General features: G+C 46.8%; 3 protein-coding genes across 3 annotated transcripts in view; 2 read left to right on the top strand and 1 right to left on the bottom strand.

Annotated features, from left to right (window-relative positions):
- The first annotated feature begins 20,998 nt into the window (after positions 1-20,998).
- LOC123096014 (zinc finger BED domain-containing protein RICESLEEPER 2) lies at positions 20,999-25,306 on the top strand. Its single transcript, XM_044517593.1, has 2 exons — positions 20,999-21,279; positions 22,715-25,306. Exon 2 carries the CDS (start codon positions 22,748-22,750, stop codon positions 25,076-25,078), a length of 2,331 nt encoding a protein of 776 aa, XP_044373528.1. The 5' UTR covers positions 20,999-21,279; positions 22,715-22,747; the 3' UTR covers positions 25,079-25,306.
- A 6,742-nt stretch (positions 25,307-32,048) lies between these two features.
- On the top strand, positions 32,049-33,266 carry LOC123096013 (STS14 protein). The gene has a single exon (XM_044517592.1). It carries the CDS (start codon positions 32,409-32,411, stop codon positions 32,958-32,960), a length of 552 nt encoding a protein of 183 aa, XP_044373527.1. The 5' UTR covers positions 32,049-32,408; the 3' UTR covers positions 32,961-33,266.
- A 38,642-nt stretch (positions 33,267-71,908) lies between these two features.
- LOC123099528 (L-type lectin-domain containing receptor kinase IX.1-like) overlaps positions 71,909-72,089 on the bottom strand; it is a 2,238-nt gene continuing 2,057 nt past the window's right edge. The window contains exon 1 of the mRNA XM_044521671.1: positions 71,909-72,089. This exon is cut by the window's right edge and continues 2,057 nt beyond it. Within this exon, the coding sequence (XP_044377606.1) occupies positions 72,013-72,089 (77 nt within the window). The 3' untranslated portion in view covers positions 71,909-72,012.

Here is a 72,089-nt window from a genome sequence, read left to right as displayed (position 1 = left end):
TACCCCCAAACTACCAGAGACGGAGCCAAAAACCTAATTCCACTGACACAACCTTCTGTACCCGTGAGATCCCATCTTGGGGCCTTTTCCGGAGCTCCGCCGGAGGGGGCATCGATAACGGAGGGCTTCTACATCAACACCATAGCTTCTCCGATGATGTGTGAGTAGTTTACCTCAGACCTTCGGGTCCGTAGTTATTAGCTAGATGGCTTCTTCTCTCTTTTTGGATCTCAATACAATGTTCTCCCCCTCTCTTTTGGAGATCTATTCGATGTAATCTTCCTTTGCAGTGTGTTTGTTGAGACCGATGAATTGTGGGTTTATGATCAAGTTATCTATGAACAATATTTGAATCTTCTCTGAATTCTTTTATGTATGATTGGTTATCTTTGCAAGTCTCTTCGAATTATCAGTTTGGTTTGGCCTACTAGATTGATCTTTCTTGCAATGGGAGAAGTGCTTAGCTTTGGGTTCAATCTTGCGGTGTCCTTTCCCAGTGACAGTAGGGGCAGCAAGGCACGTATTGTATTGTTGCCATCGAGGATAACAAGATGGGGTTTATATCATATTGCATGAGTTTATCCCTCTACATCATGTCATCTTGCTTAAAGTGTTACTCTGTTCTTATGAACTTAATACTCTAGATGCATGCTGGATAGCGGTCGATGTGTGGAGTAATAGTAGTAGATGTAGGCAGGAGTCGGTCTACTTGTCTCGGACGTGATGCCTATATACATGATCATACCTAGATATTCTCATAACTATGCTCAATTCTGTCAATTGCTCAACAGTAATTTGTTCATCCACCGTAATACTTATGCTCTTGAGAGAAGCCACTAGTGAAACCTATGCCCCCCGGGTCTATTTTCTATCATATTAATCTTCCAACACTTAGCTATTTTTTGCCTTTTATTTTACTTTGCATCTTTATCATAAAAATACCAAAAATATTATCCTAGCATATCTATCAGATCTCACTCTCGTAAGTGATCGTGAAGGGATTGACAACCCCTTTATTGCGTTGGTTGCGAGGATTTATTTGTTTGTGTAGGTGCGAGGGACTTGTGCGTGGCCTCCTACTGGATTGATACCTTGGTTCTCAAAAACTGAGGGAAATACTTACGCTACTTTGCTGCATCACCCTTTCCTCTTCAAGGGAAAACCATCGCAGTGCTCAAGAGGTAGCAGTCCCCGAGGTGGCCACGAGGTAGGGGGTGCGCCCAGGGGGTAAAGGTGCGCCCCCACCCTCGCGGTGGCCTCGGGACTCCCCTGGTCCAGCTCTGATGCTCCGTGGGCTTCTTCTGGTCCAAAAATAAGTTCCGTGAAGTTTCAGGTCAATTGGACTCCGTTTGATTTTCCTTTTCTGCGATACTCACAAACAAGGAAAAAACAGAAACTGGCACTAGGCTCTAGGTTAATTGGTTAGTTCCAAAAATAATATAAAAGTGCTTAGTAAAGCCCATTAAACATCCAAAAGAGATAATATAATAGCATGGAACAATAAAAAATTATAGATACGTTGGAGACGTATCAACCCACAATTCATCGGATCTCGGCAAACACACCGCAAAAGAGTATTACAACGAATAGATCTCCAAGAAGATCGAGGAGAACTTTGTATTGAGATCCAAAGAGAGAGAAGAACCCATCTAGCTAATAACTATGGACCCGAAGGTCTGTGGTAAACTACTCACACATCATCGGAGAGGCTATGGTGTTGATGTAGAAGCCCTCCGTGATCGAATCCCCCTCCGGTGGAGCGCCGGAAAAGGCCCCAAGATGGGATCTCACGGGTACAGAAGGTTGCGGCGGTGGAAAGAGTGTTTCGTGGCTCTCCTGGATGTTTTCAGGGTATAAGAGTATATATAGGCGAAAGAAGTAGGTCGGTGGAGCTACGAGGGGCCCACGAGGGTGGGGGCGCGCCTACCCCCTGCTACCTCTTGAGCATGCGTTGGTTTTCCCTTGAATAGGAAAGGGTGATGCAACAAAGTAGCGTAAGTATTTCCCTCAGTTTTTCAGAACCAAGGTATCAATCCAGTAGAGGAGGTTACACGCAAGTCGCCTAGTACCTGCACAAACAAATAAGAACCTTGCAACCAACGCGATAAAGGGGTTGTCAATCCCTTCACGGCCACTTGCAAAAGTGAGATCTGATAGAGATAATAAGATAAATATTTTTGGTATTTTTGTTGTATAGATTGAAAAGTAAAGATTGCAAAATAAACGACGACGGAAATAGCTAATTGACGGGAGATTAATATGATGGAAAATAGACCCGGGGGCCATAGGTTTCACTAGTGGCTTCTCTCAAGATAGCAAATTCTACGGTGGGTGAACAAATTATTGTCGAGCAATTGATAGAAAAGCGCATAGTTATGAGAATATCTAGGCATGATCATGTATATAGGCATCACGTCCGTATCAAGTAGACCGAAACGATTCTGCATCTACTACTATTACTCCACACATCGACCGCTATCCAGCATGCATCTAGAGTATTAAGTTCATAAGAACAGAGTAACGCATTAGGCAAGATGACATGATGTAGAGGGATAAACTCAAGCCATATGATATAAACCCCATCTTTTTTATCCTCAATGGCAACAATACAATACGTGTCGTTTCCCATGCTGTCACTGGGATCGAGCACCGCAAGATTGAACCCAAAGCTAAGCACTTCTCCCATTGCAAGAAAGATCAATCTAGTAGGCTAAACAAAACTGATAATTCGAAGAGACTTGCAAAGGTATCAAATCATGCATATAAGAATTCAGAGAAGATTCAAATACTGTTCATAGATAAACTTGATCATAAACCCACAATTCATCGGATCTTGACAAGCACACCGCAAAAAGTTATTACATCGAATAGATCTCTGCTACCTCTTGAGCACTGCGTTGGTTTTCCCTTGAAGAGGAAAGGATGATACGGTAAAGTAGCGTAATTATTTCCCTCAGTTTTTTAGAACCAAGGTATCAATCCAGTAGGAGACAACGCTCGAGTCCCACGCACCTACACAAACAAATAAGAACCTCGCAACCAACGCGACAAAGGGGTTGTCAATCCCTTCACGGTCACTTACGAGAGTGAGATCTGATAGATATGATAAGATAATATTTTTGGTATTTTTATAATAAAGAGAAATAAAGATGCAAAGTAAAATAAACGGCAATAGAAATAGCTAAGTGTTGGAAGATTAATATGATGGAAAATAGACCCCGGGGCCATAGGTTTCACTAGTGGCTTCTCTCAAGATAGCATAAGTATTACGGTGGGTGAACAAATTACTGTCGAGCAATTGATAGAATTGAGCATAGTTATGAGAATATCTAGGTATGATCATGTATATAGGCATCACGTCCGTGACAAGTAGACCGAAACGATTCTGCATCTACTACTATTACTCCACACATCGACCGCTATCCAGCATGCATCTAGAGTATTAAGTTCATAAGAACAGAGTAATGCTTTAAGCAAGATGACATGATGTAGAGGGATAAACTCATGCAACATGATATAAACCCCATCTTGTTATCCTCGATGGCAACAATACAATACGTGCCTTTCTGCCCCTGCTGTCACTGGGAAAGGACACCGCAAGATTGAACCCAAAGCTAAGCACTTCTCCTATTGCAAGAAAGATCAATCTAGTAGGCCAAACCAAACTGATAATTTGAAGAGACTTGCAAAGATAACCAATCATACATAAAAGAATTCAGAGAAGATTCAAATATTGTTCATAGATAATCTTGACCATAAACCCACAATTCATCGGTCCCGACAAACACATCGCAAAAGAAGATTACATCGAATAGATCTCCAAGAGAATCGAGGAGAACTTTGTATTGAGATCCAAAGAGAGAGAAGAAGCCATCTAGCTAATAACTATGGACCCGAAGGTCTGAGGTAAACTACTCACACATCATCGGAGAGGCTATGGTGTTGATGTAGAAGCTCTCCGTGATCAATGCCCCCTCCGGCAGGACGCCAGAAAAGGCCCCAAGATGGGATCTCATGGGTACAGAAGGTTGCGGCGGTGGAATTAGGTTTTCTGGATGCCTCTGATGGTTTGGGGGTACGTAGGTATATATAGGAGGAAGAGGTACGTCGGTGGAGCAACATGGGCCCCACGAGGGTGGAGGGCGTGCCTTGGGGGGGGGGTAGGCGCGCCCCCTGCCTCGTGCTCTCCTCGTTGATTGCTTTACGTAGACTCCAAGTCCTCTGGATCACGTCTGTTCCGAAAATCACGTTCCCGAAGGTTTCATTCCGTTTGGACTCCGTTTGATATTCTTTTTCTGCGAAACTCTGAAATAGGCAAAAAACAACAATTTGGGCTGGGCCTCCGGTTAATAGGTTAGTCCCAAAAATAATATGAAAGTGTATAATAAAGCCCATTAAACATCCAAAACAGAATATTATATAGCATGGAACAATAGAAAATTATAGATACGTTGGAGACGTATCAATCTCCAAGAAGATCGAGGAGAACTTTGTATTGAGATCCAAAGAGAGAGAAGAAGCCAACTAGCTAATAACTATGGACCCGAAGGTCTGTGGTAAACTACGCACACATCATCGGAGAGGCTATGGTGTTGATGTAGAAGCCCTCCGTGATCGATTCCCCCTCCGACAGAGCGCCGGAAAAGGCTCCTAGATCGGATCTCACGGGTACAGAAGGTTGTGGCGGTGGAAATAGGGTTTCGTGGTGCTCCTGGATCTCTTCGGGGTATATGAGTATATATAGGCAAAAGAAGTAGGTTGGTGGAGCCACGAGGGACCCACGAGGGTGGGGGCGCACCTACCCCCTGGGCGCGCCCTCCTACCTCGTGGCCGCCTCGTTGCTTACTTGACGTCCACTCCAAGTCTCCTGGATTGCGTTTGTTCCAAAAACGATTCTCCCGAAGGTTTCATTCCGTTTGGATTCCGTTTGATATTCCTTTTCTGCGAAACACTGAAATAGGCAAAAAACAGCAATTTGCACTGGGCCTTTGGTTAGTAGGTTAGTCCCGAAAATAATATAAAAGTGTATAGTAAAGCCCATTAAACATCCAAAACAGATAATATAATAGCATGGAACAATCAAAAATTATAGATACGTTGGAGACGTATCACCCCCTAGGCGCGCCCTCCTGCCTCGTGGCTTCCTCGTTGCTTCCTTGACTTCCACTCGAAGTCTCCTGGATTGCGTTTGTTCCAAAAAGATCCTCACGAAGGTTTCATTCCATTTGGATTCCGTTTGATATTCCTTTTCTATGAAACACTGGAATAGGAAAAAACAGCAATTTGCACTGGGCCTTCGGTTAATAGGTTAGTCCCAAAAATAATATAAAATAGCATAATAAAGCCCATTAAACATCCAAAACAGATAATATAATAGCATGGAACAATAAAAATTATATATATGTTGGAGACGTATCAAGCATCCCCAAGCTTAATTCCTGCTCGTCCTCGAGTAGGTAAATGATAAAACATAATTTTTGATGTGGAATGCTACCTAACATAATTTTTCAATGTAATTCTCTTTATTGCGGCATGAATGTTTAGATCCAAAAGATTCTAGACAAAGTTTTATTATTGACATAAAAATAGTAATACTTCAAGCATGCTAATCAAGCAATTATGTCTTATCAAAATAACATAGTCAAAGAAAGTTCATCCCTACAAAATCATATAGTTTGGCCATGCTTCATTTTCGTCACACAAAATGCTCCCATCATGCACAACCCCGATGACAAGCCAAGCAATTGTTTCATACTTAGCCTTTTCAAACTCTTTCAACTTTTACGCAATATATGTGCGCAAGCCATGGACATAGCACTATGGGTGGAATAGCATATGATGATGGGGGTTATGTGAGAAGACAAAAAAGGAGAAAGTCTCACATTGACGCGGCTAATCAACGAGCTATGGAGATGCCCATCAATTGATGTTAATGTGAGGAGTAGGGATTTCCATGCAACGGATGCACTAGAGCTATAAATATATGAAAGCTCGTCAAAAGAAACTAAGTGGGTGTGCATCCAACTTGCTTGCTCACGAAGACCTAGGGCATTTTGAGGAAGCCCATCATTGGAATATACAAGCCAAGTTCTATAATGAAAAATTCCCAGTAGTATATGAAAGTGACAAAATAAGAGACTCTCTATCATGAAGATCATGGTGCTATTTTGAAGCACAAGTGTGGAAAAAGGATAGTAACATTGTCCCTTCTCTCTTTTTTTGTTTGGGCTTCTTTGGCCTCTTTTTTTTATTTGGGCTTCTTTGGCCTCTTTTTTTATCCTCCGGAGTCTCATCCCGACTTGTGGGGGAATCATAGTCTCCATCATCCTTTTCTCACATGGGATAATGCTCTAATAATGAAAATCATCACACTTCTATTTACTTATAACTCAAGAATTACAACTCGATACTTAGAACAAAATATGACTCTACGTGAATGCCTCCGGCGGTGTACCGGGATATGCAATGAATCAAGAGCGACATGTATGAAAGAATTATGAAGGATGCTTTGCCACAAATACGATGTCAACTACATGATCATGCAAAGCAATATGACAATGATGGAGCGTGTCATAATAAACGGAACGGTGGTAAGTTGCATGGCAATATATCTCGGAATGGCTATGGAAATGCCATAATAGGTAGGTATGGTGGCTGTTTTGAGGAAGATATAAGGAGGTTTATGTGTGATAGAGTGTATCATATCACGGGGTTTGGATGCACCGGCGAAGTTTGCACCAACTCTCAAGGTGAGAAAGGGCAATGCACGGTACCGAAGAGGCTAGCAACGATGGAAAGGTGAGAGTGCGTATAATCCATGGACTCAACATTAGTCATAAAGAAATCACATACTTATTGCAAAAATCTACAAGTCATAGAAACTAAGCACTGCGCGCATGCTCCTAGAGGGATAAATTGGTAGGAAAAGACCATCACTCGTCCCCGACCGCCACTCATAAGGAAAGCAATCAAAGAACACCCCATGCTTCAAATTTGTCACACAACGTTTACCATACGTGCATGCTACGGGACTTGCAATCCTCAACACAAGTATTTCTCAATTCCACAATTACCCAACTAGCATGACTCTAACATTACCACCTTTATATCTCAAAACAACTATCAAGTATCAAACTTATCATAGTGTTTAATGTACTCTATATGAAAGTTTTATTATACCCATCTTGGATGCCTATCATATTAGGACTAATTTTATAGCCAAAGCAAATTACCATGCTGTTCTAAAAGACTATCAAAATAATATAAGTGAAGCATGAGAGATCAATAATTTCTATAAAATAAACCCCCACCGTGCTCTAAAAAGGTATAAGTGAAGCACTAGAGCAAAATTATCTAGCTCAAAAGATATAAGTGAAGCACATAGAGTATTCTAATAAATTCTGATTCATGTGTGTCTCTCCCAAAAGGTGTGTACAGCAAGGATGATTGTGGTAACCTAAAAATCAAAGACTCAAATCATACAAGACGCTCCAAGCAAAACACATATCATGTGGTGAATAAAAATATGGCCTCAAGTAAAGTTACCGATAGACGAGGACAAAAGAGGGGATGCCTTCCGGGGCAACCCCAAGCTTAGGCTTTTGGTTGTCCTTTAATTTTACCTTGGGGTGCCTTGGGCATCCCCAAGCTTAGGCTTTTGCCACTCCTTGTTCCAAAATCCATCAAATCTTTACCCAAAAACTTGAAAACTTCACAACACAAAACTCAAACAGAAAATCTCATGAGCTCCGTTAGTATAAGAAAAACAAATCACCACCTTAAGGTACTGTAATGAACTCATTCTTTATTTATATTGGTGTTAAACCTACTGTATTTCAACTTCTATATGGTTCATACCCCCCGATACTAGCCATAGATTCATCAAAATAAGCAAACAACACACGAAAAACAGAATCTGTCAAAAACAGAACAGTCTGTAGTAATCTGTATCAAACGTATACTTCTGTAACTCCAAAAATTCTGAAATAAATTTGTGAACGTGAGGAATTTGTCTATTAATAATCTGCAAAAATAATCAACTTAAAAGCACTCCCCAGTAAAAAATGGCGTCTAATCTCGTGAGCGTTAAAGCTTCTGTTTTTTACAGCAAGATCGCAAAGACTCACCCAAGTCTTCCCAACGGTTCTACTTGGCACAAACACTAATTAAAATATAAAACCACATCTAAACAGAGGCTAGATGAATTATTTATTACTAAACAGGAACAGAAAGTAAGGAACAAAAATAAAATTGGGTTGCCTCCCAACAAGCGCTATCGTTTAACGCCCCTAGCTAGGCATAGATAATTTTAATGATGCTCACATGAAAGACAAGAATTGAAGCGCAAAGAGAGCATCATAAAACACGTGACAATCACATCTAAGTATAACATAATTCTCATGCATAGGCATTTTGTAAGCAAACAAATTTTCAAGGCAAGCAAAAACTAGCATATGCAAGGAAGAAGAAAGAGACGATAACATTCTCGACATGAAGAGAGGTAATTTAGTAACATGAAAAATTCACAACCATATTTTACTCTCTCATAATAATTACATGTAGGATCGTAAGAAAATTCCACAATATAGCTATCACATAACATATTCTCAACACGATCCACACGCATGCAAAGTTGACACTCTTCCAAAATAGTGGGATTAACATTAACTAAAGTCATGACCTCTCCAAACCCACTTTTATCAAAAACTTCATAAGATTGAACATTCTCCAAATATGTGGGATCCAAAGTTGACACTCTTCCAAACCCACTTTCAATATTATTGCAAACATTATTATCAATCTCATATTCATCATGGGGCTTAAATAATTTTTTAAGATCATAAGAAGAATCACCCCAATCATGATCATTGCAACAAGTAGTAGACATAGCAAAACTAGCATCCCCAAGCTTAGGGTTTTGCATATTATTAGCAAACTTGACATCAAGAGAATTTATAGTAAAATCATTGCAATCATGTTTTTTATTCAAGGAGATATTGTGAATCTCTTCATAAATTTCTTCATCACAATTTTCATATTCACGAATTTCAAGCAAAACCTCATAAAGATAATCTAGTGCACTCAAATCACTAGAAATTGGTTCATCATAATTGGATCTCTTAAAAAGATTAGCAAGGGTATGAGGATCCATAAACTTTTAGCAAGTGAAGATGCAAGCAAGAAGAAGGCACATGGTAACACAAGATCGAACGGAAGGAGGGCGAAGAAAACGGCAAAGGTGAAGTGGGGGAGAGGAAAACGAGAGGCAAATGGCAAATAATGTAATCTTCTTTGTGATGGGTACTTGGTATGTCTTGACTTGAGCGTAGATCTCCCCCGCAACGGCGCGAGAAATCCGCACGTTGGCGGGAGATCAAATCTTGACTTGACTTGGCGTAAACCTCCCCGACAACGGCGCTAGAAATCCTTCTTGCTACCTCTTGAGCATGCGTTGGTTTTCCCTTGAAGAGGAAAGGGTGATGCAGCAAAGTAGCATAAGTATTTCCCTCAGTTTTTGAGAACCAAGGTATCAATCCAGTAGGAGATTACACGCAAGTCGCCTAGTACGTGCACAAACAATCAAGAACCTTGCAACCAACGCAATAAAGGGGTTGTCAATCCCTTCATGGACACTTGCAAAAGTGAGATCTGATAAAGATAATAAGATAAATATTTTTGGTATTTTGGTTGTATAGATTGGAAAATAAAGATTGCAAAATAAACGGCGACAGAAATAGCTAGTTGACGGGAAACTAATATGATGTAAAATAGACCTGGGGGCCATAGGTTTCACTAGTGGCTTCTCTCAAGATAGCATATATTACGGTGGGTGAACAAATTACTGCCGAGCAATTGATAGAAAAGTGCATAGTTATGAGAATATCTAGGCATGATCATGAATATAGGCATCACGTCCGTGTCAAGTAGACCTAAACGATTCTGCATCTACTACTATTACTCCACACATCGACCGCTATCCAGCATGCATCTAGAGTATTAAGTTCATAAGAACAGAGTAACGCATTATGCAAGATGACATGATGTAGAGGGATAAACTCAAGCAATATGATATAAACCCTATCTTTTTATCCTCGATGGCAACAATACAATACGTGTCGTTTCCCTTTCTGTCACTGGGATCGAGCACCGCAAGATTGAACCCAAAGCTAAGCATTTCTCCCATTGCAAGAAAGATCAATCTAGTAGGCCAAACCAAACTGATAATTCAAAGAGACTTGCAAAGATATCAAATCATGCATATAAGAATCTAGAGAATAATCAAATATTGTTCATAGATAATCTTGATCATAAACCCACAATTCATCGGATCTCGGCAAACACACCGCAAAAGAGTATTACATCGAATAGATCTCCAGAAAGATCGAGGAGAACTTTGTATTGAGATCCAAAGAGAGAGAAGAAGCGATCTAGCTAATAACTATGTACCCGAAGGTCTGTGGTAAACTACTCACACATCATCGGAGAGGCTATGGTGTTGATGTAGAAGCCCTTCGTGATCGAATCCCCCTCCGGTGGAGCACCGGAAAAGGCCCCAAGATGGGATCTCACGGGTACAGAAGGTTGCGGCGGTGGAAAAAGTGTTTTGTGGCTCTCCTGGATGTTTCCAGGGTATAAGAGTATATATAGGCGAAAGAAGTAGGTCGGTGGAGCTATGAGGGGCCCACGAGGGTGGGGGGCGCGCCCTCCTGCCTCGTGGCTTCCTCGTTGCTTCCTTGACTTACACTCCAAGCTCCTAGATTGCGTTTGTTCCAAAAAGATCCTCACGAAGGTTTCATTCCATTGGGATTCTGTTTGATATTCCTTTTCTACGAAACACTGGAATAGGAAAAAAACAGCAATTTGCACTGGGCCTTCGGTTAATAGGTTAGTCCCAAAAATAATATAAAAGAGCATAATAAAGCCCATTAAACATCCAAAATAGATAATATAATAGCATGGAACAATAAAAAATTATAGATACGTTGGAGACGTATCACCCCCTTAAGAGAGTTCACCTGCACTTGATTATGCTTATACTTACATACATATTTGATCCTCTTCCCTTCTGGTGCACTGAGAGTAATTGATCGGCTGGCACAATCAATAACACCCTGATATTTGACCATCCAGTCCATACCCAAAATAATATCCATACCACGTGACTTCAATATAATCAAATCTGTAGGAAAACCATCATCCCCAATAGACAAAGGCATCTGAAAACAACCCAAACTTGCTGCCATCTCAGCCCCCGGAGAACTTACTAGAATAGGTGACTTAAGTACTACGGTAGGTAGCTTGTGTTTATCCACAAATACCCGTGATATGAATGAATGTGATGCACCAGAATAAAAAAGAACAAGCGCAGGTATTGAAATGATAAAAAATTTACCAATCACTGCATTAGGTTCATTGTAGACCTCCTCCACATTAACATGGTTGACATGACTTTTTTTTGAAAGGGTCTGGCTTGCTGACTCCAGAATTCCCATTACCGTTCTTGTTCTCTGGACAAGCATTGGAGTAGTGGCCCATCTGCTTACACTTGTAGCACTGAACTTGGCAAATGTCCCTATGCACATGCATACTCCGGTGGTTCTGGTTATTATACACTCCATTACCATTACCATTACCTCTACCATTACCATTCTTACTCTTGTGCCCACTGTGATGATGGTGGCCATTATGGTTGTGGCCATTCCCTCCATAATGATTATGTCCATTACCTCCATGATGATGATGCCCATTACCTCCATTACCATAAAGCTTTTAAATAGCGTCCGCTAGCTCTGCTATTGCGGCCGCAATAGCGGTAGCGTCACCCTGCCGCTATTAGTTTAAGATTGCGTTATAAAATAGTGTGTTGTCATGATGCGGGCGCAATATCACTTGTTAGACCGCTATATCGTCCGCTATATAAGTCCTTGTTGTTTTGTTGTGTAATCTATTTTGGTAAATGTGTCTTGCTTGCATGGTTGCGAGACCAAATATTTTTCAATTATAGTTTATATTATTATATAAATGATGATTTCTCAAATTAAGTGTCATATTTTTTGTCAATGGCCTAGAAATATACACAACAATCTAAATTTTACGAGTGTTTTTTAAAAATTGGCTATGTGGACATAGCGCCCACAATATCGTCCGCTATTCGTATTCTGCTACACGGACCCTAATACGCGACCAGTCCGCTATCCGCTATTTAAAAGCTTGATTACCATGATATGAAGTGCATGGCTTCTGCTGTGGTACTGAATTATACCTGTTATTGTTGTTGTACTTCCTCTTGTGATTCTCTATGGCCTGATGCTTCCCCTCCAGCATAATAGCCTTATCAATCAACTCCTGGCAATTATTAAAAGTGGCCACTGCCAACTGAACGCCCAACTCATCATTCAGGCCCTCCAAGAATTTCTCCTGCCTAGCTGCATCAGTGTTAACATCATTAGGAGCATAACGTGCAAGATTATTAAATTCCTCCACATACGCATTCACTGTGCGACCTCCCTGGCGCAAACTGCGAAACTCCTTCTTTCTCAGACTCATGGCACCAACAGACACATGTGCAGCATGGAAAGCTGCCTGAAACTGCGCCCAGGTGATAGTAGCAATGGGATAAGTGACAAAGTAATTGTCCCACCAAGCTGCGGCAGGACCCTCCAACAAATGTGAGGCAAACCTCACTCTTTCTACATCTGTGCATCCAATAGTCTCCATGTTCCTATTGACTGCACGGAGCCAATCATCAGCCACAATAGATTCAGGGGTACTAGAGAACCTCTGAGGATTCAATCTCAAGAATCTGGTAAGTTGTTGTTGTTGTTGTTGTTGTTGCTGCTGCAATATAAAACAAACATAAATGGTGGTCTCAACACTAGCTCCTACTTAACTGGTCAAGGTACTTGAGGGGGTTAACTAATAAACAGTAAGAAGTATAGCTAGTTTATAAAATGATTTTCACTCCTATGACTTTTCTAATCGATTTTCTAGAGTCACAACCTACAGTCAACACACTACTCGGATGCCATCTGTAACGACCAAACCTCGAAGGATTTGAGTCTTTGTGCTTACCGTGCTAGTCCCTGGATCGAGTCGCTAGCACACACGGTATAGATGAATACCAGAATAACAAGTGCATCATTTATTACAATGTATGATCCATAATTTATAAAATAAAACAATCTGCATAGCACATAGCTAGCTTTATTCAATCAAATAGTGGAAAAGTAACAGAAAATAACGATGAGTCCCATCATAGCCCACATGCAATGCTGAGTGCAGACTTGCGACCCTAACGGTACCTTACTCTTTGTCTGAATATCCTGCAACATGAGACATTGCAGCCGTATAGGTCAATACATTGAATGTATTGGCAAGTTACGCAGGAGTAATAATAAAGCAGACCTACATGTATATGCATAGTATAACAAAAGAAAGGCTTGTTGTTTATTTTGCAGAAAAGCTAATTTTGTCCTCATAACTACCTAATAGTCAAATTTTAATTTAATTTAGTTACTACAATTGAATACATATGGTTGAATTGGCAACTTCAACTCCAACCTATACCCATTATTAAGTTTCCCATCAAATTTATTAAGTGTCACATCTATCAAGATCATTCAACAACTGTAATGGCATAATTGCTCAAATTTGTCCATAACCGGGGACACGACTAATCATGATTAGTTTTTAATAGTCTCGAGAGTTTTGCACACTTTTCCCACTAGACTTAACCCGAAGATTGAGACGAAGTCTTTCAGAAGTAGTCACCTCCACCCACCGGCAGCCGGTACACCTACTCATACCTACATCTGCTAGCTTTGCCTAGGCGAGGATCCCACAACCTAATCAACTTGACCTTCTCCTCAGCATCTCTGATCAAGTCTGGTCCAAAGAACTGACGCTCTCCAACCTCATCCCACATCAACAGTGTCCTGCAATTTCTACCATACAATACCTCAAACGGTGCCATCTTCAGACCAGCCTGATAACTGTTATTATATGAGAACGCTGCATAAGGTAAATTATCATCCCAATTGGACCCATAGTCCAGAGCACAAGCTCTCAACATATCCTCCAAATCCTGATTTACCCGCTTTGTCTGCCCATCTGTCTGTGGATGGAATGATGTACTGAACTCCAGCCTGGTGCCCAAGGATTCATGCAACTAACGCCAAACCTTGGATGTGAACTGAGTACCTCTATCAGACACTACCATCCTTGGAACTCCATGCAAACAAACAATTTTTGATATATAAATCTTTGCTAGCTGAGCACTGGTATAAGTAGTCTTTACCGGCATGAAGTGAGCAACTTTAGTCAAACGATCAACAACCACCCAAATAGAACATAACGTGACTGAGTCCTCGGTATACCTGTAATGAAATCCATACCAATCTCATCCCACTTCCAATCAAGTATAGGCAATGGTTGTAACAAACCTGCTGGTCTCTGATGTTCTGCTTTAACTCTCTTGCACACATCACATGTTGCAATATACTCAGCAATTTCCCTCTTCAGGCTAGACCACTAAAATCTTTCCCTCAAATCCAAATACATCTTAGTATTACCCTGGTGAATAGAATAAGGAGAATCATGGGCCTCCTGAAGAATTAGCTTCATGATATCTACAGCTTGAGGTAAACAAATACGCTTCTCAAACCATATGTTTTACGTTTACTTTGTTTTATGTTTTATTAACCTATTATGTCTATCTCTATCAAATCTCATCCTTGAAAGTGACCGTGAAGGGATTGACAAACCCTTTATCGCATTGGTGCAAGTGTTTGATTGTTTGTGCAGGTGCATAGATTGGAGACTTGCTTGTACCTCCTACTGGATTGATACCTTGGTTCTCAAACTGAGGGAAATACTTATCTCTACTTTGCTGCATCACCCTTTCCTCTTCAAGGGAAAAACTAACGCAAGCTCAAGGAGTAGCATTCGGCTGCAAGAGGATACCTCAGATGCAGTCTGGCATTGGAGTTCGGCTGCAAGAGGACATCTCGGATGCAGTCCGGCGTTGGAGCTCAGATGCAAGAGGGCACCCGCGGCGTGGGAAAAACTTCAAACCCGAGGTGTGGCGTAAAAATAACAAGGCATTGATAAAGGCCGATAATGTAAAGGGGCTCCTTGGATACCCGACGTGTAAACTCTTTGGATTCACCTCGGCGATCCTCAAGATCAAAGATGGGAAGATTTGTTGAACCAGTTTTCAAGACCGACGACCAAAGACGAAGAACAGTTGGGAAGAGCCGAGGAGCGTCCCCAACTTGAAGACCGATTCAGGGGGCTACTGGTGGTGTCCTGGACCAGGGGGTACTCACCACGTAGTCTCCCGACCCGGTGGATCGGGCCGAGGACCCCCATGACGGTTCACTATTGGGCCACTTCGAGCAGCCGATGACATACACGAGGAAGATTCCACAAGACTTGGTGGTCAAGACAAGGACTCCTCTCCACCAACGTATTTGACTAGGACTCTTGTTATCCTCGGCCTCTGGTACATTATATAAGCCGAGGCTAGGCTAGTCGATAGCTCATTATGACATTCATCATCATACCATTAGGGTTTAGACCACAACATACAATCTCGAGGTAGATCAACTCTGTACTTGATACTCCATCAATATAAACAAGAGCAGGACGTAGGGTTTTACCTCCATCAAGAGGGCTCAAACCTGGGTAAAACATCGTCTCCTTCATTCCTGTTACCATTGATCCGAGAATCCACAGCTCAGGACCCCCTACCCCGAGGTCTGCTGGTTTTGACACCGACAGATAGGTCGTGCTTTCGGTCTTCCGTTCGAGGGACTATTCATGGGCCCTAAGAACCCTAAGAAATACCTTCCCTTCCAATGTGAGTTTAGTGATAATGAAATCTTATCTTCTTATGCCAAGGGTGTTTATAGTTATTATGATATTGAACAAATTGAATAATTTGTTTTTTTAAGGGTGCCTATGAAATTGCTGCTTTGATTGAAAAGTACGACGTTACTCTTTACAAATGTGAAATTTTTGCCATACTTAAATATTGCTATGCAAATTATGATTCTAATGCCTATATTAATGATTATATTAAGAAAATCTCCGTTATCCAATAAGATATTGATACTTTGTAGGAATCTATAGATGAATGTTATGATCCCATTGATTCAATTGAAATATCCCCTCTTGATGAATGTGATGATTGCTATTCTTATGACCATGATGCCAATATTAATGATGCTTATGGAGATGGACTTGCTATAGTTCCTTATGTTAAAAATGGAACTATTGCTATTGCACCCACACTTGATAGTCCTATTATCTTTTTAAATTCTCCCAACAACACTATATCGAAGACGTTTGCACCTATTAAGAATTATATTGATGGGTTGCGTTTACATGATGATTTTAATGGATATAATATGCATGTGCATTCTTCCCCTACTTGCAATTATTATGAGAGAGGGACACGTCTCCACCTTTCTACGTTTCTAATACAATAAAATTACAAGAAACTATCTACGCTATGTTTGTAGGCATTTTTTCTTTTGTTATGCCTGATACTTACTATAATGATCATGATTGTGGTGATGGTCATAATGCTATGAATATTAAAATTGGGTTTGGAAGAATGTCAAGCCGACTTGAACCTAAGGGGTCATACTCTTAAGGGAAGGAACCTACGAGGCCAGATCCTATTTCACTGGCCAGATGTGATTCGAGCTGAACTTGGATCATGACCAAGTAGACTTCTAGGCTTTACGATCTGTCCAAGGCCCATGTGTTGAGCCCGCGGCAGATGCCTATATAAATAGTGGAGGTGTGGCACACGTGTTCAGTGGATCACTTTGACATTTGTCGTAAGGGATTTGCATGTGTTGCAACTAGCCACCTCCACTCACCGCTGACTGTGCGATCGAACCAAGCAGACTGCCACACAACGTTCCTTCTGCACGCGGATCACTTGTACTGTTCTGGTGAACTTGTATGGGGGATCCGGCGACCTGCTATTCGAGGGAGATCGAGGAGGAGGAGGAGATGACTCGTGATGCGCTACCCCAACTCTTCTTTTGCCACATGACACTGCACGTCTAGTGGTATTGATCTCATGATCCATCTCCCTTATTATGTTCCTGGTTGTTCTGCATGTAGGAAACATTTTATATTGCAGTCGATGCACCTAGTGTATCCCAATAGCTAGCGACTTACTCTAGTATTCCGTTGTCTTTTACATGCCTTTCACTCCTGTAATATATGTTTTCATTGCAAAAGAAAGAAAAGGTCTTCCAAAGTGTTCCTGGCAAGCAAGTGTTAACTAGAGGAAATATAATATATGCTACTTTATTATTTTGTCTAGACTAGCAAGAACTTTGTGATAATTATCTTTGCTTCACTAACGCTTGCATAATAACCAAGCCACCCCTACAGCTATACTGAGTTTATAGGTGAAGAAAGTGGAGGGCTATCTAGGCATACTGATCGTAAGTGAACCAAAACCTTATCATTATTTCGATTTAGACAACTGAATTCCTTAAGGTTGAGTTCTTATTTGTTGCTCGAGGGCGATCAAGGTTTAATCTTGGGGAGGTTGATGAGTGATATTTTTGCGCTCATCACACCATTGTTTAAACCGGGTAATCTCAATTTTTTTTGAGAAAATCAGTCTGATATTGCCACTAATGACTAATGAATGAGAGGTCACAAAATCATTTGTTTAATGTGTTTCTGTAGGAGAAAGGCTTAAATATGGAAGGAAATCATCACAGAACAGGAATTACGAAGTTTGGTGGAAGGGGCAAGTCATGGAAACACACCAAGGCCAATAGAGCACAAGCCGACGGCAGGTACGCGCGCATGCACTTGTACTATGTGTCGTCTACTCCAAGAGGTCCACCTGACCAACTTCTATAAAGGGGTCAACGCTTAATTTTAAACATGGAGAACACCATTAGCGAAACGGATAAATAGGACCATCTTCCAACCCTATCCCCCGCCATTTCACATGTCATCTCCATAGCCGACACTGCCACCATCATCACCGCAACAATCCCTCTCCAAGTTTGTCATACGATGTATCGCATCCGGCAGTTATTGTAAGACATATTATCAATCGATCATTCATGTCCATGTCGTCTTAAATGAGTTCATCTTGCGATCCGGTTGCCATGTGTGAGTAATTCAATAAGGCAATGGGTTGAGGCAAGGCCTTGAAAGCTGATGCATTTGCACAGCGAATCGTTGGAATTACTTCGTGTATTTGATAATATGTCCGGTTGCAACTAAATTGTCTCTTGTCTTCTCCTCAATCTAAGACCCTGCAGGTACCCAGGATCCTGTAGATTGATCTAGGAGGAGGTAAGGAGCGAGGAGACCGTGGAACACTATGCCGAACAACAGTGAGAGAAGGGTTTAGTATGCTAGCGGAATAATATTTCTTCAGATGAATCAGGTGTAGTTATTAAACGCCCAATGCTTTTGTCTGAATGTTTATTCTTAATAACCGAGGTAACCCTGCGCGGTAGTAAGGGCCATTGGTTAGACAACTAACTCTTGTTGTAGGTCGAGCACCGGTTAAGACGTACTTTTGACACATGGTTCACAATCATCGCGTCACAAGCACATCATAGCGGTTGTCTTTCAGGGCACGATTTAATATCATTAAGATCGATCCCAAGCCGAAATATAAGGTTGTAAGAGTAAGACCTCATACCCATGCATATTTTTAATATTAGTGTTTACACCCTTAATGTCGTTAAAGATTCGGTATAAAAATGAAATTACATTCATTAGCAAAAAATGAAATTACATTCTTTAGCAAGAACTTATCAACCTTTGTTGTAGTGCACGTGCTCTCGCGGGTTCAATAACTTAAGGCCACTCCTTGGGGGGAAAGTGATACGTCTCCAACGTATCTATAATTTTTGATTGTTTCATGCTATTATATTGTCAATCCTGAATACTTTAATGCTTTAATATGTATTTTTATATTATTTTTGGGAACTAACCTATTAACCTAGTGCCTAGTGTCAGTTGTTGTTTTCTGCTTATTTTTTTCCAGAAAATCAGTATCAAACGGAGTCCAAACGCTACGAAACTTTTTGAGTGTGTGTGTGTGTGCAGGTGTTGTTCACTAGGTTTTGAGTGATTCTCCTACTGGTTCGATAACTTTGGTTCTCACTGAGGGAAATACTTATCGCTACTATATTGCTTCACCCTTCCTTTTCGGGAAAAATCCCAACGTAACTCACAAGTAGCATAAAGGCACGAGAATCTTTTGCTATCCAAACCGGATCTCATAGGGCATCAGATTCGTGACGTCTCCTTAGGATGGCCAGGTTAGAGTTTCTCATCGTGTGACAAGATTCGGTGTCAGGTGCTTGAGATCTATTTAAGGGTTTAACGATGACGACTGTGGCTCTAAAGTGTTGGTCCTTAGAGACACATGCACGAAGACTTTCCTGCTGTCATATAGAAGGACAAGCCGGTTCTGGTCGGGGAGTGACAACAACGATGCGTCAGCGGCTTGTTCTGGTGGCGGTAGCGGTCATTCAATGATATCAAAATTTTAATGTAGTTTTTATTATGTTTTTTTGCGTGAACATTCCAATCTATTCATCTTCAATTATGACAGTACAATGAGCACCAAAAATGATACAAATGATATCCAGATCCGTGGACCACCTAGCAACGACTACAAACACTGAAGCGAGCCGAAGACGTGTCGGGCAAAACTTGTTGTAGTAGACAACCAGGAAGTCGTCATGCTAAGGCCCTATAGGACCAATGCACCAAAACAACGACCACCGCCGATGAAGAGTAGTGTAGATCGGAAGGATCCAACCTGAAGACCCACGAACGTAAACGAACGATGACCAGATTCGAGCAAATTCACCAAAGGCAGATCCACCGGAGACAAATATCCACACGTCCACCGACGATACTAGACGCACAACCGGGACGGGGGCTAGGCGAGGAGACCTTTATTCCATGTTCAGGGAGCCACCGCAGTCTCGCCTCCTAACAACAACAACAACAATAAAGCCTTTAGTCCCAAACAAGTTGGGGTAGGCTAGAGGTGAAACCCATAAGATCTCACGACCAACTCATGGCTCTGCACATGGATAGCAAGCTTCCACGCACCCCTGTCCTTAGAGACACGTGCACGAAGACTTTCCTTCGCAGTCTCGTCTCCCTAAGCAGGACACAAATCCTAACAAAACTTGAAGAAACATCTAAAAACGGAGCCCTTCCGCCAACAAGGCCGGGATGCACCGTGTCCCCATGGCCCTAAGGCCACCGGGGATGAGGTGGACCGACGGTGCGGAGTTCCTGGAGAAGCTTCACGATCATGCTGACAGATGAGATTGAACTATGTATGGCTATGTAGTGTCTTAATTATAAATATGCTTGAGTATGCTTAATGACAGTTGAACTATATAGGGTTGAACTATGCTTATGTACTTTTATTATCTATGCATGAGTATGTTTTCGCCGACGGGAGGCAGAGGAACCCTAAGTTTTTATTATGTTTGACGTGCTTTGTACTTTCGGTAAACTTTGTTACTTTCTCCGATCCATATTATTTGTCCCACCTTTGGTATAACTTTATTACAAAGTTCTAAAATTAATATGGATCGAAGAGAGTAATAGATTTGAATCTTGTTTCCAAATTAGAAGGATCGCACAAACAAAAGGTGAACTTTTCAACTTCCCGGGCCATTTTTCTTCTTTGGATCCATACCCTAACGCAAACTCTTTAAGCTTATCCGCCCACATTTTTTTTTGAGAAAGTCGGCCTACATAAATCGGACGGTCCAAATCCGAACCCGACCACATCAGCCCAAACCCTAGTCGGTGACGCCGTAGCCTGCCTGGCCTGCGTCCGCGGTCCACCCCCCAATCCCATCCCATCCCATGGATAAAAATATTGAAAGTGAGCCGCGAGTCCCGAAAACTGCCCAAAAAATAGCCGGTCCACGCGGACGAGCCCCACCCATGGCCCGCCGGCAGCCTCACGCCCGTGCCAGCTCGGCAGCCCATGGCCGTGGGCCGCGAGCCCATAAATCCCCGTCCATCCCCCGCTTTTCCGTTTCCCCCAGACCCGACGAAATTTTCCGCCTCGCCCCGCTGGTCCGTCCTCGGTCCCTCTCCTCCCCCGTGGCCGCCCGCCCGCCCGCAGAAGAAAAAGGCGGATCTAGGGTTTGCTCGGCCTTCGTTCTTCTTGGGCCGAGCCCCAATCCTGCACCGCCCGCCTCGAGTTGGATCTCCGCCCGCCGGCCCCCCTCCGCCTCCGTAAGCCCCCCAAACTCTAAACAGCCTCCTCCTCCTCCTCCCTCCTCCGCGCCTCTCCAGGCAGGCCTCCTCCCCATCCATCCATGCCCGCGCCGCTCGCGGCCTCGCGGACTGGATTCGATTGCATGTCTAGATCTGGTTCCGTTCGCTTTTCTGGCCGTGCGCTCGGCCGTGTGAATCTGCTGTGGAGCAGCATGCGCTTCGTTCGAGAATTGGCTGCGTGTGTTCGTATGGAGGTTTAGATTCAGATGGTTTCCGCGGGTGCTGAAATGGCCGCATGCGGGCTATGCCGTCGTTTTGTTTTTCTTTAGTTTGTCTCGTGCCGAGCTAATGGCGGGGGGTTTCGCCGGTCCAAATTATGAGCGAACGGCGGGGAGTTTCGCGTGTCCAAATTATGAGTAGTGCCTTTGTTCTTTTGTTTGGGAGGATGATTCATTCTCGTTGCCGTAGGAAGCAGCTGCTACTCAGTCATATTTTGCGTAGGGGCTGGTTTAGTTATGGGAGATGTGGCCGAGTTTAGGCCTTGTCTGGCTGCAAACATGACTGCCGCAGCCATTTGCAACAGATGATAATGTTCGGTTGTTCACATCAGGGGTAGAGGAGCAGGTGAAGTGACCGCACTCACTAATTAACATGTTTATAGCAGTAAATATATTCTGTAATTTTATCGACCCCTAGAAGCCGTAATTATATCCCTGGAGATGTGATAGTTCTGTGAACAGAACATTCTTGATTATCATTTGCATAGCCAATGCTTTGATGTTTTGGTTGTTTACACGAGCCTACCTAGGTTCTATCCACTAGGTTGCTATATATCACCCCTTTGGTGCTGCACCTACTTATACTCAACAGTTCTGGCTATGGCTATGGCCTTTTTAGCTTGTTCCCAGGAATAGCATGTATTCGCGTTTGTATATAAGAAGCCACTTAGGGTGGTGTTTATTTTTTACAACGTATGTGCTGATGTCTCTGAATTTCCCAATCAGGGCCTTGTCCTATAACTTTAATCTTGTTTTCTGTTATGATTGTTTAGCGAATTGAATGGCCTACTTCCATTATTTTCCTGGCTTTCTACAGCTCCACTCTTCTATTGATTTCTTTCATCATGTTATATTTGATACATGTGTATAATATTGCGAGCATCTATCCCGATGTGGACAATATACTTCAATTATTTACTGTTGGACATTTTACTTTTCAAGAGATCACAGTTCCTTACATTGGCAAACTTGCCAGCTTCCAGAAAATCTGCTCTACTTGAAATCTCAAACATATAAATTTGCAGTAGTGATTTTTAGATTTCTTCTGGATAATGTACATTATCAAAGTGAAATTATGCAAGATTTCTCAGCCTTATTCCAACTTTCCAAGTGTTCTGTTTTAACTACATTTGATCTGACATGATTTTATTTGATCAATTGTTCCAAATTGACAGGCTTTTGGGTTCCATCAGATAATCTTTCATAGGATGGGCGAACCAAATGGCAATGAAAATGCTATGGTGCATGAAAGTGAAATGGTTGTTGGTGATGAGATGATCCATGGCAATGAAATGGTTCACAGTGGCGAGATGATCCATGAGCATGATATGGTTCAAGGGAATGAGATGGTTCATGGTGACGAGATGGTGGAAGGGAGTGGGATGGTCCATGATGATGAGATGATCCATGGTAATGAGATGATTCAAGTTAGTGACATGATCCATGGTCATGAAATGGTTCAAGTGAATGACATGGTCAATGGTGATGAGATGGCCCATGGTCACGAATTGGTCAGTGCTGAGGTGACCCCACCAACCATATCAAGACGCCGGAGAAAGAAGTCATTAGTATGGGAGCACTTTACTATTGAACCTGTTCCTGGGGAGAGGGGATGCCAACGTGCATGCTGCAACCTATGCAAGGCAACCTTTGCATACAGTTCTGGCACAAAGATAGCAGGTACTAGCCATCTCAAGAGGCACATCACGCTTGGCTCTTGCCCTATGATAAAAAGCCAAGAGAGGAAGCTGGCAATGAGTTCAATTGGAGGAGTGACTGACAACGATGGTGAGGGTACCGTAGAACGTCCTTCTAAGAGGCGTTACAGATATACTGGCTTTGCAAATGCTACATTTGATCAAGACCGTAGCAGCTCACATCTGGCGAAGCTTATCATTTTGCATGACTACCCACTTCATGTTGTTCAACAGCCAGCCTTCACTGCTTTTACTGATAGCCTGCAGCCTCGTTTCAGGGTTGCGGATGTTGAAACAATGGAGGCAGAGGTGTATGGTGTTTACCAGAAAGAGAAAAACAACCTAATGCAAGCATTGAACACTATGCCTGGAAGGATTAGCCTCACCATAGGATTGTGGACAACTAGTCAGACTCTTGGCTATGTTTCTATTGCTGGGCAGTTCATTGACACGGATTGGAAAGTGCATCGAAGAATGCTTAACTTCATGATGGTGTCTTCTCCTCATTCGGAGAATGCACTTGGTGAAGCTATTAGCTCGAGCCTTACCGACTGGAACATGAAGGACAAGCTATTCACCGTCACATTGGATAATGATTGCTCATCACATGATATCTACAGTGCAAACCTGAGAGATCATCTCTCCAGTAAGAACAACCTGATGCTTAAGGGCCATCTGTTTGTTGTGAGGTGCTATGCCAATATCCTCAATGCAGTTGCACATGATGTCATTGCTTCAATCCATGGTGTGATCTACAGTATCCGTGAAAGTATAAAGTTCATAAAAGCTTCTTCTGCCCGTGAGCAGAAGTTTGCTGAGATTGCTCTGCAGCTGGAGATTCCCAGCACTAAGACCCTGTGCCTTGATGTTACAACACAGTGGAATACCACTTACCTTATGCTGCTTGCTGCCTTGGATTATAGGCAGGCATTCACCACATTGGAGACATGTGATGATAACTACAATGAGTCACCTTCTGCAGAAGACTGGAAGAAGTTGGAAGCTGCCTGCAATTATTTGAAATTTCTGTATGATTCTGCACATAGCATCATGGCTGCGGCAAATCCAACTTCTAACTTATTTTTCCATGAGGCGTGGAAACTTCAGCTGGAACTGTCAAATGCCATAACCCATGAAGATCCAGTTTTCAGTAGCATCGCCAAAGAAATGCATGAGAGGTTTGACAAGTACTGGAAGGATTGCAACCTTGTTCTAGCCATTGGTGTTGTCATGGACCCTCGTTTCAAGATGAAACTTGTAGAATTCAGTTATTCTAAAATCTATGGTGTGGAGGCAGCAAAGTATGTTAAGGTGGTGGATGATGCTCTTCATGACCTTTACAAGGATTATGTTGCACAGCCCCTGCCCCTGACGCCAGCCTATGCCGCACCAGGGGAAGTTAATAAAAATGGGCCTGCCAATGCGAATAACAACGCAGTAACTCCACCTTCTACTGGGGATGGACTCCTTGACTTTGACATGTATCTTTCAGAGATAGCAATAAGCCAGCCCTCCAAGTCTGAGCTGGAGCAGTACCTGGAAGAAGCCCTGACGCCTCGCATCCAAGACTTTGAAATCGTGGACTGGTGGAAGCTCAACACCCTGAAGTTTCCAACACTGGCGAAGATGGCCCGTGATATCCTGGCCATCCCCATGTCCATGGTGAGCAGCGGCTGCTCCATATTTGCAGCGGCAACAACAGGAAGCCGGATGCTTGATGACTATAGAAGCTCGCTGCGCCCTGAAATCGTGGAGGCACTTTTCTGCTCCAAAGACTGGCTTCAGTATTCTCCGCCGCCTCCTCCAGAAGCTCAGGGTTCTGTAGCGGTGAAGATGGAGTGACTGGTCCCTTAGCCCTTAGTTGGTAGCCTTCAGAAGAAGGCTACTTGGTTGGTGTTGAGCTTAGTTTGTGCCTAGTGCTCTCGATCATAGAATGTTACTGATAATGTTCGAGCTATCCATTAGATGTAATGAGTACTCTTGATTATTCTTGTCGAATTCAGATTCTGGGCCCGTGACATACTTGCAGGGTGAGGCTGTCGCCAGTGATATACTTTTTGCATGTTGTTCCGTGTGATCGTGGCCTGTTGGCTGGCTTGTTGTCATCGTCTGCTGTTGGCTTGCTTGTGTACGTTTCCTTCTGTCCTGATTGTGCATCCAACCTCGGCAGGCTGGTTTTAATGTTATTTGCATGTTCGTCTCTTGCAGAATGTGTATTGTGTGGAGCTAGTATTCGTTTCAGATCTCTTTTGGTAATTTCACGGTCCCATTCTGCTCTTCCGATGTAAAATGCCTTGTAGTTCACGCATGGGCGGGGCTCTGGGCGTGGTTCTGAACTCTGAAGAAAGCTTATGCCGTTGCTGAGCAGAGACCATTTTAGGCCGTAGCAGCATGAAAAGATGTTATCTTGTGGAGGGAAGGAGTGAAAAGGGAAAATACACGGGAGCTCCGGAGTGCTCCACACCCCTATACGAATATTATATGCAAAATTATAAAAAAGAAATAAACAAATCTGAAATTTGGGGTATCAGACCTGAGTTCTCGATCTACTCCCGTGTGAAACTTCATAAAAAAGTCCCAATAATAATCCATCCAAACAGTTTTTTCTATACATAGGAATTTTTTGTCTTTTTTGTCACGAATATGTTTCCTAGTATTTTTTTACAAAATTTCACACGGGAGTAGATCGGGAACCAGCTTTGATATCCCCAAAACTCAGTTTTTAAAAAAAATCTCGTTATTTTTTTGAATTTAATGTTCGTATGTTATCTTGTGGAGGGAAGGAGGTCCTAACCAGTTTATTCAATGGCTTGTTTTAAACTCCAAAGAGGTCTATATGAGCGTATAAATTCTATAATCCGCAAGCTTTGGTGGGGCAACAAGAATGGTGAGAGAAAGGTTGCTTGGGTGTCTTGGGAAGCGATTACTCGACCAAAATTCATGGGTGATCTAGGCTTTCGTGATCTTGAATTATTCAATCTTGCATTGTTGGCCAGACAAGCATGGAGGTTACTAATGGAGCCTAACTCTCGAGCGCTCGTATTCTCAAGAGTGTCTACTATCCACACACGGGCATTCTGGATGCTTCCCTGGGAAGCCACCCCTCACAATTTGGAGATCAGTAGAGGGACGGGATGTGAGATGGAGCATCAACCGAGATTTGGAGACATATCTGGCTTCCCTGGGAGTGCTCTATGAAACTTATCATTGTTTCTCCATCGGATATGCGAGTATTTGTTCGAGAGGTTATAGATGAGACAACGGCTCCTTGGAAGGTTGATTTGGTGCGACAATTGTTCATACCCATGGATGCTGAGGCCATCCTCTCCGTCCCACTTTGCACACGTAGAGTAACTGCTTTCTGGTCATGGAGTAAAGAAAAGAACGGGCTCTTTAGTGTCAGGTCTGCCTACAAGGTGTTAGTCCATACAAAATTTGACAGAGGAGGCTGGCTAGAAGAGACCTCGGGTTCTTCTAGCACTGATTGGCTACAGAAGGATTGGGTTTCACTTTGGCACACTCAAGTCCCAGCAAAAGTACGATATTTCTTGTGGCGATTAGGTCAACACTCACTGCCTAAATATGATGTACTTGCCCACCTGAATATGGCGGATACGCCAAACTGCAATATTTGTGGCATGGTTGATTCATGGAGACACTCGTTGCTGGAGTGTTTGATGTCTCGATGCGTTTGGGCTATGGATGATTGCTTATCATCAGGTTGCTTATCCGGCGACTTTTCTTTTGCTATGGCCATTTGAAAGATCGTGGATGTCGCCTAAAAGGAAGGGGGCGGGGGTGTGAATAGGCATTTTAAAATACGGTTTGGGCTTGAACAAATGCAGAATAAAACTAGCGGTTAATTTGTGAAGCACAAAACCTAAAACAACTAGGCTCATCTATGTGCGCCAACAAGTTATGCTAAGCAAGATAAACAACTAAGTGATAGGAAGATATATAATATGAAACAATATGGCTATCACAAATGAAAGTGCATAAGTAAAGAGTTCGGGTAAGAGATAACCGAGGCATATGCGGAGACGGTGATGTATCGCGAAGTTCACACTTGCGGATGCTAATCTCTGTTTAGAGCGGTGTGAAGGCACAATGCTCCCAAAAATGCCACTAGGGCCACCGTAATCTCCTCATGCCCTCGCACAATGCAAGATGTAGTGATTCCACTAAGGGACCCTTGAGGGCGGTCACCGAACCCGTACAAATAGAAACCCTTGGGGGCGGTCACCGAACCCGTACAAATTGCTCGAGGCACTATCCACAACTTAATTGGAGTCTCCCGAAGCTTTACACCACAATGATTGAGCTTCGACAACACCAATCGTCTAGGGCACAAAAGCACCCAAGAGGAACAAGCTCTAGGGTGCCCAAACACCCAAGAGTAAGAAGCCTCTCAACTTTTCACTTTCACGTATCACCGTGGAAAACTCAAACTTATGCACCAAATGCAATGGCAAGGGCACACGGAGTGCCCAAGTCCTGCTCTCTCAAATCCCACCAGAGCAATTAATGTTAGGGAGGAATAAGAGAGGAAGAGTGAAGAAGAGAATACAAAGAACTTCAAGATCTAAATCCAAGGGGTTCCCCTCGCAGAGGAGAAAGTGATTGGTGAAAATGTAGATCTAGATCTCCTCTCTGTTTTCTCTCAAGAACTAGCAAGATTCATTGGAGGGACTCAGAGATAGCAAGCTCGAAGAAATTTAACAATGAGGGACAAACATGAGCTCAAAGGATAAGAATCATTGGGGAAGAAGACCCCCTTAAATAGCCCCCCCCCCGAATCCAACCGTTATGCCCTGGTCGTGCACAAGCGGTACTACTGCTTGGGGGAGCGGTACTACCGCTTAGCATGGTCAACGCAACCCAATGAGACAGAAATACAAGAGCAGTAGTTCTGCCGGAGCAGTACTACCGCTCAAGTAGATTGGGCAACAAAAGCATAAAAATAAGTGGAAGTGAAAACGACACTGGTTAGCGGAAGTACCGCCTAAGCGGTACTACCGCTCCGGTGAGCGGTACTACCGCTAGGAAGTAGCAAAACATCCCAAGTAAAACAGATGGATGCAAGGAAGATCAAAATTGCGAAAACTTCTGCAAAAAAACTCTGATTTCGACAAACTCAAGTTTGATGGAAAGCTAACAACAAGAGTTGTCAAATCACGATTGGAAATCTTCAGAAGAGGCAAGGGGAATATGCATATGATATAGAGGTGTGAAACCTCCATCAGTGAAGAACCGACATAGACTCCAACATCGAAAACATAAGAGATGGTGCATGCGAACTCCGTTTTCGTTGAGGTTATGGAGATGACCACAAGATCAAAAATTCACATAGAGAAAAGTCAAATGAGAATCAAGAAAGATGATGCCAAGGATGCAATGGTTTGAGCTCTCTACGAACTATACGATAAAGCTACTCACTCGAGAGCCCCCCTTGATAGTACGGCTATCAATCCTATAAGCCGGTCTCCCAACTAATACCATGAGACCGGTAAAATAGAAAACCTATCAAGCACAAACCTTTGACTTGCACATTGTCCACTTGAGCTAGATGATGACGATCTTGACTTCCTCAAGTTGGACCAACCTTCTTGATTGCGTTTTCTCGATGAAGACTAGTGGATTGCTCCCCATACTCTACTATGGGTGAGCCACCCTTCGGCACATCTTCACAAGTTCATTGTCACCACAATGGACGGCAAACTTCAAGCATGATCTCTCCGTGATGCTCCACTTAAACTTGCACACCACAATCTTGATGACGGTCACCACTTGATGTCATCCTCCATGGGTTATATGATATATTTCTTTTGATGCACGCCCATGGAAACATGCCTAATCCCACAAGGAAAACTCACATGAATCATTGGTTAGTACACAAAGCGTAATGGACAATGCTCTTCATAACATGGGATAACATGATCTCACACGGTAGATCTTCTATGCGTTGTGTGTTATCTTCTCTCTTCATAAAGATGATGTCTTGAAGGTAAACATGAATGTTCACACAAACTTCTTCTTCAAGACATGCTTGCAATAAGCTCAATTCTCACATGACCAATCTTTAGATAAATTTTTGAATACCACCTTGGTCAACACATAATCTTATACTTATAGACTTGAAACCAACGAATGATCTTCAAGCAAATCATTATGGACAAACCCTTCAAATGTAACTCAAGGTCAAGGCAACCATTAGTCCATCGAGAAAAGTCCACTTTTCAACCCTGAACTAATCACTTGGTCTGATTTACAAGCCTCATCTTTAAAACCGGGCATATTGCACCCTTAACTTACAACAAAGTTCAAAAGACAACCCTGGTCTTGTTTTTGGTCTGGTCAACCGGTTTTGACCAAAGTAAAGCTTCTCGGCGCTGACTCAGCAGCCAAGTCACGCATGCAGCAACTAAACCTACTCCCTCCTCTGTCTCCACCGCCGTCGCCACCACCACCTCCGCCGCCGGCCACTGGAGACAGGCGCCGCCGCCACACCGCCCCCACACGTTTTACCCGCGAGCCATCTCTAGCCCCGAGCCGCTCCACACCACCAGAGCCGACCCAGCCTCGAGAGAGCTGCAGGAGTAGGCCGTGGGAGAGCATGCTAGAGGGGGCGCGTCCGAGGAAGCAAGCACGGGATGCTAGGGTTGCGGGAGCTGCGCCGGCGAGGACTCACGGCGGAGCAGGCCGGCGGCGCTAGGCCAGGGAGACCCACAGGGCACGGCGAAACTCTGGAAAAGGTGGGAAAGACCAGCCGCTCAGCTAGACCACGTCAGCATGGTCTGCGATGCAGGGGGAACTCGGGACGAGGACATGGTTGACCAGGGCGGCTGCCGGAGCGAGCAGGAAGCAGGATGCACGCACGCTGTTCCTCTTCCTCTAGCAGACGGGACGCCTCACGTCCCCGATCGCCTTCGGCCTTCATGGTGCTTCCCTTCCTCCAGCGCCGTCGTGGCCGGCTGCGGTGGCGGCGGTTGTGTGGAGAGACGGCCAAACCAGACCCTTTTCGATCGAGCACACACATAATGCAAAACACACAGCCCCGCACGCACGCTCCGAGCACACAGCCAGACACAGCAAGCAGATCACGTATGGACACACGCAGCACGGATGGTTCCAAGTCCAACTTCCAAGAAGCAAGCATAGCACCCAGCGGCACACACTGCACGCATGCATGTATGTACCTCATTGTTGTTTCGTTGGAGCCGGGGGGACTGCCCACGGTCTTTGCGGCTGCTCACGAGCTGACTTTGAGGCGGCATGGGCCGCCGCCACGCAGCTGGTGCCGCTCGACACAGGGGAATGTGCGCAAGCGGGCGCCGTATCTCGGCCCAGGTGAGAGCTCGTCCAGCGCGAGCACCGGAGGACGCCGATGCAGGCGCCGCGCGTGGGGTTGTTGTGGCGGAGCCACCGGTCTCCGGTAGCCGGTGTCAGCGGGGCTGCTGGGGCCGGAGCTGGTTGGAGGTCGGAGCGTCCCGGCGACGGCGGTGGAGACTGCGGTCGGGACTGAATGGAGGGAGAGAGGTGTAAGTTCAGGGATGCTGCAGCATGCGTGAGTTGGCTACTCAGTGAACGCGGAGTAAGTTTTGACTTCGGTCAAAACCGGTTGACTAAACCAAAAACATAGACCAGGATTGTCATTTGAACTTCGTCGTAAGTTGAGGGTGTAATGTGTCCGGTTTCAAAGATGAGGGCTGTAAATCAAACAGACTGGTTAGTTCGGGGTTGAAATGTGAACTTTTCTCTAGTTCATAGGGATTATCATCAATTACCAAAATCAAACATGAAGACACCAGGCTCTTTCACCATTGATTATTGAAAACATGTATTGTGTGGAACTAGTGTTCGTTTCAAATCTCTTTTGATAATTTTACGGTCCCATTTTGTTCTTCCAATCTAAATGCCTTGTAATTCATGCGTGGGTCGGGGTCTAGGCCTGGTTTCTGAACCAACCATCAACTTGGCCTTGGATCTCTCTATACCATTTCGGGATTATCCTTTTTTCCGGCGTGCACAATCCCCATCGGTGGCTCCAACAGCTCAGCTGAGGCAGCCGGCTGCACCCGCACCGCGATTAATCTTTGACGAAGCCCTCCAAATGCCAAGAAGATGTATCCACATGCTCAAGACCAAGTTTTTAAATTACCATGTTCCAGAGCGTAACCGTGTATCCACACATGAAGAAGAGGTGTGTCCTGCATTCTTGTTTCCTTTTGCAAACTTACTCATCCACACTTGGCAAATCTATCAACGGTTCAAATCATATGACCAACTAAGCAAAAAACTTAACCTTGGACGGCATCCAGTTCTACCAAATCATGCGATCCAAGGGGGAGAGTACCAAACCCAATAATTGGGCTCTGGTTCTGAACTCTGAAGAAAGGTAACACCATTGCTGAGTACACCGTTTTAGGCCGTAGAAGCACCGATCTGAACCTCGTAGGCAACAGCACGTCTAGCAAGTTGCCTAATCGAATAATCTCGCTATTTTCTGCACGCATCTTCACACTGCCCGCCGAATCGTCCTCGATCAGAATCATTTCGTATTTTCGCCCCGAAGTCCCATCCCATCAACTTGGTCTTGGATCTATCCACGCCTCACAATCTGTTTGCCCGACGTGCACAATCCCCATGGCTGGCTCCAACAGCTCCGCTCAGGTCACGCAGCCGACCGCCGCACCCCTCACGCGCTCGGCACCGGCCCGGTTGCGTCCGTCCAAGTCCGGGGACGCCGTGCTGATCTGGATCTCGACACGAGAAAAACCGCATCAGATGCCGATGCCGGGCGGGGCACTGACACGCACCCACAGGTGACGGACCCAACAACCCCCCGGATCTCGCCAGGTTCCGCGCTCCTCCCTCCACTTGCGAGCCGCGCGCGGGATCGAGCCGGAGCGGCGCACGCCATTCACCCGTACACGAGCTGTGGCGTCGCGTTGAGGCCCCAACATCAACGAGTACAAGTGAGCCATCGCCACGGCGCCAGCGAACCAGCGACTGCCGCGTAGCCATCGCTCGCCGCTGCCGGTTCCCGCTGAGCTTCTTAACTCGCTAGCTGACAATCCCTCCCGCGCACACTCCACTCACCCATTCACGGACTCTCAGTCCTCACTTCACTGCTCACTGCTCGCCATTACTGGGCTCACCCACCCCAGATCTCATGGCTCCCCAGCGCCGCCACCACGCGGCGTGCCTCCTCGTCCTCCTCGCGCTGTGCGCCGCGCCGGCCCACGGCGGCCTCGCGCTGCCGGCCAGGGTCAGCAAGGCGCTGGCGGCGGCGGCCAACGCGACGGCGACGGCGGACGAGTTCCTGGCGCCGCACAACAAGGCGCGCGCGGCGGTCGGGGTGGCTGCGCTGCGGTGGAGCGCCGACCTGACGGCGGCGGCGGCGTGGACCTCGTCCCAGCAGCAGAAGCAGAAGAACTGCGCGTTCGCGGACATGGGCGCCAGCCCCTACGGCGCGAACCAGGGGTGGGCGAGCTACCGCGCGCGCCCGGCCGAGGTGGTGGCCTCCTGGGTGGCGCAGGGCAAGTACTACACCCACGCCAACAACACCTGCGCCGCCGGCCAGCAGTGCGGCACCTACACGCAGGTGGTGTGGCGCCGCACCGCCGAGGTCGGCTGCGCGCAGGCCAGCTGCGCCTCCGGCGCCACGCTCACGCTCTGCCTCTACAACCCGCACGGCAACGTCAAGGGCGAGAGCCCCTACTAGCGGCCGGCGTGTCGGGCTGGTGGCGGCGCCTCTTGCGTTGGGGACGTCGCCGCCGGGCGCCGGAGCATCGATCGCTGTTAGAGTTAAAAGTACGATCTAGCTTCGTGTCTCAGGTTCAGTTAAGGATGATTTGTGTTGTGCACTTGTGGTGCATAGAATAACTACTGCTTAGATATCAGAAACTCATGTGGTGACGTGCCTAGCATATTGTGTGGAAAATGAACTTGTCTTGTGCTCGGCGAGTTCCTACTTCCGAGGGTGAACTTGTTATCGGAGAAGAAAATTGTTCTCGGTGGGTTGGATTCATGGCATCTACGCATGGCAGTCACCACATTTGTTTGCACTTGGAGACGTGCATTTTTAATGAATATGCAGCCATGAACTAAGTTGAAAATGGTACTCCCTTCACAAATATAAGATGTTCTAACTTTTTTTTCTAGATCAGATGTATATAAATATAAGGCCTAGTTTGGCAGCACAGTTTATCTAAAACTGTAGTATTACAAAATCTCGGTATTCCAACGCGTGGACGTTGAATACTTCAGTATCTAAAAACCGCAGTTTTTCGTGGCTTTGGCAAAACCATTGAGGCGTTTGCCAAATCGTTTTTGTTTTGTTTTCTCCAATTGTCACCTGTTGTTAGGTTGCATGGACAACCCTGAAGATATCGAGCTGAACCAAACTCAGCTACACGATCTGACCAGCTTGTGCTCACGGCTGATGTATGCATGCAACGCTATGCAGAGCAATTGACGAGATCAACAACAAAGTAGGCGTACAAGGGCGCGTACCTTCCTTCCCATGTGTCGAGCTTTAATTGTTTATTCATAGCTACAGAGAAATGAAGTATAATCACACTAGTTGACGGCCGAAAGATGAAGTTGAAAGACCGACGAGAGCGATCATTTCTCTGTTTTAAAAAAAGAGGTCCAGACCTCTTTTTTAATACCGTGAAAAAACCATGGTTTTAGAGATACCATGGTTCTGTAAACTGGAGTATTTGTTGACGCCAAACGCATCAAAGTATTTTAACCGTGGTTTCTAAAAATATCATGTTTTTTTTTGAAAACTTCAAAAATACTGTGGTGCCAAACGCAGCCTTAGTGTTTTTTATGAGGACACATTTTAGTGTGTTTGTTCACTTATTTCAATTCGTATGTAGTTTAAATTAAAATATCCAAAACATTTTAAGGAGTACTAATGTAAAGTCTCCTTCCCTTTCTCGTCTCGACTTATCATCTTAGGTAATTTTTTGGATGAGGACGGGCCAAAATTTTGTAGTTGGGGAGTTGGCATCTAATCTGGTCTTGTTCTGAAAGATTTGTGACATCAAACACCAAATTGTTTGATCACGTCAGTCCTCACATAGATAATATTCCATTGGGATGGATTAACATGGGTCTTAGAGCATCTCCAACATATGCTCAATAATTAATTTCTAATACGGTGTTACTGTCCGACTAACATTGTTTGGATTATCAGTGAAGGTGTTGCAACGGATGCCCAATATACATCTGATGTGTGGGGCCCACATCTCAGTGGTCGTATCTCCCTCCACCACATGTCAATGTGTCTCTCCTCCATCCATCTTCTATTTCTCATACTACGTAATTAGGACTTACTCCACGAATAATTTTTTCAACGGCCCTACTAAATCTCAGTGTGAGGGCCTTAGGGCCATGGGGGCGTGGTGGATCCTGACAAGGGCCGGCGAAAGGGCTTCGATTTTTATCCTTTCTTTCCGTTTTGTTAGGGTTTGTGTTATGCTTAGAAAGTCGAGACGGCGGCGGCTCCCTGAAGATGGAATAAAAGTCTCCCCGCCTAGCCCCCATTCCAGCGGTGCGTCTAGCATCGTTGGTGGGGCGTGTGGAGGTGTGTCTCCGGCGGATCTATCTTTCGTGGATTTGCTTGGATCTCGTCGTTGTTCGTCTACGATCGTGTGTCTTTGGGTTGGATCCTTCCGATCTACGTTATTCTTCATCGGCGGTGGTTGATGTTCTGGTGCGCTGGTCCTATGGGGCCTTAACACGACGACTTCTCGACTGTCTACTACAAGAAGTTGTGCCAGACTCCGGCGATGGAGGGGCGATGACGGCGGTGAGCCTTCGACTCGCTTCAGTCCTTGTAGTCGACGCTAGGTGGTCTATGAGTCTAGATGTAATTTTTATTATTTTTGTTGTTCGTTAAACTGCCATGATTGACGATGAATAAATTAAAAGTTTTTTTTCCAAATAAATAAATAAATCTTAGTGTGATCATTTTTTTTCTCAGTGTGATCGTTATTGGTTCTTCAAGATTCGCGATGGTAGTCGGTTTGTCTCGTTTTGGCCTCGTAAGGAGCACGTCCAGCCTGATTCTTTTTATTATTATTTTTTTGGTTGTTTGGACGAAATCACTAATTAAAAAGTACTCGTTGCAAAGAACACTTCACCTTTCCAGGTTGTGATAAGTGGCGCACATGCAGCGCGCCACTTGTCGCAACCTAGGAGTTTTTCCTTTTTTCATAGATCCATTTATTCAAAACGTTTTATCTCTTAAACCGTGCGTCCAAATCTCGAACCGTTTTCACCATTGGATTCCTCGCGTCGAGATCTTCAAAACTAGATCCCATGTTGATAGGTTTTGACAAAAAAAAAATCATGAAAAAAATCGGATGAAAAAACTGAACCGGAAGGACGGTTTTTTTCCTTTCCGAAAGAGGCACGCCCGTGCCTCTCGTGAAATCACAACCGTGCCTCTCGTGGAAGCAAAACCGTGACTCTCGTGGAAGGAATAAAAACAGAAACACGTTTTTTTTCCGTTTCCCAGAGGCACGTCCGTGACTCTCGCGGAAGCACAACCGTGCCTCTCGCGAAAGCAAAACCGTGACTCTCGCAAAAAAAAAAAACAGAAAACATGTTTTGTTTTTCCTTTCCGAGAGGCACGGCCGTGACTCTTGCGAAAGCACAACCGTGCCTCTCACGGAAGCAAAACCGTGACTCTCGCGAAAGAATAATAAACAGGAAACGCGTTTTGTTTTTCCCTTTCCGAGAGGCACGGCCGTGCCTCTCGCGAAAGCAAAACCGTGACTCTCGTGAAAAAAAAACAGAAAACACGTTTTTTTCCGTTTCCGAAAGGCACGGCCGTGACTCTCGCTAAAGCACAACCGTGCCTTTCGCGGAAGAAAAACCGTGACTTTCGCGAAAAAAAAGAAAACGCATTTTTTCGCGGAATTTTTTTTTCGAATTTTTTTTGATCGAAAAGCTAAGGAAGACCGGAGGAAAACAAAAACGTCGAAAAAACCCGAAAACACGTGCGAAAAAAAAATTCCGAAGAGAGGATCCAGAGCGCGACACGTAGCGAATGGCTGAGAGCGCGCCAAGTGGCGCTGATCGTTGCGAGGCTCCCGAAGGAGCGCTCATTAACTAGTTGCTCCCTTGGGCTCTTTTTTGTTCGCGAGCCAAGGGGTCTGCGTGGTGGGATGGGGGAGGTGTGTGGGCCTTTTTCAGTACGGGCCCTTTTCGCTAGGCAGGCTAGCATCTTTCCTGTGACTTTTTAATTTCAATTTTGCATTTTTTGTGGTGCATCGGCGAATGCTAGTTGTGAACTGAGTGCTCCTCGTCAGCGCCTTCAGCGCCAGCAAGCGATCGTGGTGCCCACGCGCGCCTCCTTCTGGGCCGGCCCATTAAACCATCGCTCCCTCTTCGCTTCCCTTCGTTGGCTCCCGCTCGATCGCTGGTCCCAGCTCGATCATTTTTCTCTCTCGCCAAAAACTGCTACATTAGGTACTGATTTTCTTAGAAAAACCCAACCGGTCTACTACAGTCTTTAGAAATATAGTTCGTCGATTTTGAAAAAAGTTCATTGAATTTAAAAAAAATCATCAAATTTGAAAAAAGTTCATCGGTTTTGAAAAAATTTCGTCGAATTGAAAAAAAGTTCATCAGAATTGAAAAAAAGTTCACCAAATTTGAAAAAAGTTCATCCAATTTGAAAAAAGTTCATCAAATTCTAAAAAAAGTTCATCGGATTTGAAAAAAGTTCATCAAATTCTAAAAAAAGTTCATCGACTTTGAAAAATGTTCATCGAATTTGAAAAAAGTTCATCAAATTCGAAAAAAAGTTCATCGACTTTGAAAAAAGTTCATCAAAAATGGAAAAAGATCATTGAATTTGAACAAAATTGTTCATTAATGTTGCAGAAAAAAACATGAAGAAAAAGATAAATTCTCGAATTTAAAAAATAAACTTTGGAAAAAGGAAAAAAAGGAAAGATGGCAGGAGAAAGGGAGGAAAAAGATGTAAAAGATTACAGTGGGGGAGCTGGCGCAGTGGTAATTGCATCTTTCCTCGATGTTGAAGGTCCCAGGTTCGAATATAACCAAAGGGGGAGATGGGCCGGGCCCGTTTGTAAGGGCATCCTTTGCCTTAGGGTTTTGGTGATGATGACAACACACATGGACTAATCGTGCGCCATAGTTTTCTCAGGTTCACATGGTGTGGCGCAAGACGGTTTGGTCTTCCCTCTAGGCGGAAAAGATCGAAGACGGAGTTTTCGACGTTTTTATTCCTTTGGTTGTAGGATATCCGTACTATTAAGAGGGAATCCGCATTGGAAGGTATTGGGTGAATCACTTCACGTACACATTCTTTGCACCCACCATATACCTTCCATTTCGAGGAGAGAGAGGTTCCCCATTGCCTTCTGTCATGTGCAGTCTTGCCCATGGCGGTAGTACCGCTCCATCGAGTGGTTGTATCGCTGGGCGGTAGTTCCGGTCTGACCACCGCTCCAAGTACCGCTCAGGGGTGACTCCCTTCTGTACCGGGTACGGTGGTAGACCGGTGGTGGAACGGAAGTTCCGGTTTGTCTCGATAAACCGGTACCACCGGTGTCCAGGGCGGTTGTACCGCCTCGGACTCCATCATCCAGGAGCTGCTTGCCCAGCGGTAGTTCCGGCCCTACTACCGCTCCAACTACCGGCCTAAGGTGTAAACCTTCTGAATGTATGCGGTAGTTGAGCGGTACTGGAGCGGTAGTTCCGGTTTATTCCGATAAACCAGTACTACCGGGTGTGCCACCGGAAGTACCGCCCTGGTGCCCTAGAAAGGGTTCCCCGCATTCACCGGTTGTACCGGTATCTAGTGCGGAAGTACCGGTTCCATGCTTTTCTGCACATAACGGTTGGATCTTGGGGGGCCTATTTAAGGAGGTGCTTCTCCTACCTCCCACCCTCTCTTGCCTCTCTCTCTCCTCCATTACTGCCATTAAAGCTTTCTTGCCCGATCTCTCTCCCTAGCCACCCACACTTGTTGATTTGCTAGGGATTGAAGGAGGAGACCTAGATCTACACTTCCACCAAAGGATATTTGATTCCCCCATGCTTTCTTGTGTGGATTTTGTTACTCTTGGGTGCTTGGGCGCACTAGACGGAAGAGGTCACTTCGGAGCCACATTCCATTGTGGTGACGCTCCGAGGTTTCGTTGGGAGCCTCCAATTAAGTTGTGGAGAGAGCCTCAACCTTGTTTGTAAAGGTCCGGTTGCTGCCTTCAAGGGCACCAATAGTGGAATCACGGCATCTCGCATTGTGTGAGGGCGTGAGGAGAATACGGTGGCCCTAGTGGCTTCTTGGGGAGCATTGTGCTTCCACACCGCTCCAACGGAGACGTACTTCCCCTCAAAAGGAAGGAACTTCGGTAACACATCCTCGTCTTCACCGGTTCCACTCTTGGTTATCTCGTGCCTTTACTGGTGCAAGCTTATTTGTGTTATATCCTTGCTTGCTTGTGTGCTTGTTGTTGTTGCATCATATAGGTTGTTCAATTAGTTGCATATCTAGACAACCTATCTTGTTGCAAAGTTTAATTTGGTAAAGAAAAGAAAAAAATTGTTAGTTGCCTATTCACCCCTCCTCTAGTCAACTATATCGATCCTTTCAATTGGTATCAGAGCCTCGTCTCTTTATTAAGGACTTTGCCGTCCGAAGAGTATGGTTGACACCGTAGACGGTGTGGAGGAGCACTCCGGTGCGAATCCGGTCTCGTCTACGGGCGATGGGGGAACCTCGGTCTCTCGTGAGGAATTCAATGTGGCTTTGGACACATTGAAAACCTCCATGACGACCGAGGTTGAAAGCATGTTTAATAAATTCATTGAAGGGCTCAAACTATCTACCGCACCGTTGAAAGTGGGTGATCCCACTAACAAGGTGACGGATGCTAACTCCGACAAGGGGGAAGCTACTAGTGAAAAGGCTCCTTCTACTGGTAAGAATGGCACCGTCATCTTTGCCCATGTGGAACCTCCACTTGTTTATGGTGGACCGATTCCTTCTACTCATTTGAATCATGCCGGTCCTCCCCTTAAGATTGTGAAAAACGAGGACTTTGATTCTTGGGTCTATCGGTTTAAGTGTCATTTAAATCATGTGAATACTAATCTTTGGAGAATCATTGAAGAAGGTTTCTATCCGCATGACCGAAGCAACTTCACCCCTAGAGAAGCCGCGGATAATCAATTCAATGAGAATGCTCTCTTCATCATCCAAGATGCAATTCCACCCGAAGATCTCCCTCATCTTCCGGCCCTTCGCCATGGCCAAGGATGCATGGCATTGTGTTGTTTCCCTCTACCGGGGAAGCGCAAGCATTCAACGCTCCAACTATGAAGTGGTGCAAGATGAAGCCGATGAGTTTGCAATGAAAGAAGATGAAGAACCTCGTGAGCTTTATCGGAGAGTAACCAAACTCGCGGTCTCACTCCGAGATCATGGAGCAAGGACATGATGACAATTGGATCAAGCGCAAATTCCTCAAGGCAATGATGCCTTACCACAAGGCCATGTCCTCCGTCATTCGTCAAAGGCCGGACTTCCACACTTTGTCCTCAAGTGAAGTGTTGGATGAGTTTGTGGCTATGAGCATCTTGGACAAGACCGCCGACAATGCAGTGCTACGCTCTCAAAGGACAAATAAGCCCAACCTTGCTTGAAGGCCAAGGTTAGTGTGGAAGAAGAAGAAGAAGAGGAAGAAGAGGAAAGCAACCCCGAAGATACAAAGTATGCTTATCATGAACACATGGCTCTTGCTTCAAGGCAATTTTGGAGCAAGAAGAACACAAGGCCCAACTTCAACAAGAGCAACTCAAGTGGCACGAAGGTCAAGCAACGTGTGAGGACTTGCTATAATTGTGGCAATGTGAGCCATTTTGTTGCGGAATGCCCTTATGAGAAAAGGGAAGACAATGGTGGCAAGCTCATCCGAAAGGACAAGGCCAAGTCTTTCTCTAACAAGAGCAACTTCACCAAGAAGACTCCTCCCAAGGCGTTGGCAGTACAAGAAGAGTACAATGAGGATGATGATGATGATGATGACGATGGTGAGTCGGTTGCCATGGCCATCCATTGCCATTGCAACAACTCCACGGGCTTCTCTCTTCGACTCACCTAATGAGAACATCACCGCCAAGTGCCTCATGGCTAAAGCCACCAACAAGGTAACCCCCAACATCAAAACTAACATCATTAATAATCACTCTTTGACGGATTGCATTGGTGAACATGAGGGGTCTAGTGTGGAGGAGAATCAGTTTGAGTCTTTTATGAAGAAACTCAAAGGTAAACCCAAGAAGCATTGCGTTGCTCTGTTGGAACAACTTGGTGAAGCCAATGACATGATCGAGGCTCACGAAGATACCATCTCTAAGATGGAGGGGATAGTCATGACTATGCCGATGAGATCTCAGATCTTTCCAATGCTCTTGAAGAAGAGCGTGGTCTTCGTTTGGCTCTTGAGGAGTCACACAATGATGATCATGTTAAATTAAAGAAAGATCTTGATCATGCTCTTGTTGTATCTCGTGTGCTAAATTCCGAGAAGGACAAACTTGGGGTTGATCTTGCTAGACTCAAGGAGGAGTTTGCTATACTTGACAAGGCTCACAAGGCCTTGAAAGGTGTTCATGCTAGCCTCAAGGAGTCTCACGATCAACTCCAAGTGAAGCTAACCAAGGAGAAAGCCACCTTTCCTCATATGGTGTTAATTGATAATGCAAATGCTACTAACCCTTGTTGTGAGCATGTGCATCTTGTTGAGGAAAATGCTAAGTTGAAGGAGCAACTTGAGAAAGGCCTTGTGTCGTGCATTCAAGGTGAGAAGAACCTCAATGACCTTTTGAGCAATCAAAAGGAAGTTGTGGCCAAGGAAGGGATTGGGTTCGCACCCATGCCCAAGAACAGGAAGAAGAATGACAAGACCAACCGACCTCCCCCTCTCAAACAAACCTTTGTGAAGGAGGGAGAGGGTGCTTCCAAGGAGAAGAAGAACAATGTGAAGGGTGGTGGTGTCAAGAAAGGCAATGGCACCCCTTCCAACAAAGCCGACGACTTTAACCCTTCTTATGTATTGTGCCGTGCTAGTGATGGGCATGTTTATGCCAAATTTGTTGGTTCTCCTCGTGAGTATATTGAATGGTCTATTTGGGTTCCTAAGACCCTTGTCACTAACATCAAAGGACCCATTACGAAATGGGTACCTAAAACCAAGCATTGATCTCTTGTAGGTGTTTGCTTCCGGTGGGGGATCATGGTTGCTCGATAGTGGAGCCACTAATCATATGACCGGAAGCAAGGACTTGGTGGTGGACGTTCACAAGATTCCATCTATGCCCACCAATGTCGAGTGGGGTGATGCCTCGTCTTCTAAGGTATTGGGACTTGGCAAGGTTGTCATTCTCATGATCTCACGATCGAGAAGGTCATGCTTGTTGAGTCCCTTGCATACAATTTACTTTCCGTTCGTCAACTTGCACTCATGGGCTTTGCCACTTTCTTTGATATTGATACCGTGGCCCTCTTGTGGAGCAAGACTCTTAAAGTAGCCTTTGTTGGGCATGTCGAGAATGGTCTATATGTGATTAACTTTTCGGAGCGACCCACTAAGACCGCGACATGCCTAATGGCTAAAGTTGACGTGGGATGGCTTTGGCATCGCCGTCTAGCCCATGTCAATATGAGATCTTTGCAAAGTCTTCTCAAGGGGGACCATGTCCGTGGACTAACAAATGTTAGTTTTGCTAAAGATCGTGCTTGCAGTGCTTGTATCGAAGGAAAGCTACATGAAAAGGCTCACCCTCCCACGACTATCATTTACTCGAAGAGGCCTTTGGAGCTCCTTCATTTGGATCTCTTTGGGCCTCCATCCTTTGATAGTCTTGGGGGTAGGAAAGTATTGCTTGGTGATTGTGGATGACTATTCAAGATACACTTGGGTATATTTCTTCAAGAGGAAGAGCGAGACCCAACAAACCGTCATTGACTTTGCAAATGAAGCCCAACGTCAACACAATGCAAAGATCTTGACAATAAGAAGTGACAACGGCACCGAGTTCAAGAACTACACCTTGGATGAGTTTCTTAGTGATGAGGGGATCAAGCATCAATATTCCGCACCTTACACCCCTCAACAAAATGGTGTAGCGGAGAGGAAGAACCGGACGTTGATGGATGCGGCAAGGACCATGATGGCGGAGTTCAAGTCTCCATACAACTTTTGGGCCGAAGCCATCAACACCGCGTGTCATGCATCAAATCGTCTCTATCTCCGCAAAGGCTTGAACAAGACTCCATATGAGATACTCACCGGTAACAAGCCCAACCTCAAGTACTTTCAGGGTGTTCGGGTGTAAGTGTTTCATTCTCAAGAAAGGTGTTCGTTTGTCTAAATTTGAGGCTAGAGCTTATGAGGGCATATTTGTTGGTTATGCTACAAACTCTCATGCTTACCGTGTCCTCAATAAGTCCACGGGCTTATTGAGGAGACGTGTAACGTGGAGTTTGATGAGAATAACGGCTCCTAAGGGAGCAAGTGGCCTTGTAATGTAGGTGATGAATTCCTCCCAAGCCATAAGAAGAATGGGAGTTGGTTTTATCCTACCCATTGAGGAACCCCTTGTGGCCGAAGGAGAAGGACAATGCTCCACTCAAGTGGAGCCATCACCAACCCAAGGCCCACACGCTTCTGAAGAACAAAGTGAAGGCCCTCAACCTCATGAACAAGACCAAGGGCAAGATCAATCTCAAGATGGTGTTGTAACACCAAGTGATGCCCAAGGTCAAGTTCTCTCCTCCGATCAAGTTCAAGATCAAGAGCTCCTCGAGATCAAGAGCAAGCTCAAGACGGCGCTCAAGATGATCAAGTGACCGCTCCTCGACTCACCCCCAAGGAGGAATTGGAGCGTCGTGCCGCCAAGATTGCATCCAAGCTCTCCACCAAGGGTCATCTCATGAAGAATGTGCTTGGAAGCATTCAAAAGGGGGTAAGCACTCGTAGACAATTGGCAAACTATTGTGAACATCACGCGTTTGTCTCTTGTGTTGAACCCCAAAAGGTATATGAGGCGCTCGAAGATCCGGATTGGCTTAATGCCATGCATGAAGAACTCAACAACTTCGAGTACAACAAGGTGTGGAGATTGGTGCCAAGGCCAACAGGGAACCACAATGTCATTGGAACCAAGTGGATATTCAAGAACAAGCAAGATGCTCATGGGACCATCGTTCGCAACAAGGCAAGATTGGTGGCACAAGGCTACTCCCAAGTCGAGGGTATCGACTACGGTGAAACCTTTGCTCCCGTTGCTCGACTTGAATCCATTCATTTGTTGATTGCATATGCTTCTCATCACAACTTTAAGTTGCAACAAATGGATGTGAAAAGTGCTTTTCTTAATGGTCCTATTAATGAGTTGGTATATGTCAAGCAACCCCCCGGTGTCGAGGATCCCTACTTCCCCGATCATGTGTATCAACTCGATAAGGCACTCTATGGCCTTAAACAAGCCCCACGTGCGTGGTATGACCACCTTACCGAGTTGTTACAAGACCGTGGTTTTGAAGTTAGGCTAATCGACCCCACTCTTTTTACTAAGAAGGTCAAAGGGGAGTTGTTTGTGTGCCAACTATATGTTGATGATATTATCTTTGGTTCCCCTAACAAAGCTTTCAATGAGGAATTTCCACTCATGACCTCAAGTTCAAGATGTCTTCCATGGGAGAGTTGAAGTTCTTTCTCGGGTTCGAAGTGAAGCAAAGAAGAGAAGGAACCTTCATCAACCAAGCCAAATACACTCAAGACATGCTCAAGAGATTCAAGCTAAGTGATGTCAAGCCGGCTTCCACTCCAATGCCCACCAAGTGCCAACTTGACATTGATCCCAATGGTAAAGCGGTGGATCAAAAGGTATATCGCTCCATGATTGGCTCCTTGCTTTACCTTTGTGCATCTAGACCAGATATCATGTTGAGTGTGGGAATTTGTGCATGGTTTCAAGCCGCACCTAAGGAAAGCCACTTTGTGGCGGTCAAGCGAATCTTTTGATATTTGGCTCATACCCCAAACTTTGGCTTATGGTATCCAAGAGGAGCAAACTTCAAGCTTGTAGGATATTCGGACTCCGATTGGGCGGGAGACAAAGTGGATAGGAAGTCCACTTCCGGAGGGTGCCAATTCCTCGGTTGCTCTTTGGTGAGTTGGTCTTCCAAGAAACAAAGTTGTGTGTCTCTCTCGTCCACCGAATCGGAGTATGTGGCGGCCGGTAGTTGTTGTGCACAACTTCTTTGGATGAGGCAAACTTTAAAGGATTACGGTGTCATTTGTGACAAAGTGCCTCTTTGGTGTGACAATGAAAGTGCCATCAAGATCTCTCTCAACCCGGTACAACACTTCAAGACGAAGCATATTGAGATTCGTTATCACTTCATCCGGGATCACATTAGGCGAGGGGAGATCGAGCTCAACTATGTCAACACTCATGATAACCTTGCAGATATTTTCACAAAGCCTTTGGATGAAGCAAGATTTCGCGAGTTAAGGCATGAGCTAAATATCATTGATTCGAGCAATGTTGCTTGAACCCTTGCACACCCCACCATACTCAGCTTGTTATCTTGTTTAGGTGTAGGCATGGACATAGGGGGAGTGTTGTTCTCTCAATGAACTCTTCCTCCCCCCATTATGCATAAATTGATCAAATTCTTTCACATTAGCCATTGTCGATGGTACTTGTGCTTCAAAGACGAGTTGTGGTCATGGGCCCAAGGATAATTCTTCGCGGCGCCATACCATCTTAACTCAAACATAGGTGGCTTCGGCCACCGCCCTTGTGCTTAGGTGTCTTTCCTTGTTGGGAGTTTCCGTTTGCCTAGATGTTTGAATTCTCTCAAGAGTGGCTTTTCTTGGTTGCTTCTTGCGCTCTTGAGAGTCTTCCTCATCATATTACAGTGACCTGCTTCTATCCTAAGCCTTCTTTTCCCAAGCCATCCTTTCCAAATGCACACAAGTTGATCTCCTTGCACTTGGGATGAAGCAACCTGGCGGTAACCGGTGGTCAGACCGGTTCTACCGGTCTTCTCCTCTGCTGTAAAGTCTCAGCGGTACTTCCGGTCCCGCACGAGCGGTTCTACCGCTCCTGCCTGTACCAGTACTTCTGACCAGAACTACCGGTGTTTAGACGCGGTACTACCGCTGCTTCTGGAGCGGAAGTACCGCTCTCAAACCGCCTGGTAGTTACGGGACCGGTACTACCGCTCCTAGGAGCGGTACTACCGGTTGACATCTCGGGCTTATAAAAGGGGTCGCGGGCAGAAGGGGTCGTTCTTTTCCCCTTCGTGCTCGTCTTTCCCTTTTTCTCCCTCGCCGCCGGTTGCTTCGTCCTTCGCCCCGGAGCGCCCTCAGGCTCTACGGATCGGTCGGCCCTCCATCGGATCCGCTCCGTGGAGACCGCCTCCTCTTCGATCTCTTCCATGGATACCGGTAATGCCTTGTTCTTCTCCTTTTTTAGGGTTCCTCATTTTGAATCCAACCCTAGGGCATTGCTTGTATTCCCCCATTTTCGGCCAAATGGTTGGTGGGAGAGATCCGTATAGTATATTTCTACTTCCTATGCGTATGTAGTAATAGGAATATGGCATATAGATTCGAGAACGGGTGGTTCCAGTTTTTCCACTCGGCGGTTCCGCTCCCAGCGGTACTACCGCTCCTTGCGAGCGGTACTACCGCCGGGCGGTACTACCGGTGGTCAAACCGGAACTACCGGTTTCTCTGAACCTATGTATCCTGTTTCTCTTCTACCCACGTATATGAAACATATTCCTCTTATCTTGTGTGCATTCCTCTCATCTTTGCTGGGGTTTCTGTGTGCTGTCTATGTGCGTGTGCAGGTGGCTCTAGCTCTCGTGCTGCTCGGAAGCCTCAGAATACCAAGAAGAGGGCTCATAGGGGGAAACCTTTGGGTGACAATGAGGATGATCATGAAGTGGTGATTCCTACCAAGACCACTCGTCGGGAGAAGTCTGCTGCTGCCAAGCAGCATGTTGCTTTGCCTATGCACAAGTGGAAGATGCCGGACTGGCAAAAGTTTCGCTTCCAGGATCCATACACCGTTGCACCGAACCCCCGTTGGAACAACCCTCAGTTCCAGAATGAGTTACAGATGAGGATTGTGTCAGAAGTTTTTGAGCATCACAAGAACAAGTTCACCTAGATGTGGTCCATTGACATCGATCATTGGAGGAACAACCCTGACTACTTTGGAGAAGCTCTGGAGATCTATGAGGAGTTTGATTTGATCAAGCTCATGACCATGAACTGTGACTTCGATGTGCAGCTCATCCATCAATTCTATGCTACAGTTCACTTCGGCTCTGATGTGGAACGCCACCTCTCCTTTATGTGCCGTGATGAGTTCTTTCATGTCCCGTGGAGAGCTTTCTGCAATGCTCTTGGTTATGAGGATACCGGGATTGAGGGTCAAGGTGGCATCCGTCCTCACGACCGTGCTCACCCCATGGACAAGGTGAAGCTCGCCCCTCTATACATCCCTGGACATGGCATTGTGGGCAAGTCAAATGATCTTCTGCCAGTCTATGACATTATGCATCGTGTGTTCCGGTGTGTGCTTCTTCCCAAGGTTGGGAATCAAGATGATATCTATGGGTATCTAGTGGATTTGCTTGTGGCCATGAAGACCAAGAGGGGATCCGGTGCCACGTTTGATGTCTCCAAGTGGCTATGGGAGGAGATGTACAACATGGTGTTGTACCGCAAGGTACCGATATATGCTCCTTTTGTGATGCAGTTTTTGAGCACCGTGTGGGCAGTCCGTAGGCCAGGAGAGCCTCTCACCACTCCTGCCAACCTCACGGAGCATGAGGTCAAGGAGCTAAGGAAGAAGAAGCATAAGACTCCCCATTTTTCTACGGGCAATCAGGAGGATGTGTATGCTACCTCGGATGACGAGGACTTTGAGTTGGAGCCTGGGGTCCAGCCCACCTGGGTTGAGAAGCTGACTTCCAAGATCAAGAAGACCTTTTGCTTGCAGACCCATATCCAGAAGAAACTCTACAAGGCCCACGTTGCTGAGAAGATGGCGCGTCGCAGGCAGATTCAGTTGATGAGGCACCTCAATGTGCCAGATGTGAAGAGTGGCTCCGAGAAGACCATTACTCCTGAGGATACTTGGTGCGTGGAGAACTGTCAATGGTCTGATGAAACACCTGATTCTTCCTCTGTCCGTGTTCCTGAGGTAGCTACTGCGAGGGCTGAGGAGTCTGAGGAGTCTGATGAGGCTCAAGATCCTGATGATGATATTGATGATGATGCATCATACAGCTCTGCGGCTACTGGCGAGGAGGTCTACTGAGCCCCGGGGCGCTAGCTTCGCTCTTTTCCTTTTTGGTGTCTCGATGCCAAAGGGGGAGAGAGCTCCATTAGGTCACGGGAGTTGCATGGGTGGTTATTTGTAGTTGGTCTTTCTAGTTCATTTGCTTGCTCTTTCTAGTGCTCTTTGGACTTATTCTATGTTGTGATCTCGTGCATGGTGTAAAACATGTGTCGTTCGGTTTATCTATGCACTCTCCGTCCAGTAGAGTTTATTATATGTTGGTTTATTATATGTTGTCTCTACTGCTTTAGGTTTATTACGGTTGTTTTACGCTCTCCGGTTGGTCTCTAAAATCCAGGGGGAGCATTCCCTAGTGTGCGCATTTTGCATTCCAAAAGCAAACTCTAAATAGTGCTCACACTCAGGGGGAGCCCCTCCTTTAGTTTTAGAACTCCCGGACAAATCGTGTGGTTGTCATCATCCACCAAAAAGGGGGAGATTGTAAGGGCATCCTTTGCCTTAGGGTTTTGGTGATGATGACAACACACGTGGACTAATCGTGCGCCATAGTTTTCTCAGGTTCACATGGTGTGGCGCAAGACGGTTAGGTCTTCCCTCTACGCGGAAAAGATCGAAGACGGAGTTTCCGACGTTTTTATTCCTTTGGTCGTAGGATATCCGTACTATTAAGAGGGAATCCGCATTGGAAGGTATTGGGTGAATCACTTCACGTACACATTCTTTGCACCCACCATATACCTTCCATTTCGAGGAGAGAGAGGTTCCCCATTGCCTTCTGTCATGTGCAGTCCTGCCCATGGCGGTAGTACCGCTCCATCGAGCGGTTGTACCGCTGGGCGGTAGTTCCGGTCTGACCACCGCTCCAAGTACCGCTCAGGGGTGACTCCCTTCTGTACCGGGTACGGTGTTAGACCGGTGGTGGAACGGAAGTTCCGGTTTGTCTCGATAAACCGGTACTACCGGTGTCCAGGGCGGTTGTACCGCCTCGGACTCCATCATCCAGGAGCTGCTTGCCCAGCGGTAGTTCCGGCCCTACTACCACTCCAACTACCGGCCTGAGGTGTAAACCTTCTGGATGTATGCGGTAGCTGAGCGGTAGTGGAGCGGTAGTTCCGGTTTATTCCGACAAACCGGTACTACCGGGTGTGCCACCGGAAGTACCGCCCTGGTGCCCTAGGAGGGGTTCCCCGCATTCACCGGTTGTACCGGTGTCTAAGTGCGGAAGTACCGATTCCATGCTTTTCTGCACATAACGGTTGGATCTTGGGGGGCCTATTTAAGGAGGTGCTTCTCCTACCTCCCACCCTCTCTTGCCTCTCTCTCTCCTCCATTACTGCCATTAAAGCTTTCTTGCCCGATCTCTCTCCCTAGCCACCCAAACTTGTTGATTTGCTAGGGATTGAAGGAGGAGACCTAGATCTACACTTCCATCAAAGGATATTTGATTCCCCCATACTTTCTTGTGTGGATTTTGTTACTCTTGGGTGCTTGGGCGCACTAGACGGAAGAGGTCACTTCGGAGCCACATTCCATTGTGGTGACGCTCCGAGGTTTCGTTGGGAGCCTCCAATTAAGTTGTGGAGAGAGCCTCAACCTTGTTTGTAAAGGTCTGGTTGCCGCCGTCAAGGGCACCAATAGTGGAATCACGACATCTCGCATTGTGTGAGGGCGTGAGGAGAATACGGTGGCCCTAGTGGCTTCTTGGGGAGCATTGTGCCTCCACACCGCTCCAACGGAGACGTACTTCCCCTCAAAAGGAAGGAACTTCGGTAACACATCCTCGTCTTCACCGGCTCCACTCTTGGTTATCTCGTGCCTTTACTTGTGCAAGCTTATTTGTGTTATATCCCGTGCTTGCTTGTGTGCTTGTTGTTGTTGCATCATATAGGTTGTTCACCTAGTTGCATATCTAGACAACCTATCTTGTTGCAAAGTTTAATTTGGTAAAGAAAAGCAAAAAATTGTTAGTTGCCTATTCACCCCCCTCTAGTCAAGTATATCGATCCTTTCACTTCACCGTTAGTAGCGAAGGAAGGCGGGGGGGGGGGGGTATGCACCCGATTGTAAAATGAACTAAATCGGGCGGTTAAGGCGCCAAATAGGATTTGGCTTGTGAACTTAGCCTTTCTTTTTCTTTTTCTTTCTTATTATGTTTTAGGGGAGACAAAAAGGCTTCCTCCATTTCTTTTCCAGTGTTGTTATGTTTTTATTTTTATTTTTTTCTTTCCCATTTCTTCTTTTTTGAATGACTTTTTAAATACATGAATAATTTTTAAAGTATCTATTTATTATAAATAATTTTTCTTCTAAGATTACATGTTTCATAAGAATAGAAAACTTTTAATATTACACGAATATTTATGTAATTTCTCTTGCACATAACTATAGTAGCACATTCGTTGGCTATGCGTAGTTGGATGTTCATCGTCGGTGTGGAACTATTTTTTCAAAAATTATTCAATATAATTGGTTTCTCATTTTTGTAGGTTCTACTTTTATTTGTATTTCTAGTTTCCATCTTTTTCACACATTTGTTATTTTTTTCGTTTTTGTAATGCACACATGTACGAACAAGTACCATCTGCATGCAATTCACATGGGCTTTTTGTGCCTAAGACATGGCTTATCTTTCTTTTTTTTTCATTTTACACGGCAGGTTGCAAGTGTGGGCGGTTACATGTCTACCACTAGAGACGCAATTGCAAGTGTCGCCACCTACCGCAACTTCATGTTTTACAAGTGACTGCAAGTATCGCCAACTATTGCCGCCTTGCCCTCCCATCGACCTCCCCCACCGTCGTGCTGACCGCCACCCCAACCATCCCTCTAAGCCGCACCACCGGTGAATGTTGGGGAACGTAGTAATTTCAAAAAAATTCCTACGCACACGCAAGATCATGGTGATGCATAGCAATGAGAGGGGAGAGTGTTGTCCACGTACCCTCGTAGACCGACAGCGGAAGCGTTATCACAACGCGGTTGATGTAGTCGTACGTCTTCACGATCCGACCGATCAAGTACCGAACGTACGGCACCTCCAAGTTCTACACACGTTCAGCTCGATGACGTCCCTCGAACTCCGATCCAGCCGAGTGTTGAGGGAGAGTTTCGTCAGCACGACGGCGTGGTGACGATGATGATGTTCCACCGACGCAGGGCTTCGCCTAAGCTCCGCAACGGTATTATCGAGGTGTAATATGGTGGAGGAGGGCACCGCACACGGCTAAAATATCGTATATCCAGTGTGTATAGAGGTGCCCCCTGCCCCCGTATATAAAGGAGCAAGGGGGAGGCCGGCTGCCCTAGGCGCGCCAAGGAGAGAGGGGGAGTCCTCCTCCTAGTAGGAGTAGGACTCCCCTTTCCTAGTCCTACTAGGAAAAGAAGGGGGGAAGGAAAGAGAGGGAGAGGGAGAGGGAGAGGGAAAGGGGGCTGCGCCCCCCTCTCCTAGTCCAACTAGGACTCCTCCTGGGAGGGGGCGCACCACCTCCTGGCTGCTGCCCTGTCTCTCCCCTCAAGGCCCACTAAGGCCCAATAATTCCCCGGGGGGTTTCGGTAACCCTCCGGCACTCCGGTTTAATCCGAAACTTCTCCGGAACACTTCCGGTGTCCGAATATAGTCGTCCAATATATCAATCTTTATGTCTCGACCATTTCGAGACTCCTCGTCATGTCCGTGATCACATCCGGGACTCCGAACAACCTTCGGTACATCAAAACATATAGACTCATAATATAACTGTCATCGTAACTTTAAGCGTGTGGACCCTTTGGGTTCAAGAACTATGTAGACATGACAGAGACACCTCTCCGGTCAATAACCAACAGCGGGACCTGGATGCCCATATTGGCTCCCACATATTCTACGAAGATCTTTATCGGTCAGACCGCATAACAACATACGTTGTTCCCTTTGTCATCGGTATGTTACTTGCCCGAGATTCGATCGTCGGTATCTCGATACCTAGTTCAATCTCGTTACCGGCAAGTCTCTTTACTCGTTCCGTAATACATCATCCCGCAACTAACTCATTAGTCACAATGCTTGCAAGGCTTATAGTGATGTGCATTACCGAGTGGGCCCAGAGATACCTCTCCGACAATCGGAGTGACAAATCCTAATCTCGAAATACGCCAACCCAACAAGTACCTTTGGAGACACCTGTAGAGCACCTTTATAATCACCCAGTTACGTTGTGACGTTTGGTAGCACACAAAGTGTTCCTCCGGTAAACGGGAGTTGCATAATCTCATAGTCATAGGAACATGTATAAGTCATGAAGAAAGCAATAGCAACATACTAAACGATCGGGTGCTAAGCTAACGGAATGGGTCAAGTCAATCACGTCATTCTCCTAATGAGGTGATCCCGTTAATCAAATGACAACTCATGTCTATGGCTAGGAAACATAACCATCTTTGATTAACGAGCTAGTCAAGTAGAGGCATACTAGTGACACTCTGTTTGTCTATGTATTCACACATGTATTATGTTTCCGGTTAATACAATTCTAGCATGAATAATAAACATTTATCATGATATAAGGAAATATATAATACTTTATTATTGCCTCTAGGGCATATTTCCTTCAGTCTCCCACTTGCACTAGAGTCAATAATCTAGATTACATAGTAATGATTCTTACACCCATGGAGTCTTGGTGCTGATCATGTTTTGCTCGTGGAAGAGGCTTAGTCAACGGGTCTGCAACATTCAGATCCGTATGTATCTTGCAAATTTCTATGTCTCCCACCTGGACTAAATCCCGGATGGAATTGAAGCGTCTTCTGATGTGCTTGGTTCTCTTGTGAAATCTGGATTCCTTTGCTAAGGCAATTGCACCAGTATTGTCACAAAAGATTTTCATTGGTCCCGATGCACTAGGTATGACACCTAGATCGGATATGAACTCCTTCATCCAGACTCCTTCATTTGCTGCTTCCGAAGCAGCTATGTATTCCGCTTCACACGTAGATCCCGCCACGACACTTTGCTTAGAACTGCACCAACTGACAGCTCCACCGTTCAATGTAAATACGTATCCGGTTTGCGATTTCGAATCGTCCGGATCAGTGTCAAAGCTTGCATCAACGTAACCCTTACGATGAGCTCTTTGTCACCTCCATAAACGAGAAACATATCCTTAGTCCTTTTCAGGTATTTCAGGATGTTCTTGACCGCTGTCCAGTGATCCACTCCTGGATTACTTTGGTACCTCCCTGCTAAACTTATAGCAAGGCACACATCAGGTCTGGTACACAGCATTGCATACATGATAGAGCCTATGGCTGAAGCATAGGGAACATCTTTCATCTTCTCTCTATCTTCTGCAGTGGTCGGGCATTGAGTCTTACTCAATCTCACACCTTGTAGTACAGGCAAGAACCCTTTCTTTGCTTGATCCATTTTGAACTTCTTCAAAACTTTGTCAAGGTATGTGCTTTGTGAAAGTCCAATTAAGCGTCTTGATCTATCTCTATAGATCTTAATGCCTAATATATATGCAGCTTCACCGAGGTCTTTCATTGAAAAACTCTTATTCAAGTATCCCTTTATGCTATCCAGAAATTCTATATCATTTCCAATCAGTAATATGTCATCCACATATAATATCAGAAATGCTATCGAGCTCCCACTCACTTTCTTGTAAATACAGGCTTCTCCAAAAGTCTGTATAAAACCAAATGCTTTGATCACACTATCAAAGCGTTTATTCCAACTCCGAGAGGCTTGCACCAGTCCATAAATGGATCGCTGGAGCTTGCACACTTTGTTAGCTCCCTTTGGATCGACAAAACCTTCCGGTTGCATCATATACAACTCTTCTTCCAGAAATCCATTCAGGAATGCAGTTTTGACATCCATTTGCCAAATTTCATAATCATAAAATGCGGCAATTGCTAACATGATTCGGACAGACTTAAGCATCGCTACGGGTGAGAAGGTCTCATCGTAGTCAATCCCTTGAACTTGTCGAAAACCTTTCGCAACAAGTCGAGCTTTATAGACAGTAACATTACCATCAGCGTCAGTCTTCTTCTTGAAGATCCATTTATTTTCAATGGCTTGCCGACCATCGGGCAAGTCAACCAAAGTCCATACTTTGTTCTCATACATGGATCCCATCTCGGATTTCATGGCTTCAAGCCATTTTGCGGAATCTGGGCTCACCATCGCTTCTTCATAGTTCGTAGGTTCGTCATGGTCTAGTAACATGACCTCCAGAACAGGATTACCGTACCACTCTGGTGCGGATCTTGATCTGGTTGACCTACGAGGTTCAGTAATAACTTGATCTGAAGTTTCATGATCATTATCATTAACTTCCTCACTAATTGGTGTAGGTGTCGCAGAAACTGATTTCTGCGATGATCTACTTTCCAATAAGGGAGCAGGTACAGTTACCTCATCAAGTTCTACTTTCCTCCCACTCACTTCTTTCGAGAGAAACTCCTTCTCTAGAAAGGATCCATTCTTAGCAACGAATATCTTGCCTTCGGATCTGTGATAGAAGGTGTACCCAACAGTCTCCTTTGGGTATCCTATGAAGACACATTTCTCCGATTTAGGTTCGAGCTTATCAGGTTGAAGTTTCTTCACATAAGCATCGCAACCCCAAACTTTAAGATACGACAACTTTGGTTTCTTGCCAAACCATAGTTCATAAGGTGTCGTCTCAACGGATTTCGATGGTGCCCTATTTAGAGTGAATGCAGCCGTCTCTAAAGCATAACCCCAAAACGATAGCGGTAAATCAGTAAGAGACATCATAGATCGCACCATATCTAGTAAAGTACGATTACGACGTTCGGACACACCATTACGCTGTGGTGTTCCGGGTGGCGTGAGTTGCGAAACTATTCCGCATTGTTTCAAATGTAGGCCAAACTCGTAACTCAAATATTCTCCTCCACGATCAGATCGTAGGAATTTTATTTTCTTGTTACGATGATTTTCAACTTCACTCTGAAATTCTTTGAACTTTTCAAATGTTTCAGACTTATGTTTCATTAAGTAGATATACCCATATCTGCTAAATCATCTGTGAAGGTGAGAAAATAACGATATCCGCCACGAGCCTCAATATTCATCGGACCACATACATCTGTATGTATGATTTCCAACAAATCTGTTGCTCTCTCCATAGTTCCGGAGAACGGTGTTTTGGTCATCTTGCCCATGAGGCACGGTTCGCAAGTACCAAGTGATTCAAAATCAAGTGATTCCAAAATTCCATCAGTATGGAGTTTCTTCATGCGCTTTACACCGATATGACCCAAACGGCAGTGCCACAAATAAGTTGCACTGTCATTATCAACTCTGCATCTTTTGGCTTCGACATTATGAATATGTGTATCACTACTATCGAGATTCATTAAAAATAGACCACTCTTCAAGGGTGCATGACCATAAAAGATATTATTCATATAAATAGAACAACCATTATTCTCTGATTTAAATGAATAACCGTCTCGCATTAAACAAGATCCAGATATAATGTTCATGCTCAACGCTGGCACCAAATAACAATTATTTAGGTCTAAAACTAATCCCGAAGGTAGATGTAGAGGTAGCGTGCCGACGGCGATCACATCGACTTTGGAACCATTTCCCACGCGCATCGTCACCTCGTCCTTAGCCAATCTTCGCTTAATCCGTAGCCCCTGTTTCGAGTTGCAAATATTAGCAACAGAACCAGTATCAAATACCCAGGTGCTACTGCGAGCATTAGTAAGGTACACATCAATAACATGTATATCACATATACCTTTGTTAACCTTGCCATCCTTCTTATCCGCCAAATACTTGGGGCAGTTCCGCTTCCAGTGACCAGTCTGCTTACAGTAGAAGCACTCAGTTTCAGGCTTAGGTCCAGACTTGGGTTTCTTCTCCTGAACAGCAACTTGCTTGCTGTTCTTCTTGAAGTTCCCCTTCTTCTTCCCTTTGCCCTTTTTCTTGAAACTAGTGGTTTTACTGACCATCAACACTTGATGCTCCTTTTTGATTTCTACCTCCGCTGCCTTTAGCATTGCGAAGAGCTCGGGAATTGTCTTATCCATCCCTTGCATGTTATAGTTCATCACGAAGCTCTTGTAGCTTGGTGGCAGTGATTGAAGAATTCTGTCAATGACGCTATCATCCGGAAGATTAACTCCCAGTTGAATCAAGTGATTATTATACCCAGACATTTTGAGTATATGCTCACTGACAGAACTATTCTCTTCCATCTTGCAGCTGTAGAACTTATTGGAGACTTCATATCTCTCAATCCGGGCATTTGCTTGAAATATTAACTTCAACTCCTGGAACATCTCATATGCTCCATGACGTTCAAAACGTCGTTGAAGACCCGGTTCTAAGCCGTAAAGCATGGCACACTGAACTATCGAGTAGTCATCAGCTTTGCTCTGCCAGACGTTCATAACTTCTGGCGTTGCTCTTGCAGGAGGCCTGGCACCTAGCGGTGCTTCCAGGACGTAATTCTTCTGTGCAGCAATGAGGATAATCCTCAAGTTACGGACCCAGTCCGTGTAATTGCTACCATCATCTTTCAACTTAGCTTTCTCAAGGAACGCATTAAAATTCAACGGAACAACAGCACGGGCCATTTATCTACAATTAACATAGACAAGCAAGATACTATCAGGTACTAAGTTCATGATAAATTTAAGTTCAATTAATCATATTACTTAAGAACTCCCACTTAGATAGATATCCCTCTAATCATCTAAGTGATTACGTGATCCAAATCAACTAAACCATGTCCGATCATCACGTGAGATGGAGTAGTTTCAATGGTGAACATCACTATGTTGATCATATCTACTATATGATTCACGCTCGACCTTTCGGTCTCTGTGTTCCGAGGCCATATCTGCATATGCTAGGCTCGTCAAGTTTAACCTGAGTATTCCGCGTGTGCAACTGTTTTGCACCCGTTGTATTTGAACGTAGAGCCTATCACACCCGATCATCACGTGGTGTCTCAGCACGAAGAACTTTCGCAACGGTGCATACTCAGGGAGAACACTTTTATCTTGAAATTTTAGTGAGAGATCATCTTATAATGCTACCGTCAATCAAAGCAAGATAAGATGCATAAAGGATTAACATCACATGCAATCAATATAAGTGATATGATATGGCCATCATCATCTTGTGCTTGTGATCTCCATCTCCGAAGCACCGTGCTTGTGATCTCCATCTCCGAAGCACCGTCATGATCACCATCGTCACTGGCGCGACACCTTGATCTCCATCGTAGTATCGTTGTCGTCTCGCCAACTAATTGCTTTTACGACTATCGCTACTGCTTAGTGATAAAGTAAAACTATTACATGGTGATTGCATCTCATACAATAAAGCGACAACCATATGGCTCCTGCCAGTTGCCGATAACTCGGTTACAAAACATGATCATCTCATACAACAAATTATATCACATCATGTCTTGACCATATCACATCACAACATGCCCTGCAAAAACAAGTTAGACGTCCTCTACTTTGTTGTTGCAAGTTTTACGTGGCTGCTACGGGCTTAGCAAGAACCGTTCTTACCTACGCATCAAACCACAACGATAGTTTGTCAAGTTGGTGCTGTTTTAACCTTCGCAAGGACCGGGCGTAGCCACACTCGGTTCAACTAAAGTGAGAGAGACAGACACCCGCCAGTCACCTTTAAGCAACGAGTGCTCCAAACGGTGAAACCAGTCTCGCGTAAGCGTACGCGTAATGTCGGTCCGGGCCGCTTCATCTCACAATACCGCTGAACCAAAGTATGACATGCTGGTAAGCAGTATGACTTATATCGCCCACAACTCACTTGTGTTCTACTCGTGCATAGCATCAACGCATAAAACCAGGCTCGGACGCCACTGTTGGGGAACGTAGTAATTTTAGAAAATTTCCTACGCACACGCAAGATCATGGTGATGCATAGCAACGAGAGGGGAGAGTGTCTCGTAGACCGACAGCGGAAGCGTTATCACAACGTGGTTGATGTAGTCGTACGTCTTCACGATTCGACCGATCAAGTACCGAACGTACGCACCTCCAAGTTCTACACACGTTCAGCTCGATGACGTCCCTCGAACTCCGATCCAGCGAGTGTTGAGGGAGAGTTTCGTCAGCACGATGGCGTGGGACGATGATGATGTCCACCCGACGCAGGGCTTCGCCTAAGCTCCGCAACGGTATATCGAGGTGTAATATGGTGGAGGGGGGGCACCGCACACGGCTAAAATATCGTATATCCAGTGTTATAGAGGTGCCCCCTGCCCCCGTATATAAAGGAGCAAGGGGGAGGCCGGCTGCCCTAGGCGCGCAAGGAGAGAGGGGGAGTCCTCCTCCTAGTAGGGAGTAGGACTCCCCTTTCCTAGTCCTACTGAGGAAAAGAAGGGGGAAGGAAAGAGAGGGAGAGGGAGAGGGAAAGGGGCTGCGCCCCCCTCTCCTAGTCCAACTAGGACTCCTCCTGGGAGGGGGCGCACCACCTCCTGGCTGCTGCCCTCTCTCTCCCCCAAGGCCCACTAAGGCCCAATACTTCACCGGGGGGTTCCGGTAACCCTCGGGCACTCCGGTTTAATCCGAAACTTCTCCGGAACACTTCCGGTGTCCGAATATAGTCGTCCAATATATCAATCTTTATGTCTCGACCATTTCGAGACTCCTCGTCATGTCCGTGATCACATCCGGGACTCCGAACAACCTTCGGTACATCAAAACATATAAACTCATAATATAACTGTCATCGTAACTTTAAGCGTGCGGACCCTTTGGGTTCGAGAACTATGTAGACATGACCGAGACACCTCTCCGGTCAATAACCAACAGCGGGACCTGGATGCCCATATTGGCTCCCACATATTCTACGAAGATCTTTATCGGTCAGACCGCATAACAACATACGTTGTTCCCTTTGTCATCGGTATGTTACTTGCCCGAGATTCGATCGTCGGTATCTCGATACCTAGTTCAATCTCGTTACCGGCAAGTCTCTTTACTCGTTCCGTAATACATCATCCCGCAACTAACTCATTAGTCACAATGCTTGCAAGGCTTATAGTGATGTGCATTACCGAGTGGGCCCAGAGATACCTCTCCGACAATCGGAGTGACAAATCCTAATCTCGAAATACGCCAACCCAACAAGTACCTTTGGAGACACCTGTAGAGCACCTTTATAATCACCCAGTTACGTTGTGACGTTTGGTAGCACACAAAGTGTTCCTCCGGTAAATGGGAGTTGCATAATCTCATAGTCATAGGAACATGTATAAGTCATGAAGAAAGCAATAGCAACATACTAAACGATCGAGTGCTAAGCTAACGTAATGGGTCATGTCAATCACGTCATTCTCCTAATGAGGTGATCCCGTTAATCAAATGACAACTCATGTCTATGGCTAGGAAACATAACCATCTTTGATTAACGAGCTAGTCAAGTAGAGGCATACTAGTGACACTCTGTTTGTCTATGTATTCACACATGTATTATGTTTCCGGTTAATACAATTCTAGCATGAATAATAAACATTTATCATGATATAAGGAAATATATAATACTTTATTATTGCCTCTAGGGCATATTTCCTTCAGTGAACAACTCCGGCGACCCCCTGCACGCGCACCCCTAAGAGATAATGAGGATGCTGCTTAATGAGGTTGTTGCTCCCTCCAAAAATAGATAATGAGGTTGTTGCTCCCCCAACAAGGTCGGCCTCCCCATGTCGAGTTCTTGATGAACTAGAAAAGTGACAGATGCAATGAAAATAGCAAAATCGGGATTCTAAAGACTACTAGCATCAACTAGATTGAAGTTTTGTGCATTAACGGACATGTGTATTGCAATGCACGTACACAATGAGTTCAGTGAGGATAACCGGGAATAATAAGGGCAAAAGAAGAACCATTCAATATTTTAAATTTGGAGTATATTACTCCCTCCGATCGAAGTTTTTTTAAGTTAACTGCATGTATCATTAATCACAAATTAGATGAATACAAGCACACACGCGGAATCAACCAGAAAGGGTCAAGAAACAACACGTGTTTACAGAACTTTGCAGAAGAAACTCAGGTAATCCTGCAATTACCATCACTGCCGCTAACTGTAGTTGCACTCGGAGGAAAGCCATAGCCCAGAAAAGCGTTGTGAGTCAATGAAGAAGCCCGCCGTCGGCAAGGCCTTTGTCGCCATGGTGCGTCGACCAGGGATCATCCCCACCCTCCTCGAGTCCAGAAGCCACCGTCAACTGTCGACGTCGTCGAGACTGAACGATAGATCCGCTGCCATCAATTCTCAAGCCCAGACCTGAAACCGCCATTATCTCTCGCCCACCCGTGACACCAGGGACGACGGCCACCGGCCGGAGAACAACACCCGCAGACTGAAAGTGTATACAGGAGACTGAGCCCATTGGCTCCTCGATGTCGCCATGGACGCCGTCGAGACGAGATTGGAGCCGAGGTATTATTCTTGGATGCGGCGTTGCTGTCACCGTCAAAAGCAATGCCGCCCTCCACACGAACCTATCCTATCTATGGTCGGACCAAAACCCTGGGGTCCCCACCCTCTTCAGTCACCGGAGGAGGCAGGGACCAGCGGCGTTGCCCGAAGGAACGAAGGAGGCAGTTGTGTTCGTCTTCCCTGTTGAGTATATTGATTATTAGGAAAGACGAGATAGACTAGGATTTGCCCGGGCTTGTCATGTACTCCAAGTTGATCATTGTACTCCTATACATATGCCCACGAGGCTCAAGCAATACAATAACTATTCCACCAATCCCTCTCTATCCCGCCTAACATGGTATACGTTTCCGGGGTTCTAAACCCTAGCCGCCACCGCTTCTGCACCCGCGCGCCGCCCCTGGGGCGGTCGGCCTCCACGACCGCCGCCGGGGGCTACGCCGCTCGTACCTAGGGTTCGTCTGCCGGTCGTGTTGACCGGCTACCCTAGAGAGTCTTTTCCCGAGCCCTTGCTCCGGGTTTTTCTCTCTCTCGCAGGTCGTTTTGGTCGGCATTTTTCTTTTTGGTTTTCTGATCTATGCTTGATCGGTTTGCGTCGCCCGCCGCCGCCGTCGACCCCCATGCGCCTCTACTCCAACACCGTTGCGACAGGCCGGGTCCTACACCGACTCGGAGGCCTCGCGCGACAGGCGGCCCCTCACGGCCGTGGTTTGCGCGCCGGCCCGCCCGTCGATCTGCGCTGACCGTCTCCGCCCTCTCCGACCAGGACACCTGCATCGCCTCCACCGGGCGGCCTCGCGCCATGCGGCGGCCAATCATAGCCGCTGCACGCGCGCCAGCCTGCCAATCGATCCACGCCACCCGCCTCCGCCACATCTACACAGCGGCCCTGCGGATTGCCTCGCCGGCCTCGTCCCTGCTGCGTCGGGCCGGCTGCGTCAGCCCCGTCGGCTGCCTCGAGCTCGAGCGCCGCTGCTTCGTTGGTCGCTCGGGCCTCGCTGCCCGGGCGCCGGCGCTGCTTTGGTGTCCCTGGTGCCGGTGCTGACATGCTCGTCCGCACGTTGTCCCACGCCGTCCATCATTGCCGGCTTCATCTTGGACTTCGCCGCCATTCCGCCTTCACCGGGCGGCATCCCCGACCTCGCGCGCGATCAGATTGATCACCCACCTGCCGCCGCGAACCGCATCATTTACGCCGTGCGACCGACCTGGCCCGCTAGCTGCGCGCGCCTTCGTAGGCCCCCTGAAGACCGTCCCGAGTTTAGCGCGCCCCTCCATCGATCAAGCAAAGGGCTGCTGCTGCGCCGCCCCGTCGGGCCGCAGCATTGCCGCCCCGTGGTTCTTTTCCCGGTTGCACCGACCCGTGTCATCGCTGTGTCGCTCCTTCAGGCCGTAGTGTCGCGGCCCGCGGTCCCCCGCCGCCCCGAGGCCGTCCGCTCCAGGCCGTCCCGTGGCTGCACCGAACCTCGCGCCGCCGCTGCGTCGCCCCATCCGACCATAGCGAGCGTGGCACGCGGTCCACGCCGCCGTCCTAAGGCCGTCCCCGCGGTTGCACTGGCTCGCGAACCGCCGATGCGTCGCCCCTTCGGGACGCAGCGTCGCGGCCCGCGGTCCCCGCCGCCGCCCCGAGGTCTTCCCGCCGTCGCCCCGACCCGCCTGGCACCGCTGCGTCGCCCCTTCGGGCCCTAACGCCACTGTCGGTGTCAAAACCGGCGGATCTCGGGTAGGGGGTCCCGAACTGTGCGTCTAAGGCGGATAGACACAATGTTTACCCAGGTTCGGGCCCTCTCGATGGAGGTAATACCCTACTTCCTGCTTGATTGATCTTGATTATATGAGTATTACAAGAGTTGATCTACCACGAGATCGTAGAGGCTAAACCCTAGAAGCTAGCCTATGATTATGATTGTTGTTCTTGTCCTATGGACTAAACCCTCCGGTTTATATAGACACCGGAGGGGGCTAGGGTTACACAGAGTCGGTTACAAGGGAGGAGATCTACATATCCGTATTGCCAAGCTTGCCTTCCACGCAAAGGAGAGTCCCACCCGGACACGGGACGAAGTCTTCAATCTTGTATCTTCATAGTCCAACAGTCCGGCCAAAGTATATAGTCTGGCAGTCCGAGGACCCCCTAATCCAGGACTCCCTCAGTAGCCCCTGAACCAGGCTTCAATGACGATGAGTCCGACGCGCAGATTGTCTTCGGCATTGCAAGGCGGGTTCCTCCTCCGAATACTCCATAGAAGATTTTGAACACTAGGATCGTGTCCGGCTCTGCAAAACAAATTCCACGTACCACCGTAGAGAGTATAATATTTCCACAAATCTAATCTGCTGACAACTTTTCATAGCGTGACGTTCTGCCGTGGTCCGGTCATGACGAACCGTTTTTCCCAGCCTGCCACTGCACGTGTTGCGAGGCGGTTTTATTGGCACGTCTTGTCGAAGCAGAGATCGTGTTCCTCTTATCACGGGATTCTCATCAATACGGGTGTGGGTAACCCAATCGTGCCCGTTGGTATGACTCCTCGATTTTAGGCAAGTTCCAAACGGCCACGCGGAGGACGCTTGATATTCACCCTCTTTATAAAGGGGCCAAGGCCTGTCCTTTTCTTCTCGCGCTCGATCCTTCCCTTCCCCCACCTCGAATTCCAACACCCGAGGCTCCGGCTAAGCGCTTCGGACCTTCAATCATGTCCGGATCCAACCTTCAAGGCCGGTGGATAGCCTCCTCTGTCACAGAGGAGGACATCAAGAAGCTAAGAGAAGCCAGGTATCTGACCGCCGAAATCTCGCACAGGCTGCCTGCTCAAGGGCAGGTCATCCCTACTCCCGAACCCAACGAGAGTGTCGTATTTGTTTCCCACTTCCTCCGAGGGCTAGGCTTTAGTCTTGATCCCTTTGTTAGAGGGCTTTTGTTCTATTACGGGCTCGATTTCCATGATCTAGCTCCAGATTCCATCCTTCACATCTCGTCGTTTATCGTCGTGTGTGAGGCCTTCCTCCGCATCACTCCACACTTCGGCTTATGGCTCAAGACCTTCAATGTGAAGCCGAAGATGATCGATGGGCGACACGCAGAATGCGGAGGTGCCATAATAAGCAAAGGCGCCGATGCTCCATGGCCAAAGGGTTCCTTCCCGGAGACGTCCGACCTATGGCAGCGGGAGTGGTTTTACATCACAGCTCCCCGAAGTACTAAGTGGGTAGCTGCCTCCGCCTTCCGTTCGGGCCCCCCGCCACAACTGGCGTCATGGGTCAACAAGGGGCTGGACTGGGGGCCAGTTAATGACGTGCCGACATTGCAGAGTCGCATCCGAGATCTCCTCAAGAGAGATGTCAGCCTTGTCAAGGTAATGCAAGTCATGTTAGTTCGTCGGGTCCTGCCATGTCAACGTCGACCTCTCCGTATGTGGGAGTTCAACCCGGAAGGACCGCGAACTATTCAGCAATTCTTCGGCGTGACGCTCGAAGGGATGTATGGGTTGTTCTTCGGATCACGAATAAAGTGTCCGGACACCACCGAGGATGCGGGTCTAAACTGCAATCGTCCAGATACCCACGTAAGTAATTCTGCGGCCGAACACGCTGTCTTTTAATTTGTCACAACATCATTCTGAAAAATCGCTCTTTGACCAGGACTGGATAAAAAAGGCGAAGATGATCAGGTGTTCGGCCCCCCTTCCCGAAGGCTCACCGGATCCTGTACTAGCCAGGATGCTTGAGCTCGCACCTTATCAAGCGCCATCAGGGGAAGATAAAGGGAGGAATAAAGAAGCCGAAAGCGGGCCTCACGCATTACTCATCCAAACCGGGGGAATTAGTGTTTCCGCGAAGGAGGATAATCGGGGAGAAGAATCTGAAATTCCCTCTCCCCAAGGAAGGAAAAGGACCGCCTCTGAAGATTTGGAAACAAGGGTTTCCAAACGAGGGAAGAAACCTTCGCCAGGGGGCCCTGCCCCGGAGGGCGTCCTTACCGCACTGTGCCCGCAAGGGGGTCAGCCCTCCACCGAGCTGTAAGTGAACAAGAGTACTTTTGGTAAATATATCCTGCTTCATCTCCGAGGACAATAACCGAGACGTATGTCTTGCAGTTCGGATCGTAGCCCTTCTCGACAGAGTTCGTCTTCGGGGGATCTTCTTCCGGAGATGATGGAGAGCGAAACGCCTCCCCCTGTCTCCCCGCCTCATGAGGCGGACGACCCTGAGGTGTCGTCGCGGAGGATTTCTCCTGATCCGCCAAGGCCGGAAGGTAACCCTTCGGCCACCCGAAGTCCGGAGGATTCGGCTCCTAAGGAGAGCAACAGAAAGAGTCCGGGACTGTCCGGTGCACAACCGGACGTACTGATGGGTCTTCTGGAGCAAGCGGCTATCTCAGAGGCGCATCGTACTTTAATGGGTACGGTGGTTGAGAGGATTTCATCCGCCAAAAGTGGGTTGCATGAAGCTTTTATGAGTCTGCTAAAAGGCTTTGAGGTACGCAAAGTAATATATATATTTTTTGATGGTACCGCACACGCTAGGAGTGCCCTATGCAGATAGTAGCCCCTGAGACTCTGGTTGCTGTCCAAAGGCGGCAAACAGAGGATCATAGTCCCAGGTAATGATCATGCTGCTTTCATGTGCAGGCGGCTGAGGGTCCGGTGGCTGGCCGGACTGGTGAGTTTGCCGAACTGAAGCGGCAACTTGATGCGGCAGATGCCGACATCGTGCTTGTAAACAAGCGGCTTGACGAGGCACATGGTATGTATTCTCCGGTGGTTAACAGATATTAAGAGGAGCATGATGCTAGTATCTATAATATGTTGTGACTGCAGATGGAGCTGCCGCCGTGGAGACTCTTCGGGCGAAGCTTGCCCGAGCCAAGGAACAAGCCAGGAGAAGTGATGCGGCCGCCCTAAAGGCCATCGAAGAATTAAGAGCCGAATAGGCTGCTCATTGCCAGAGCGAAGATAAAATAGCCAAGATGGCTGTTGAGCTGAAGGATGCCGCCGACCGGTATGAGCTTCTCGAAAAGGAAAGCCAAGCGAAAGCGGCGGACCTGAAGAAAGCCATGGTAGCAGCCAAGGAGACCCGCTCTAAAATCAGAGCGGCGAAGGAGGAGCTTTGTCAAGCCGGGGATATCACGGCTGGGAAGCCCTTTTTGTTGCGGATGAAGTTCGGAGATCCGAAGTATGCCCCTCTGGATCAATTATGGAGTGCTGCAGACGCGTACTTGGACTTGGCAACGAGTGCTGCTGATGCGACTGAGTTTTTCAAAGATCAAAAAGATCATGAAGTGGAAAAGTTGTTCTGGTCGTAGTTCAGTGCTCCAACGCGTCCGCTGCTGTTAAATGAGCAAATGGCCGAGTGGGCTGAGCTCCATAGGTTATCCGGGCTTGCCATGAGGTCTGTCGTGGATCATCTTTGGCCGGAAGGACCAAGGCCGAATAGTTATTTTGGTTTAGTGCAACGATTCCTTGGTGCTGTGTCGCATATCGACGCTGCAAAGAGGTCGGCGTGCATAGAGGGTGCGCGGATGGCTCTTGCCCGTGTTAACACATACTGGGCAGAGATGGAGGCCACCGCTATTGCAACCCAGAGTTCGGCCGTAGGCCCGGTATCGGCCGAGCACTACTTTGAAGAAGTCCTAGAAGGCGCTCGTTTAATAGAGGCTCAGTGCTCGAAGAGTATCATGTTCTAGTGACATGTATCCCAATTGTAAAAACAATGCTATTATGATTATAAAGGCTGTGTTTATACTTTTGCCTGAAAGTATTATGATGCGTCCTGTGCGGCCGTTTATGTATGTATATAACCTGAAAGTTTGCAGTCGTCGGCTTCAGCCCCCACGCATATAATATGGGGGTGTTCGGAAAAGCGCGTATTCACACTTGATCCAACGTCTTGGTCCATTAAGGAGGTGATAGCGTGGCGAACAAGGCAATCGGACTATATTGCTTTAACACTTTCACTTAGCCATAGGAGTTTGATGGTGGGGCTACTATATAGCCCCTGGTACTTCCGCGTCTATCCGAATACGGTGCGCGTACATACATGACCGGGAAACCGGTCCTTCGTTAATGCGGAGGAATCGCGAAGATTCCGATGAGTCATCGAGTGGTTGACCAGTCTCTCGCTTTATCATGACAGTCAGTTTTCGGCTTTCTCTACTGAGGTGCTCGTCCAGCTGAACCAGGGCACAATCGCAGCAGTTCTCCCGGTGCCACCTTAGCCGATAGAGCGGAACGTAAGGTAGCAAAACACGGGAGCCGGGCAAACCCAACTATTGACCAAAGACATGATTCGGAGCTGATGCATATAAGGCCAAACTCGCGACGCCGAACACTCCCTAAGGTATTCGGTCTTTACAACATATACCGGGCTGAGTAACGCCCTTGATAATGAACCCTGAATTTCCAGGTACGTGCATTAGTCTGACGTGGCAAAATGCCAATAACGCCAGCATCCCTCTCGGTTGAGTTGAGTATCCGGAGGGTGTGAAGCAACAAGAGACAGTAAGAAAGGTTTACACAGGGTCTTAATCTAAAAAGAAACCTTTGAGCGGGGCCCTGCTGCACGTCTGCGCCTGTGTCTCCGTTGTGCCGTATCCTGGAAGGGTGTAGCACGATTATCATCTGTAAAAGAGAAAAACTCAGGTGAAAGTCTTCGTGCGAAAAATTGGTTATTCTTAATAAACCATTAAAATTCAATCTAAATAAGGTCAACCCGAACTATATTTCTTTTTACATGCGGGAAGCCCCTAGCACCACCTATGGGGGTATATCCATCGACCCAATCTCAGGTTTATCTGAGCTGTTACAGCCAGTGTTGCGCCGGACTCGTCTAGCCGTGTCCGCGGTCTTGACGACCGATCATTTATTCTGGTTGGAGAGGCCGGTCAGTGTTCGGCTGCTAAAGCCGCCACACATTCTTCCGCACGTGAGGAACGCTCCGTGTTTCCGCTAACTATGATGATGCCACGTGGACCGGGCATCTTAAGCTTAAGATAAGCGTAATGCGGTACTGCGTTAAAACGAGCGAAGGCCGTTCTTCCGAGTAGTGCTTGATAGCCGCTTCGGAATGGAGCGATGTCGAAGGTTAACCTTTCACTTCGGAAGTTGTCGGGGGAACCAAATACAACCTCTAGTACTAGAGAGCCAGTGCAGCGGGCCTTTGGGCCTGGTATTACTCCTTTAAAGGTAGTATTGCTTTGGTTAATTCTTGTCGGGTCTATCCCCATTTTGCGGACTGTGTCCTGATATATCAGATTGAGACTACTGCCGCCGTCCATAAGGACTCGGGTGAGATGGTATCCGTTAATTATTGGGTCTAGCACCAAGGCAGCCGATCCTCCGTGCCGGATACTAGTCGGGTGATCCCTGCGATCGAAAGTGATCGGGCAGGCCGACCAAGGGTTGAACTTGGGGGTGACGGGCTCCACGGCGCATACGTCTCGGAGTGCGCGTTTGCTCCTCCTCTTCGTTACGTGAATCATGTTCACTGTTTTGACCTCTGGTGGGAATTTTTTCTGTCCCCCAGTGTTTTGCCGGCGAGGCTCATCCTCGTCTTCACTTGGTGTCTCCCTCCCCTTGTGTTCGGCGTTTAGCTTGCCGGCTTGCTTGAAGACCCAGCATTCTCTGTTGGTGTGATTTGCAGGTTTGTCGGAGGTGCCATGAATCTGACATAATCTGTCTAGAATCTTGTTTAGGCTGGACGGTCCATCTCGGCTGCCTTTAAATGGCTTTTTCCGTTGACCGGGTTGAGAGCCCCTGAATCCGGCGTTTACCGCCGTGTTGTCTGGGCTGTCTTCATTGCTTCGACGCTTGCTTTTATGGCGTCGTGGTTTCCCATTACCATCCCTGACTTCGGATGTGCCTGGGTCGCTGGTGCCGCTACGGGCCAGCCAACTATCTTCGCCCGCGCAAAAGCGGGTCATAAGGCTTGTTAAGGCTGCCATTGTCCTCGGTTTTTCCTGGCCGAGGTGTCTGGCGAGCCATTCGTCCCGGACACTGTGTTTGAAAGCCGCTAAGGCTTCGGCGTCCGGGCAGTCGACAATTTGATTCTTCTTAGTGAGGAATCTGTTCCAAAGCTTTCGGGCTGACTCTCCGGGCTGTTGAATTATATGACTTAAATCGTCTGCATCCGGAGGCCGGACATAGGTCCCTTGAAAATTAGCCCTAAAAGCATCCTCAAGCTCTTCCCAACTTCCAATTGAGTTTTCGGGGAGGCTCTTCAGCCAATGCCGAGCTGGTCCTTTCAACTTGAGGGGCAAGTATTTGATGGCGTGGAGATCATCTCCACGAGCCATATGGATATGAAGGATAAAGTCCTCGATCCAGACCCCAGGGTCTGTCGTTCCGTCGTACGCCTCTATGTTCACGGGTTTGAATCCCTCTGGAAATTCGTGATCCAGCACCTCATCGGTGAAGCATAGGGGGTGCGCGGCACCCCTGTACTTGGATGTGTCATGACGTTCTGACGGTTGTAGTGTTCGGTTTTGATTCTGTGCCGGAGCGCGCTTCCTAGATCCGTAGATGGACCTGGTCATACCGACATCGTTAGCCGCCCTATCGCGGCCACGGGGTGGTCGATCCGGCTGATCGGCCGTTTTATTTTTCGGCTGTATAGGCTCTAAAGCCTCGTCATCGAATTCAGGCAGCAGCTTGCGCTTTGGATAGCTCTTTGTGTGGCGACTGCCACCGTACTTTTCTGCAGTGTCGAGCACTTTGTTCCATCTGCTGTTGAGTGTATTTTGCGTGGCCTTAAGCCTTTGCTTCTGCTTCTTTAGACTCCTCGCGGTGGCAAGAAGCCTTCTATGGAGGTTCTCTTGCTCCAAGTGCCTTTCCGGGATGATGTGTGCATCGTCGTCCGGACTGTTCTCCTCTCCGGAGACAGGTTGATTAGCTTTACCCTCGGTGTCACCGTTGTCGGACAGTGGCTCCGTACTATGTTCACCGTCCGCTGGCTCACCCTGCTCTGTCGTTGGGTCCATGTGGTCGTCGTTTCCTCTAGAGTCGACCGGGGTATTATTCTTTCTTGCGCTGTTATTGCTGTTTTTGCCGAGGCGGGGTTTGGAGCGGCGCCTACGTCGTCTCTTTGGTTGCTTCTCGAGGGAACTATCCTTCACTGCTTCTTCCCCTTCCTCGTCGTTGTTTTCTTTGGGTGTATCCACCGTGCATATATCGTGTGATGAAGTGGCTGTCCAGCGCCCTGTGGGCGGTGATTCCTGTTCCTCTCCTGCATCGTCGTCCATACCGTCGACGTCTTCGGAGTCGAAATCGAGCATGTCGGTTAAATCATCGACAGTGACTATTAAGTGGGTGGTAGGTGGGGACCGAATTTCTTCGTCGTCCACCTCCCACTCGAGCCGGACATAGTTCGGCCGAGGGTCTCCTGACAAGGAGAGAGACTTTAAAGAATCTAGCATGTCGCCCAAGGGCGAGTGCTGGAAAATATCCGCGGAGGTAAACTCCATGATCGGTGCCCAATCAGATTTGATAGGCACGGAGGCAGGCGGTTCGAAGCCTATGGCCGGGGACGAATCCATGTGTCCGGCAACACAGGCCTCATAGGAGGTGAAGTCAGTATTCGGCTCTATCGCCCGCTGAGTGTGCGGCCTCCATGGCGGGGTCCATCCACCCGTTCTCGGATGGCGCGATCTGCTCCGGATTGAGGGCCGGAGTAGCCACAGGTGTGATCTCCTGAACACCGTCCGACGACAGAGCTAAGTCATGCTTGTCGTGACTGTGCGGCGCACCTGACATGAGCTCGAATCCGTTGAATATCAAGTCTCCGCGGATGTCGGCAGTATAGTTTAAGTTTCCAAACCTGACCTGACGGCCAGGGGCGTAGCTCTCGATCTGCTCCAGATGGCCAAGCGAGTTGGCCCGCAGTACGAAGCCGCCGAATACGAAGATCTGTCTGGGGAGAAACACCTCACCCTGGATCGCATCGTTGTCGATGATCGAAGGAGCCATCAAGCCTTATGGCGACGGCACAGTGGAACTCTCAATGAAAGCACCTATGTCGGTGTCAAAACCGGCGGATCTCGGGTAGGGGGTCCTGAACTGTGCGTCTAAGGCGGATGGTAACAGGAGGCGGGGGACACAATGTTTACCCAGGTTCGGTCCCTCTCAATGGAGGTAATTCCCTACTTCCTGCTTGATTGATCTTGATGATATGAGTATTACAAGAGTTGATCTACCACGAGATCGTAGAGGCTAAACCCTAGAAGCTAGCCTATGATTATGATTGTTGTTCTTGTCCTACGGACTAAACCCTCCGGTTTATATAGACACCGGAGGGGGTTAGGTTACACGGTGTCGGTTACAAGGGCGAAGATCTACATATCCGTATTGCCAAGCTTGCCTTCCACGCAAAGGAAAGTCCCATCCGGACACGGGACGAAGTCTTCAATCTTGTATCTTCATAGTCCAACAGTCCGGCCAAAGTATATAGTCCGGCAGTCCGAGGACCCCCTAATCCAGGACTCCCTCAGCCACGGCCCGCGGTCTACTTCGCCGTCCCCGCGCGTCGACTTCCCGTGGTGTGCACCGCGCCGTCTTCCTTGGCGCAGGAACGCCACTGTCCGCGCCAGTCTTCGTCACGCTGTCAGGGTTCTTCGCCTACTTCCAGCATCGTCGCCGCGCTCCTAACCTAGCCGCCGCCGCCAGGCCGCCGCCGCCGCTCTTCTTTGGTCGCCTCCGAAGCTACCCCCGTAGCCACCGCAGCCGCCCGTCCACCCCCTTCGTCTTCGTCCAACACCAGCCCGTCGCCAGCGTCACCGTCATCTACCCCGACCGCTTCATTTACTCCGACAACTGCGGGCGACATTGGCCCCGCGCCGATTGGCCCGCAACCGTCGTCGAGTCCTTCTTTGCTGGCCTCTCCGACTTCTTCGACATGGCGTACAACTCGTGTAGGTCCAAGTCTACGCATGTCCGGTGCTGGCAACACTGTCGCGTGCCTTCGTCCACAACGTGTCCCCGGGCCTGGCAAGCCTGGTGCGACGCTTCGTCAACTTCGTCTTCGTCCGTCTACACATGCCCGGTGCTGGCAACACCGACGCGTGCCTCCGTCTATGATCTGTCCCCGGGGTTGGCAACCCCGGCGCGACGCGTCGTCAACAACGTCTTTTTCCTGGCGCACCACTACTTCGACACCACTGCGCCCATGATTAACTCGGCGCCTCCTTGCGCCCGCGGCTCCACGGCGACTTCATCAACACCGGCTACCCCGACTCGACATCGACCACGGCATTTTTCGCACGGCTACCTCGACCACGGCTCCACCACCTATACTCTCGGCTACCACGACAAACGGCACAAAGGGCTACCGCCTTGCTTGAGCAACCTCGTCGGTTGCCACTCCAGCCAAGACTACGCGATGCGTCGTCCGTTATGACTGTGGGGGGTGTCCGTCGGCTAGCCTTCGGATTCTTCTCCAGTCTCACCGTCTGCGTCGCTACCGTTGTGACTGCGGGGGAATGTTGAGCATATTGATTATTAGGAAAGACGAAATAGACTAGGATTTACCCTGGCTTGTCATGTACTTCAAGTTGATCATTGTACTCCTATATATATGCCCACGAAGCTCAAGCAATACAACAACTATTCTACCAATCTCTCTCTATCCCTTCTAACATTCCCCGTCGCCTCTCTCAAGCTGTTAGGAGCGAAGCGGCTGTGGTGTTTTTTTTTAGGATCAATGCCGCTTTATTAATTAACCGTAGCTAGGGATCTCATCAGAGAGAACCTGGATAATAGACTTCGGTGGACCAGACCACCAAACATTACAAACTTCATCCCCTAATCCTATCGAAGTTGTGGTGTGTTTGATTAACGTGTTTGTTCGTCCCTCCGATCGAAGTTGTACTAGAGATGCGACCATTAATTTGGACAGGAGGGAGTACATTTTTTGTCGACAGGGAAATAAGAGCGAACTACCTACCGCTCAGCAAACGAACCGACTGTTTTGACCCAACGGGAGGAATGCTCGAGGTGGTAGACAGCGTCTGGT

The sequence above is a fragment of the Triticum aestivum genome, chromosome 4D, assembly GCF_018294505.1.
Source record: "Triticum aestivum cultivar Chinese Spring chromosome 4D, IWGSC CS RefSeq v2.1, whole genome shotgun sequence".
NCBI classification, from domain to species: Eukaryota; Viridiplantae; Streptophyta; class Magnoliopsida; order Poales; family Poaceae; genus Triticum; species Triticum aestivum.
Note: the sequence above shows the minus strand (reverse complement) of the source record. Positions and strands in the feature narration are given on the sequence as shown.

Excerpts from the sequence above, each read along its gene's own strand:
- LOC123096014 (XM_044517593.1), top strand. The coding sequence starts at position 22,748 with ATGGGCGAACCAAATGGCAATGAAAATGCTATGGTGCATGAAAGTGAA.
- LOC123096013 (XM_044517592.1), top strand. The coding sequence starts at position 32,409 with ATGGCTCCCCAGCGCCGCCACCACGCGGCGTGCCTCCTCGTCCTCCTC.